At 31.7% G+C, this 63,863-nt stretch overlaps 3 protein-coding genes across 3 annotated transcripts; all 3 read left to right on the forward strand.

Annotated features, from left to right (window-relative positions):
• Nucleotides 1-472: 472 nt before the first annotated feature.
• On the forward strand, nucleotides 473-14,115 carry LOC143085178 (uncharacterized). The gene is made up of 11 exons (XM_076261399.1): nucleotides 473-547; nucleotides 4,963-5,084; nucleotides 5,921-6,025; nucleotides 6,959-7,063; nucleotides 7,319-7,423; nucleotides 8,280-8,384; nucleotides 9,470-9,586; nucleotides 9,850-9,954; nucleotides 10,890-10,943; nucleotides 11,202-11,282; nucleotides 13,145-14,115. Exons 2-11 carry the CDS (start codon nucleotides 4,970-4,972, stop codon nucleotides 13,540-13,542), a joined length of 1,290 nt encoding a protein of 429 aa, XP_076117514.1. The 5' UTR covers nucleotides 473-547; nucleotides 4,963-4,969; the 3' UTR covers nucleotides 13,543-14,115.
• A 9,343-nt stretch (nucleotides 14,116-23,458) lies between these two features.
• Nucleotides 23,459-24,885, forward strand: LOC143043140 (galactose-3-O-sulfotransferase 2-like). The gene has a single exon (XM_076215582.1). It carries the CDS (start codon nucleotides 23,476-23,478, stop codon nucleotides 24,661-24,663), a length of 1,188 nt encoding a protein of 395 aa, XP_076071697.1. The 5' UTR covers nucleotides 23,459-23,475; the 3' UTR covers nucleotides 24,664-24,885.
• Nucleotides 24,886-27,903: 3,018 nt separating this feature from the next.
• Nucleotides 27,904-58,683, forward strand: LOC143085179 (uncharacterized). Its single transcript, XM_076261400.1, has 18 exons — nucleotides 27,904-28,581; nucleotides 30,245-30,315; nucleotides 30,722-30,839; nucleotides 31,604-31,672; nucleotides 32,032-32,120; nucleotides 32,677-32,839; nucleotides 33,544-33,627; nucleotides 35,374-35,438; nucleotides 37,668-37,745; nucleotides 38,537-38,597; nucleotides 39,097-39,232; nucleotides 40,065-40,171; nucleotides 40,502-40,591; nucleotides 41,247-41,310; nucleotides 42,067-42,119; nucleotides 42,389-42,487; nucleotides 42,929-43,063; nucleotides 58,458-58,683. Exons 1-18 carry the CDS (start codon nucleotides 28,186-28,188, stop codon nucleotides 58,617-58,619), a joined length of 2,040 nt encoding a protein of 679 aa, XP_076117515.1. The 5' UTR covers nucleotides 27,904-28,185; the 3' UTR covers nucleotides 58,620-58,683.
• The last annotated feature ends 5,180 nt before the right edge of the window (nucleotides 58,684-63,863 follow it).

Consider the following 63,863-nt stretch of genomic DNA (forward strand, 5'->3'; position numbering starts at 1 on the left):
ATTTTACACCTCGCTAACGCTCAGTGTAAAATATCGACAAATATAATGCCTACCCATGTTAAAATGAGCATAGAGCATGACATGAAGGAATTATTTCTTAAATATAAAACTTTTATATTTCATGCGTCCGTAGTTTGGCAGTAAGGTCAACAACAAAAGAATTTCTGTCGTTAATAGAACATATCGTTAACTATTTCAGCACCAATGTCATAGGCAATAACAATATGTGTCAAAATTAAGGTCGATTCTTAAAGGTCGGTGTCGAAAAAGTTTTCATGTTTTTTCTTGCAAATGTCATTTTTTATTCAAAGGATTTCAAGTTTATTCATGTTTTTCATTTAAATTTTACAGTATCATAAGTACATATCACAATACACAAAACTACGTATGTATTTATATGAATATGTGAGTTATTTATATTTTGCAAAAAGTAAATACCCCAGTAAAAACTTTTGTCCTTTTTTTTTAAAGTCACGTGATGAACACTCTATAAAGCAAGTCGTATGCCTGACGAATTTATATCGTAGGTCCAGCCATTCATCAGCAGGTAAGCGTTTTAATGTGGAAATGCAAAACGATAGCCGTTAGCTTTCTTTACGGATTTTGAATGGTATTATCAAAATAATAGAATTTTATTTTACAAAAATTGGTGTCGAAAATAAATGCTATCTTTTTTCCGAAAATAAAAGCAGAATAGCAAAATTTGACACTAAAACCATTTAGTTTTGTGATTTAATTATTTAAGATCAATTCATAGAAAGAAGGAGGTACTTTAATTTAAATTTTTAAATTACATTTTAGAAAGCACAAGTGTTGCATTTCATATACACATATATTCATTATTTTGAAAAAAAAATATCCAACTACAATCACATTTTAAAGACATTTAATAGGTAAAACAATGATGTAATAGAAAATGTTGGTTTTTTTGTCATATCATATATTGATAACAAAATTTAATTTAATAAGTTGTTAATTTTTAAACTGTTTATAAATGAACTGAGTTGAACGGAAATAAGGTGATATATAAATAAACATCTTTTCTTTTCATTTTATCTTCTCCTTGATATTAATCTTCAAGTTTAATCTAGAAAAAAAAATCTTCAGATTAATTTTGTCCTTTCAACTTGAGGAGTATACCTCAATCAGATATATACAATATAAGGTGAATGTCAGAAAAATATAAACTTTGTTGTATGCTGCTGAGAAACTAGGGTAGGGCGAGGTTCTACCGAGTCCTATCCCAGTTATGTGCCGAGTACAAAAAAGTTTATATTTTTATGACATTGACCTAATATTGTTTTTAAACTAACTTAAATTAATACATTGATGGCTGTTTAATTGGAACACAAATTCCAAACTTAGTTTCCTCCCTTGATGAACCCCTGACTGTGGAAAAAGTGTTCCATGATGAAATTGACATTGCACAAAATATAGCTGTGTTACTATATTTAGGAAATAAACACAACTAGTTGCAGTATAAATAATATTAAACGCTAATCAAGCTTGATCAAACATCATCGATTTTGTTTTCTAAAAACAATTAAGAGGTGACTACATGATTTATTACGATGGAGAAGCAAGACAAAATTGTATAGTACCTCAAGAAAATCAAACGGGAAATGATATCTGCCCACATAACAAAACTCAATAAAAAGGTTGTTTTTTTCTAAACTTTGTAACTAGTACTGGGGTAAAACCACCTTAATTGGGCTCTTATGCTTTGTGAAAGTCATTTGCCAATAGGTCAATTTCGTCAACTTCTTTGTAGTAGACACATTTGTAGTCAAATAGATTTCAAATTATAAGCCGATTTTTTTCACTTTTTCATACAATAATTATATTATTTGTTTAGTTACTCTAATTGTAAAAGTTTTTCTCCTCATAATATAAGGATCGACCAATTAAGGAAATCAGCGTCACTGATGAGTTATATGTCGTCGAAACGCGCTTCTGTCATAATACATGTAGATTATAACCCTGGTACCTTTGATAACTATCGTTACAAAGCAAATTTGTTATAACCGTTTCACAAATGATATCGGATATGTTCCTTACGTCGTAACTACAATCCCCTTTCCTTTAATAAATGTGACCTATCAAATAAAACTATTTACCGGATTTGTTATCTCATAAGCAACACGACGGGTGCCACATGTGGATCAGGATCTGCTTACCCTTCCGGAGCACCTGAGATCACCCCTAGTTTTTGGTGAGGTTCATGTTGTCTATTCTTTAGTTTTCTATGTTGTGTCAAGTGTGGTATTGTTTGTCTGTTTGTCCTTTTCATTTTTAGCCATGGCGTTGTCAGTTTATTTTCGATATATGAGTTTGACTGTCCCTCTGGTATCCTTCGTCCCTCTTTTATAATTAATAAATTATATGATACGTTGCTTAAGGATGTTCGCTGCTCAGTTTCAAAATAAATAACTTTCTATAACACTAGTATATATTGATAGGGGATTAATTGAGGAATCAAAAAAGCAAAAACAATATAGGGGTCAATGTGCTTGTTTTCGAGATATAAGCCATTGAAATGTTGGTGGGAAAATGTTCTCTCTTGATTTTTCATAGCTTTATCATTGACCAGTTAAAGTTCTCAAAAACTATTAAAAAATAAATAAAATTTTATAAGATTTTTACAGATGGCATTATACCTGTAAAGGATTTATAAAAAGAAAAATGGGGGTTCATAGGCAAATTTTTAAGTCATTCGAATGGATAAAACCAGAGGATTTCGAAAGTCTGACAAAAATTCCAAAACATGACAAGCAAACATCATTAAACATTCCGTGGCAAATATTGTGCACAAAGAAATGATAACGATACGTATGCATATTCACGATCAGAAATCTTATTGTTATCTAATGCTCTGTGTTTTTTTAGAACACGAGTCATATATATCGAAATTCTGATAGTATCTGATTATTATGACCTTATATAATTTGTTCAATTTAGATACTGATATTGAATATAAATTGCAGGCAAAACTAGAAATATGAAATTTAATGTATTAAAATTATATAACAATGGATCCAATCTTCAAACTCGAAATCGTTTCATGCTTGAAAAGGAGAGAAAAAATTAATAAAACCCAGCCTCTTTTATATTTACCAGCTCTTACCCAAGACCTGTAATTTAGTTGTTCTCGTATTGAATATTCTTTGGCATATGTGTTCTTCCTTGATCATTGGTGTATAAATAAGACCGTTGAGTATCTCTTTTGCTTAGTTCACATTTAATCATATTATAGCTTTTTATAGCTTGGCATACAAATTTTGATGATTGTTGATGGTTAAACGATGACCTGTTTTTGTTCAAATCTTCATTTTTTCAATAATTGTGTAGAGGTATCTTTTTTAGCAATTAAACCACATCTCCATGTTTTATATAACCTTGCATCTATTAAGTTCAGTATAATGAATTTTTGGTTTTAATTGTAATAAAAGTTTTACATAGCATGCATAGTGAAAAATAACTCAATATATGTGAATAAACCCCCAACATATATCAGATGTATGATTAAAAGTATGCCATTACGGACTTTATTAATCTATTTTAAATAATTTCTAAAGACAGTCTCAAGTTTAACTTCTTATTGTACATGAAAAGATCGTCACTAAACTTCACCGAAATATACCTCTTCGCGAACAATGAGTGTCAAACAATATATAGGTAACATGAAGTTAAGGGACAAGATCGTCTTTCATAATGTACTTTCACATTTAATTTGTCATAATTAAAGGGATATCTAAAGTTTTCTTATTATACTCATAATCAAATTTCAATCAGTATTTAAAAGCTAATGCAAATTCTATTAATGACTTTTTTATAATGTAATCATAAACTTGTGAAGCTGGATTAACCTCAGATAAACGTATTAAATTGTTTGCTAAATTATTCGTACATTAAGTATTGTCTGATGACAGACCTGATTATTTTTATTTGTTGCTTTCTATAACACGTAGATACTACCGATATTGTATTCATGCTTTACATTACTTTGATAAGTATCAGTTTATCAAACTAGTTTTAACTTGTTAAAGTTCATTCAAAATTGGATAATCTGTAATTACTGCCATTAATATATGACATATATACCCTCTGGTGCATTATGTGCACATGTTCTTGCATCACCAGCCAAGTGGTCATTACTTTGTACTGACATCACATATCGTTGGAATTTTCTGTAATGTTTTTGTCAATAAACTTTAAAGCCGTTCGAAGCACTGCGGTTTTTCTTTCACTGGTAAAGATAGCCTAACCAAGGTCTTGTGAATACAATTTTGAGAAATTTTCAACAACTCTCAGATCCATATTTTTTAAAGAATAGCACATAAAACTATATATTTTCGAAACACATTGGTCAATACATTGATATGAAACATTACAGTTTGCTTCTGATAACTGTTTGAAAGACTTTTATATTCAATTTTTCATTAAAGATACCTAATGATCATATTTTTCAAAAACTATATTTACCAAGCTTTTATAAAATAATTATTTGTTTGGGCTATTTTGTTGGTTGTTTTATTTCCGAGAAGACTCTAAGACGTTCACATAAACAAGGGTGAAAAGTACTCACATTGTTTTGGGTAAACTAATGGCAAAACACATATTTAAAAATATTTTATCAAAGTCATGCTTTTTTTATCTTTTTAAAAATGTATTTGAATAACGACAAATTTACCTTGCAACCATATATATTTTTGAGCACTGAGATCCCCTGCAGTGTTTACTAGTGGTTGGTATCGTATTTTGCTGTTTAAGTTTTGTTTTGTAGACTGATTTTTGTCTATTATCGTCTTAAACTCAATTTCGTATTTCTTTTATTTAAAAAAAAATATGGTTAGATTGGTAGACTCTGAAAAATTGCAATTATCAAAACAGCATTTATCAAGATATCCAATTCAGGAAATTACTTGTGCATGTTATATTATATATTTTTTTCTTTGGTTCCAGCTGTACAATGGGAAAGCTTGTAATGTTGGTTGTGATTTTCGTATCAGTTATATCATTGGCTGTTTCACGAAGTTCGAACTTCAAAAAACTTTCAGAAAAGAATTTAAAACGACAATACAGTCGTAAGTATGACTTCGTTATTTCGAAAACAAGTGAAAAAATTGAATTTAAAATTACAATTTCATTTTAATTTTTTGCATTTAATGGAAAAAAACTAGATTTTATTCATGAATTGCCAGCACATTTTTGGCTTTGGAAATCACGCATTTTTAGGGCATCATGCTATAAAGAAATCTTTGTGGTAACTATGTAGGCCTATCTTAACCAATCAGTTTTTCACTATTTATTCTTTTGATATTGCTGCATCATTATCATGAATTCACATTTCAAAACATGCTGAATTTATTGTGATCTCTATTGAGTCTCAACGGGGTCACATATTCTGCTTACCCATGTGGAATACCTGGGATCCAACATAATTTTTGGAAGGGGTCTGTGATCGTCAGTCAAATGCTTTTATATTATGATCAGTGCACAGTTTTTCAATGCTTGTCGTATTTCGTGTTGTCTGTTTATCTTCGACTAATAAGTTTTAATATACCTTTGTTGTCCACCTTTCTTTTATATAAGTATCAATAATTTAAATTTGGATATAACGCGTCTTCTGATTCTGTTTACCTACACTAATTTACTAAGGGTTAAATTCACATTATTTACCACAGCAGTAGCTTTAAAACTTCACTGGTAGCAGCTTAGTTCATCGTATTATTACTTGAGTGAAATGTAAGCCGTGTAATTTGTGCGAAAAATAAATCTATGAAATAAAATTGATTAAGATATGGTATTTGCTGATCAAATGTTATCAATGATTTATATGGACAGACTTCAAATATATACAACATAAATATTGGTGATAGATATGTATATAAGTACATGTGTTTATCCTTTCCTTTTGTAGATTGTAATTACGATCAGTATGTTTGTTCTGACGATTTTATGACATGTGCATCTCATTGTAACGGCATAAAAGAATGTAACAATGGTGAAGATGAAATGTATTGTGGTAAGTTCTTACTCACTGTTTCATGTTTCAGCTTTCATCTCATATCCAAGTAAAGTATTTGTTCTTAATTCGAGGTCAGCTTAGGGTTACTTTATTTGTCGCTTTACCGTGCATTATAACTTATTTCCTCTTTCAATCTAAAACAGTTGTAGAAAATATTACATCTAACAATTGGGATCAAAAATATTTAAAACCAATCGGTATTAATATTTAAGATATTCAAATTTGGAAAAAAAAACAAGTTATGTACAAACGATTTTATATATAAAATTTTAATAGAAAACAAGTTCTAAATTCTCAGATAGAAACTGCTTCAATAAATGATTCCTACAAAGAAATTACTATCAAAATGGAAAATTTCTGAGAATAATTAAATTTAATGTAATATTGTAGAACTGAAGTAGAAGGTAACTAACATTTCTTTATTACATTTTCATTTTTGAAAGATTTTTTGAGAGAAAGTGTCTAATAATTATCTTCATGCAAAAACAAATTTTCAAAACAGGATATTAGCCAAATATATAATCTGAACATGGGTAATTTGGTTTCAACTATTTTTGACAGGTTTAAGTTTTTGTATTTACAAGTCTTACTATGTTTCCGAGCAAAAATTTAAATGCTTACATGTGTATGTATATTTTGGGAAAAAAACTACAAAGTGTTATGAATGAGAACAAAACAGTATCTACAAATGTCTTTTTCATGACTTAAGAAAAGGTTGAAATACAAGTATTAGAATCAAAAGTTATATTCTTAGTATTTTCCTGGATATATAATAAAAAAGCTTTTCACATTTTTTCGGAGCTTGGACAGTGAATTGCTTTGTGAACCGGCAATCTGAAGAAAAAAGAATATTAATATGTCGCTTTTTATATAACTTAAGATATTAAATTTCTTTTAAGTGAAAAGTGATACTAAATGCTTACTTGATAGGTTGTTCCGATCCTGACCAATGGCACTGTGATGACGGTATAGAATGTGCAACTTTTTGTGACGGTTCAGCAACTTGTCCTAACGGAGAGGATGAGAAGTGGTGCGGTATGTATTTATATTTATTATATATCATATTATGATGATAAGGCATCAATCATACTCTATCTGTGTTAAAAGGGGACAAGATAGTAAAGAGCAACAAGAAATCATAAGAATAGACAATATCATTACAAAACACAAAAAAAAAAAAAAAAACAATTACGTCTATAAAAACACTATGCTCAAAACTACAGCAGAACGAACACCTCTTTAAACACAATGTCAACACAGGTCGAGTGATAATGAATCCTTATTTAATAGGTTGTTCCAATCCTGACCAATGGCACTGCGATGACGGTATAGAATGTGCAACTTCTTGTGACGGTTCAGCCACTTGTCCAAACGGAGAAGATGAGAAGTGGTGCGGTATGTATTTATCCATCAAGTTCATATAATTACTGTTTTGTTTGTTTGTTTATTTTGTTTGTTTGTTTGTTTGTTTGTGTGTGTGTGTGTTTGTTTGTTTGTGTGTTTGTTTCGACTATATACCATGTCTTAACAGAAAAAGTGCCGTACGAGTATTCGCCAGTGCTCGATTATTATGTTGAAACTGTTCAAAAATCGAGATATGAAACTGTTTACTTTTTATTTAATCGATTGCTTTTCAATGTATCGAATCAGGAGTTATTGTCCGAATATTAGTAAGTAATCAGTCTCATCAAACTTACATGCTATTTAGGCACCTAAGAAATTCATATTAAAGAGCTAAAGTGCGAGATCAAAGTTTTCTGTCAATAGAAATAAGAAGATGTGGTTAAAGTGCCAGTGAGACAACTCTCCATCCAAGTCACATTGTGTAAAAAGTAACAAATCTTATGTCAAAGTACGGCCTTCAACACGGAGCCTTTGCTCACACCGAACAGCAAGCTATAAAGGACCCAAAAATGACTAGTGTGAAACAATTCAAACAGGAAAACCAACGGTCTAATCTACGTTAAAAACGAGAAACGAGCAATACTTACGAACCACATCAACAAACGACAACCAATGAACAACAGGCTCCTATTGTTTTCTTTTATTAATTCTTTTTTTTTTTGTCACTTAGTCATTGCGTTGTCTTTCCGTTTTGCCGACATGATTTCTTCTTATATTTTAACTATTAAAAAGTGATTAAGTCATTGGAATGCTTTTAATAATTTTTATTAATCACGTGTAGCTTATGAATAAATAAATACATGCTAATGAAACGACTGAAAACTAAGTAATGTTTTTTTCTATATAGGTTGCAGTGATCCATCTCAAGGTCATTGTGATGATGGTGCAACATGTGGTACCTATTGCGATGGTTCAGCAGACTGTCCTGGTGGTGAAGATGAGCAATGGTGCGGTAAGTGGAAAGCAATTTAGAAATTGACTTTTTCCAAATTAAGAAAACCTTATCAATACTTTTGTAGTCTAAAATATCAAATATACAATTTATAGCAATTGTTTGTCTTGTATGGGTTTTTTTTTTTTAATTTTGGTTCATTTATATGTTTCGGAGTTTAGTGTGACGTTCATTTTCGCTCTACTAGTACACATTTTAGTTGAGGAGCTAGCTAAAGCCCGTCTTGGTTGCGGGATTTTCTATGTGTGTTTAAGACCTGTTAGTGTCCTTGGGCTGTTTTCTGCTCTTTGGTATAGTTGTTGTCTCTTTGAAATATACCCCTTTCTTTCTCAATTTTGTTTAACCAATGATACATTTGTATATTTCAATTACAAATTATCAATGCATCAATTTAAAGGTTAAACTGAATGTTAAGCAACCAACAATCAATTAATTAATTTGTAGGGAGCTTGACAACTTCTATTAACAATCTATCAAACACGTTATCCTATATCCCTTTGAAGTAATTGTGCAGTTATTATCTCTAAGTACCAAACTGACTTTGGTGTACCTGTTTGTTTTTCTTGGCTCAATATCAGGGTGTACCGACGTTAATATAAAAAATGAAGATTTGGTGTGATTGCCAATGAGACAACTCTCCACAAGAGACCAACATGACACAGAAATGAACAACTATAGGTCACCTCACAAGTTTGTTTGACAAATCTGATTCTGATTTGTCTCCGGCTTAAGAAAAGTCGATACAGTTCCAAGACAAACAGACAAACATACAAACAATGGTACACACAGCACAATTTAGAGAACTAAAGACTACGTGACACGAACTCAACAAAAAACGGGGGATTATAATGAGCGTTAAATTCCGTTTTCATTATATTTGTCTTTATGTTGACCTTTATTTGATTTTAATTAAAATGTTTGATATATGAAATGTTTAGTGAACATATAAAAAGAACAAAAATGCATACTATGGTTTGATAGCAACGTGTAAAAAGGAGTGAGTAGTTCAAAAGATAGGCATATTATGCATTGCCTTACTTGATAGGTTTATTAGACATAAGTGTATATAATTATAATTTTGTTAGGTTGTTCTGATCCAATGAAAATGCAATGTATGGATGGAACATGTGCTACTTTTTGTGACGGAAATCCGGAATGCGCAGATGATGACGACGAGATGTGGTGTGACATGAATATGTCTGGTATGTTATTGGGGATTTTCTTTTTTATCAATTTATTAACTTATTATAAAAACTTTCTAAAAACAAGTTGAAATTTGGTGACGGAGTCTATAGATAACTCATTTATTTGAAACAAAAATTTATAGTTAATATGATTTTTTTTGTGTATAAAATTCAATTGAATAGGCAGGTAAAAATGTATAATAATGAATAAAAGACTTACAGCCATTGGTTGACCACTGGGTTTCAAAACACAAATAGTTTTGAATCTTAAAATTTCATAGGTTGTGCTGATCCAATGCAATCCTATTGTAACGATGGTGCTTCGTGTGCTTATTGGTGTGACGGCTCATGGGAATGCTCTGATGGTGAAGATGAGATGTGGTGTGGTATGTTATTGTATATATCAAGTGATTGATATAAGCGATGTTTAAGAGTATGTGAATATTATAAAATGTACAAAGCCTCTACCCTCAGTTTTTACTTGTGTAATGTATGGGTTTTGGGTTGGTGGTACTCATTCAGGTGTATCAGGAGACTTGGTCGATGACACTGTTTGTGTCCCACGAGTAATTGTCGGCCTAAAAGGTGAAACCTCGGTGTTGAAATCGGTTAGCATTGGTTATCTATAAATGACTATTAAAATGTTGTTTTCTGATGACTTAATTTTGGTATTTGGGGAAAAATGACAAAATATTATTTTGATCATATTACAGAGGAATTTTATCCAAAGCAACCCAGAATTAAATGTCGGTGGTATATAAAGGCAACAGTAGTATACAGCTGTTCAAAACTCATAAATCAATGGACAAAAAACAAAATCGGGGTAACAAACTAAAACTGAGGGAAACGCATTAAATATATATATAAGAGAACAACGACACAACAGTAAAATGTAACACACACACACACACACACACACATCACACAGAGCGAAAAGGACTAAGCATTAGACAAAATCCTATGTATAATATTCGTGTTTTAACGATCTTCCTTCAATATATGATTAGCAACTACTCCACCTACACTACAAACATGTCGTTATTTCCGCAGACAAAGCCCTGGTTGTATTTTGTAACTCAGGTTATGTTAACTCCTTGATAAGGAAAATAGATGTTACAAATTTAATATTTACCCCCTACATTACTTAATTATGAGAAATTCCTAACCAATCTTAGACCGGATTTATGGTTCCTCGAAATGTCAAAAACTTCAACGTTCTGGTACAGTTGCTTTATCTTAATTTCAGTAACAGTTTAAGTTTAGAGTAAAAAATCTTTGTTTAACTGAGAAATTGTTGCATGTGTTTTTCGTATACTTACAGGCGATATGAATTATGCGTCATCAACCCATAACCCCTCTGACGTCAGCATGTGTGGTTAGTATAGTTAACAAACGATAAGTTTAGACAATTGAAACAAAATTAAGCATTTCTGAAAGCTAATGCAAAGATAGGATTTTTTTCTCGTTTATCTTCAAATGAAAGTTATCTGTATTTCCGTAACATGCATCAATTTTCACTGGACACATTCAATCAGTCTCTATTTCCGATGTCGGATTCCATTATCGATGACGTTGAATGAGATAGGATAATGGTTTTCGGTTTGCTTTTCAATTGAATTTACCTTTATTTCAGGGAATGGATTTGTTAGCGTTGATGAAATATGTATGGGGTATGAAATCTATTCAAGTGTTGCAAGCCACGACTTTTGCCAAGGTAAACGTATTTCACATCTTGTTTTAAAATCAACTATAGATGACAACTCCATAGTTATGAATAATTTAAACAAACTTTGAATGATAACTTAAGAAGAACATAGTTTCAAGGTTTATATGCACTTGTCTTTAACATTATGAAACTAACAGAGCAAACTAAATAACTTTCTCTAATTCTTACCTGATCTATGCTCTTTTACTGTCCAGTAACTTATTTAATCAACATGTTTGCAGATCATACGATAAGAATGCGCATCCTATAAAATCCGAAACAGATGCAACCACCAAATATCTTGCAAGACGGTATTCATCAACTCTCGACAGTTAAATTCTAAATAATAAAAACTCTCGACAAGCCTTGCGTTTTAAATTTGAAATATTTATTGAATCGACATGATGAATATGGTATCAAACTCGATGCAGTGGTAGAATGTATATTCATCAAACCGTTGTTGTCGTCTGTCCATATATATAAGGAGATGTGGCATAAAAGCCAATGAGACAGGTCACAATTTTAAAAGTAAATCATTTTAGGTCAAAGTACAGTTTTCAACATGGAGCCTTTGCTCACACCAAACAGTAAGCTATAAAGGACTCCAAAATTACTAGTGTAAAACCATTCAAACGGGAATTCTAATTTTTTAAGCTAAATAACAACAACTACTGAACATCAGATACCTGACTTTGGACAGGTACAAACAAATGCGGCGGCTGGTTTTTAAACGTTTTAATAGGTACCAACCTTCACCTTTATCTGCAGAAACAATAATGTAACTTCTAAACATAGAAAGGCACACTTTAGAATATCAGTTGAAATGGCTTAACTCAATCAAAAGATATATTAACACTAGTGAACATACACTGAACGAATAAATTTGATCTATGATACAATGTAAATATGTCTGGTACACTCGTGTACCGTTAATTGTTTTCCTCTAAGACACAAGTACTGTTGATATAAAAAGCAATGGGAAAACATTAAAAAACATTAAAAAAAAAACAATACATTTATTTATAAAAAGGTAGGCATCTGATGTTAGAACAATTGTAATTCTAATATTTACTCATTATGTTTGAATACAATTTTTGAGAAGCTAATTGAAATGAATAGATAGAAGTTATCTCTTGTTATTATCAGCATTATTGGTTCTTTCCTCTTAATACTTTTTTGGCAGTACTATGTCTTAAGTTTATTGTCTTGGTTTGCATATTAAATTGGATCGCTACGTGTTATACACTACTGAAATGACCAATGAAATCATCTACTTATTTATCACAACGTTCTTCGTACAAAAATAACTTAAAACTGAATGAACTTAGTTATTCTGTCAAATATCAGTTAAGAATATTGTTCAGATTACTAGTATTTGATATTTCATTTCCTTATTTAGTGCAGTCTTTAGTTGAGCTGTGGATGAATAAAACGTCTTAATGTAACATAAAAAAAAAGAAGATGTGTTATGATTGCCAATGAGACAACTCTCCACAAGAGACCAAATGACACAGAAATTAAAACTTTAGGTCACCATGCGGCCTTCAACAGTGAGCAAAGCCCATAATGCATAGTCAGCTTTAAATAGCCCCGAAATGAGAAATGTAAAACCAATAAAACGAGAAAACTAACGGCATTATTCATGTACAAAATATATGAACGAAAAACAAATATGTAACATATCAACAAACGACAACCACTGAATTACAGGCTCCTTCAAAAGAATCACCAGTGATGCTCGAATCAATAGTAAAAAGACCAAAAAAAGCAAAATAGTATATTTAAGCTTGTTTTAGAAGTAGATTGCCTTCTTCAGTATTCCCTGCCCTGAATAACCATACGTTTTTTAAATCCTCATTTTTTTACTTCAGATTACTATTATGCATATGGGTACATGAAGAAAAAACTCACCACTAGATCAATGGGTAAGACTCCAAGTGATAAGGATCTGAAATCAAAGGTTTATCAGATTGTCAAAGCACGCCATGATAAAAAGCGGAATGACGACAAGATAAATCAAGCCAAACGAGGTTCCCACGTGACTGACAAACGTCACGGAGATGTAGCATTAGAAAGCAGAAAACAAACGTATCAAAAAAAGATAAACGACAGAAAAGCCATGCTGAAGAAAAACTCCATGCAGAAAAAAGAATACATGCAGAAGAAAGGAAATAAAGGAACACTTGGTAACCTTAAATATCTGTTAACTGCAAGAAGGAATGAAGCATTTAAACAACGCATTCTCAAGAAGCTCAGTGGAAGTAAATAATAAATTGAACTAAAAATATACAAGCTTTTCTCCTCTTTTTTCTCATTTAATAATTTTATACGATTACAAAATTTGTTATTGCAATAAGCGCTGTACTATTATTTTATTTACTGAGTTCTGATATTAGACGTTGGATATTCATACAAAGCTTTATTTTTCCTTTTTAAAAACCCGTATATTGCAGATTGCTCTGAATATCTCTATTATATCAGCAAACAGATAAAATCAAGCAAATAAAAATGCTTGCTATACATAGTATTAATATTCGAATTCTAGATATGACTTTTTTATCATTATTATATCTGAATTGATTTTATCATTTGATGCTAAGATTTATCCATCCTGGATTATCCGTTCTACTTTTGTTTTGTTTTTATAATCAAACTTTATCTACCTTAAAAATTAACAATGGTAACAGACTGGAACGTACATGGACTATGGCATTGCTGTTTATTTTTGTTTTTATTAGACGTTCACATTTTTGTTTGTTTGTTTAATGTATATTATATTTTTTTCTGCTACATGTCTGTAATTTTTAATGTATGTATGAAATAAAACCTCTAACAGTTGTAATATCTCTTTTTTATCTTTCGACTTTGCCAGTAATGTTGTTTAACTATCGTTGCAAAAAATCAGATGCATTAAAGTTAATCTAAAGATTATTAATGGAGAAAGAACGTGTACAGAAATCAGCCAATGAACTGTATAAACCTAATTGAATTTCTGCCTTTAACTTTAATATTGGCCAAGCATGGACCCTTTGAAATTTCTGACAATAATACCAATGATGTTTGTTTTTGGCAGAAGCCTGTGTCGCTCAACTTACATAAGTAACACGACGGGTGCCGCATGTGGAGCAGGATCTGCTTACCCTTCCGAAGCACCTGAGATCACCCCTAGTTTTTTGGTGGGGTTCGTGTTGTTTATTCTTTAGTTTTCTATGTTGTGTCGTGTGTGCTGTTGTTTGTTTGTCTTTTTTCATTTTTAGCCATGGCGTTGTCAGTTTGTTTTAGATTATGAGTTTGACTGTCCCTTTGGTATCTTTCGTCCCTCTTTTACTGTACTTGGGTTTTTGAAATCATATAAGAAAAGATAAAAATCATAACAGATACTTAAATAATGTTTGAGGCCAAATTTGGTTTAATATAAGCCAGGTCATTTAATAGTTAATCCCGGTGGCCATCTGGAACAGTAAATCATGCAAAAAAGTAGCAACACTTCATCAACATCTCATAAGGAACATTTTTGACATGTTTGGTTTCATTCAATTCAGTGGTTCTCTAAAGAAGACATTTGTAAGTATTTCCAATAGGGTTCAATGTTAAACTAAGTCCCCCGCTGGCGCCATCTTTGATGATGGATCGGCTACAAAGCAACAACACTTTGTCAGCACCTCATAAGAAAATTTCACGCTATGTTTGCTTTAATTCCATTCAGTGGTTCTCTTAAATTAATTGATTAGGCGGCTAGTTTTTCTTGTTTGAACTGTTCCTCGTATTTAATGTCCCGGCTTATCATAGCCAACTTTATGGTATGGGGTTTCCTATTTTTGGAAGCCAAGCAGTGGCCGATAATTGCTTATATCATCCCGCGGAAATTACGGAGGTCTCAATTTTTGATGACTACACATGCGTAAACGAAGACGTTATTTTCCATTATTTTCTTGTTCAGGATTGGAAGGTAAGGCATGTTCTTGTTTTTCCCTCATATTTCAAAAGGTTCCCAACGTATTGCACATGAACAGCTGGTGCCGAGACCACACTACTACCCAAAATTAATAACTAGATTTTTGAAAATTATTTTTTGAGTGATCATTTGATTGCAGATTTATTTGCTGTAACTCCTATGATCCTTTTTACGTCATGAAAAGCGAAAAATAAGCTCAATCAATAAGTGAAATAATTCATTGTACTGAAACTATCAAAGCTGCATATTTTTCGCATTCACAACAGATAAATTTTGATAACCTCAAGATATTGACAATGCCTTGAATGTTCACTTTTCTTCAATTGCTAAAAAAAATGATAGATCTTATTTGTTACAAGATTTTGTTTGTAAATGCTTCATTTCTGTGGGAATGTTATATACAGTCATAGAACAAAAGTGAGTTCTCACGCAAAAAATGTCCTATCATTTCAACTAAAATCGATATTTTTCAAAAAATTAGTACGAGTTAATCTATGAGCAAGTTTTATAAAATAGATACCATAAGACGCAGAAATGTCTGAAGTCTTATTGTTTATTGTTTAGAGCGATCCTACATTCCGTTGTCGGTGTCGTTGTCATCGTTGTCGTCGTCGGTGACGTTTACAAATATACACTGTGTGGTTAAAGTTTTTAAAATTTTAATAACTTTCTTAAACTATCCTAGATTTCTACCAAACTTGTACAGAAACTTGTTTATGATCATAAGATAGTATCCATAAGCAAATTTGTAGCACCATGTAGACAAACCTTATTCGATAATCTTACCTGGCTATCCGAAAAACTTGTTTTAGATACAAAACTATTAATTTGCGGACACTTGGAACTTTCGAACGAACAAAATATTCAAATTTTCAAACTTGTTCAAAATTTTATAAAAAGTTCAAACAGATTTCTTATGCCTTGATAGAGCGTTGTTGTTACTAGCATGGTACATCATCGTCATCATCAATACACACGTCATCGTCACAGAATTATATGACTGTTTAAACTTTTTTTTTCTCTTTTTTTATATTCTATAAACTGTTTGATTTATATGCATGTCCATTATATTATTCTATTATTGTAATTTTATATTGCATTATGGAGAAGACTTCATAAGTATGATTTACTTGTGTCTAATCCATTTTGCTTCAATTCAGCAAATAAAATATTTTTAAACTAGCAAATTTGTAAAAAAAAAGTCATTTTTTTTTTCCTTATTTTTCTTATAAATGAACTTAGTTTTTCTGTTGTAAAACATAACATTCACTCTGCAGTTAAAGTTTTCTAAATTTTAATAACTTTCTTAAACTATCCTTGATTTGTACCAAACTAGGACAGAAGCTTGTTTATAATCAAAAACTAGTATCTAGAAGGAAATTTTGTTACAATTTTGTAACTGTTTATCCGTATTTTGCTTATAAATGAACTTATGATAAAAGAGATGATTTCTCATTTCCTATCGTTAATTATCCATTTTTAGATGGTGTCGTTCCCTTGTCACCATCTTACGGAGTTTATACATCTCAACTTGTACGATTCGCTCGTGTATGTAACAATGTTTTAGATTTTAACGAGAGAAATTTATGAATTACTGAAAAATTATTACACCAGGGTTTTCGATATCACAAACTAGTCAAAACATTTACTGAATTTTATCATCGGTATAAGGACACCATTCGTAAATATAGCTCAACATGCAGACTTCTTATACGTTCAGGTATTTCACATCCATTATTTTATGAAAATATTCTTTATAAAGCACAAAAGTGTCAGTATTCACCTCAGAAGCTAACAAAACCTTTAAATAGGCTTATTAAGAAGGGATCTAGTTACGATACTGTTGTCAGGTCATTAAAGATTGCATATTTTGGTGTTAATATTGATTCACTTATAGGGTCTTTGCATCGGAACTAAACACATTTATGATTAATAAACCAGTTGTTGGCATGACACGGGTTATGTTCTTCTCATATATACATGTATGTTATGATGGTATGATACTTAAGCCCTCACGGGGAGAATTGTGTCTGATATTCATATGATGAAGACATAATTTTTCAATCAGTTTAATTGAGGTCTGGCCTTTGTTAGTCTTGTATCATTTTTATTTTAGTTTCTTGTGTACAATTTGGAGTTTAGTATGGTGTTCATTATCACTGAACCAGTATATATTTGTTTAGGGGCCAGCTGAAGGACGCCTCCGGGTGCGAGAATTTCTCGTTGCATTGAAGACCTGTTGGTGATCTTCTGCTGTTGTCTGCTCTATGGTCGGGTTGTTGTCTCTTTGGCACATTCCCCATTTCCATTCTCAATTTTATTAGTTTTTCTTTCAGTAAACATTATATACAGCTTGCAGTTGAAACATTTATAAGATTTATAAACTGTCCTGGATTTTAAGCAAACTTCGACAGAAGCTTCTTACAATCAAAAGATAGTATTGAGAGAAATATGTTTATTATTTTTTTTCCGCATTTTTGTTGAGCATGCGATTAACAGCAAAAGTAAGCAAGACACTGGGTTCCGCGGAACCCTTCCGAATTATTTAGTAAAGCATAGACATTTCTATTTAACTACCCTTGTCACATTTGTTCCGCGCAACCTAATTTCATCTAACCTAACACTCCCTCATTCACAAGCCTCGATTCAAGAATCATGTCCATCTAAGATGCGGATTAAGGAGTGGAGGGTCCGAGGGTTGGAACCCCCTTTTCTCCTGGGTTGGGAACCCCTTTAAAAATTGGCGGGATATATCCGTTCGTATTTGAAATCATAATTAGTACATGTACAATACACTAGGGATCACCCATAGGGTAGTTCCCACTTCCATCATCCTTTTTGATGAAGCATGGAATTTTTCTTTTTTACAACCCACGTCTCCTGGTTCCCGCCTTATTTTCCTTGGTTGGGAACCCCTTTACAAAATGGCTGAACCCACCCCTCGTATTTGTTATCATAATTGATGTATGTACAATACTCTAGGGAACAAATTTAAGAAAATGTGTATTATTTGAATCAAATAGGAATAACAGCTAAAAGAAACCTTCCGTATGAAAGACATTAATTGCCATCCGCAGCCAAGTCCGTATGATGACAGCCGTATGATGACCATAATTTAATAATTACCACTATTACAGCTAACAGTGACAGTTATGTGACAGCTTTACACAGTGTGACTTCTCACAATTTCGATCGGCCAGATTGTCACATAATATGCAGAAGAGTCGAATCGATGGTGAAGGGGTATTCAGAAAAATTACAAATATCATATAATAAATCAAATGATACGTTTCACGGAAGTGGAGAGAAACCCTATTTTATAAAGAATGTTTTTTAATATAAATTCCCTGATAGAGATATTCTTTTGTTTATATTGTTGTTAAATATGGCAAATGTATGCACAATGTTGCCATGGATACACCTCAAAGGATATATATTACTGTTTGAGCTTTTGAAAAGATGATTAAACATTTTGTTGTTCAATTTTAGTTTATTTCCTAATTGTGGAGTGCTGTGGAGTGCTACCTAAGATTTTTTAACCGCGTGTATGTTCAAAATTATGTGTATATAACTCAGTCAGGTTTCAATAGCGATCATTCATGTCAAACCTCTCTGACTTTAACTAGTTGATGCATGGTAATGAGATCAAAGTGTATGAAGTTAAGTTCGGTAAAAAAAAATACAAAACTATCAGAACAAATAAATGAAACCCTTTTCAAAAATATGTATCAGATCATGATTCTTTAAAGTAAAATGGCATTGATTTTTGTGAAAGTTTGAATTGGAAAGAAGTTGGCAGTATGTGTAAGATTATCTCATCAAAATATCACAAGTATAAACTTCAAGATTATCTCATCAAAATATCACAAGTATAAACTTCAAGATTATCTCATCAAAATATCACAAGTATAAACTTCAAGATTTATTGGCAAATGAAACAATTTTCAATATTGCGAATTTTTCAATACATAAACTAACTAGTTAAAGTTTAAACTATAGACGATAAAGAGAGACTGTATACAGTAAAAATTATAAGTTGGACACGAAAGAAAAGGATTTTGATTATAAACTTTATTCTAGTGTAGAATGTTAGATCGAAAGTAGCTATAGTTGATCCAGGTGAGCGACACAGACCTTTATGAGCCTCTAGTCACAATTTATTTTTTCATGTTGTCCTGTTACACTTCTGTTTCATATAAGGGGCGGTCGAAAGCTCACATGTTTCGTAACCCTCGTAACATCTTTATGTTTATGTGCCTGTCTAAAGTCAGAAGTAAATTTGTCATGATATAAATTTATTTTGGTTTATTGTTTTGTTCATAATCCGTGTGTTTTTTTTTTCGTTTGAATCATTTCTTATTATATTACGTCGGGGCATTTTATAGCTGACTATATAATGCTCATAGTTGAAGACAACACGATGACATGTACGGTTGCTTACATTCAAAATCATTTGGACTATTGTGTATACTTTTTGATATGTCTCGTTGAAAATCATACCATATCTCCTTATATCAAAAATTTAAAATTAATCGTGTTTATATTCATTCCCAAATGTTACGCCAAACAATTAATTATTTTTTCCTGAAAATAAATAAGCAATTATACAAACATATTTGAGACTTAAAGGATTTTTGAACTAATGATCTTCTAATATAAGTTTCTGAGGTAATGATGAAACAATGTTTTTGATCAATTAAATAGCCTAACTTTAAACAGATATATATTATGCATTTTTAGCAAATGGAAGGATTTATCAAATATTGTTTATCAATATGTTGCCAACAACTTATAGTGATGTTATTTTAATCTTACCGAACAACATATTGATCGGCTTGCTTAATATTTTGGGTATGTATCTAAATGACATATATGTTGAGTCTGACATAATAAGATTTTTGGTAAGTTTCTGTTTATATTTTCTCTATTTTTTCACTTTTTTTTTTTGCATTTAAAGATACTATAATTGGATATCTTTATTTGATAGTATTCTAATTTATAAATTGACAGTATACAAGTGTGGACACAGATGAGTGTGGATAGTATGTTTAGATGTTTGACAGTATGACAAAAAGAGTTCTATGTTTTTCCTATATATATGGTGATATTAACTGTGTTGCACGATGACAACCAATATGAGCATTAGGAGTGTTATTTATTTAATATTTTTTTATGTTCAAGACGGGCATGGAGGAAACAGTAATTGCATTAGTTACCAAAATGATTATGATAGAATATGTTCTACATCTTTGATTTTGGATACATTTTGTAGCTAGGAGAGCAACACATAATTGGTTCATTTTTTCACATGTTTTTTTTTCTAAATAGGAAATGGTATCTAGATTTTAGAACATGATATAAGGAGCCTGTAAATCAGTGGTTGTGGTTTGTTTATGTGTTACATATTTGTTTTTCGATTGTTTTTTTCACATAAATAAGGCCATTAGTTTTCTCGTTTGAATTGTTTCACATTGTTATTTCATGGCCTTTTATAGCTGATTATGCCGTATTGGCTTTGCTCATTGTTGATTGGTGTACGGTGACCTTTAGTTATTGATTTCTGTGTCGTTTTGGTCTCTTGTGAAGATAGTCTCCTTGGCAATCATACCACATATTTTTTATATGTATTTGCTTACTATTTGTATGGTTCTATTTATATTACTTTGTGGTGGATCGTCAGTATCATTAGTAAAAAAAAATTGTTAAAATGTCGAATTGTTCCTCAGATTAGAATACATTTATTTGTTTTTAGTAATGACAATGCCTGACATGATGCTAGGAAGTAAACTTCTGTTCTGATTTTTATCAATTCTTTGATTATATCTCCTCCAAAGCTGGTCGAAGCAAAGACAAATTTTGACCAATAAGAAAATGATTTCACCAAAAGAACCTTTGTGAGCATGCTTCAAATACACATTACTGCTCCAAAAGTAATCTGATAGAATTTCAAGCATGTCAAGTGGATATTATTAACATCTACTTAATTAGTCTTAATATGTCTAAATATCTAAAAAGTTATAGTATTCAAAAGGTATTGCAAAATTATTCTCTTTTCATTTTTTTTTGGTTATATGGATACAAATATAAGTGATACATGTACCAATACAGTATTTGTTGTGGTATGAACGTGTAGTAATTAACATTTCCTGTAACAATGTTAATTCACACAAATTAAGAAATAAGCAAATGAATGAAAAAATGTTGAACAGGTACAATGAAATATAGTTTTAGAAATGGATTAGGCTAGATAGGTCTTTTAATATTTTTTAAATTGACAGTATAAAACATATCCGGATTTAGAACAATACTCTTTGTCAATAGTCCCAAAAAAACATACACATTTTTTACAATTTCAACATGTTTAATGCTTTCACATTACATTGAAGAAAGTAACCCACAAAGCAATGAGTGTAAATTTTGGTAGAAAGTAAAAGTCTTTTTGATAATTGCCTTTGCCGTTGGTTCATGCCTGCCGTACTGGTTTTCATAAATTATATCTTTCGCAATTTATTTTGGTTATAAATCAGGCCGTTAGTTTTGTCATTTGAATAGTTTCACATTTTCCATGTGGAAGCTTATTATAGTTGACTATACAGTATGAGTTTTCTCATGGTTGAAGATCATATACGGTGATATATAAATGATTTTGTCTTCGTTGTTAGAACTCTGGCGGATTGAAGTATCATTGGCAATCAAAAATTTACCATATATCTTTACTATTATTTCAGTGGGACATAAATTTAAGGCTAAGTTATTGTACAAAATTAGAAGCTTCAGTTTTAGGAATGAGTTGAACATGTGGAGCAGGATCTGCCTAACCTTCCAGAGCACCTAAGATCTATGAGTATGACTGTCCCTCTGGTATCTTTAATCCCTCTTTTGAATTGTAAAATGTGGTACAGTTCAGAAAAAGGTAGTCAACCTTTACATAAACCAGTCTAGAAAGTTATAAAACTTGAAACATAGACTGAAATTTGACGTTATTTTTGTAAATACCTCTTTTTATATAATTTTACGAATTGTTGACAGGCATTTAAACGGTTGACCATCACAAGTATATTATGACTAATTATTATGGTTGATTATTAAAATATATAATATTAATTTTTTTTTTTTTTTTTGCTCAACTTCCAAAGCGAGATATTTCATGTGACTAGATGAAAAAAATCATTTTATTGTATTGAATGATATTAAGAACAAGATTTATTTATGTTTCAGAATGCGACTCCAAAAATATCTATGGTAAGTTTGTAATAAAATTAAATATCAGCATTTTAACATACAAATAGGAGATACCATTATCAATGCCGTGAAAAACATGAATAAACATTGTTTAATGAAACATAATCACTATAATACTATTTTACTTTATTCTTACAAGTTAGATGGTGTCAATCGAATAGGACACAAAGACTATGGGCACAGCAGAAGAAAAAAAGTACACCGTAGGGAACCAATGACGTATAACACAGAAAATTCTTATGGAGAGTTGTCTCATTGGCAATCGTGCAATATCTTCTTATTTGAAATATTAAGGGCCTCTTCTGCATTGAAAATTCAAAACTGTCACCAAAATAAAAAAAAAACATCAAAAGCACTTTATTTATCTAAAAGTTCCAAAGAATGTTTAACTCTATTATATAATATCAATTTAAAAGATAATCAGTTAAACTACTATGTGAAATATATCAAAGTGATATTTAAACTCATTTGTCGAAAATAAACTGAATGAAAAAAAGCCGGCCCAACAAACAAACAACAAAACACAAAACACAAAATAGAAAAACTAAAGACTTGGCAACTAAAACCCAACCAAAAACTAGGGTGATCTCAGGTGCTCCGGAAGGGAAAGCAGATCCTTCATCACATGGGGCATCCGCCTTGTCGCACATGCAGGTACAATATACACCCCGTGATTAGACTAACTCAGTAGGTCTAAATTGCATTTATTGAGTACCATATTGACAGACTACCTTAGCACTTGAGAGCTTTAGTGTTGCAACAATGTAGATGCTAATGCAGATAACTTGCAATCAAATTTTAAGGATGAACTTTTAGAAAATTGTAATTTTAAATCAAACATGTATTTTTCACTCCGCTTTTTAAGTGCAACCTACAAATCTAGATGTAGTTGGGTGAAATTTAAAGAATGTAAGAATGTAACAAGACTGAATTGCGTTACTGTGTCATAAAGCTTTTATTATGTTTTCTGGGTTTTTTTTCAGGTTTTTATTGCTTGTTTTTACGATGTTGACAACATCATTGTTTATTTACCATTTGAATAAACACGTCTTGTCTGATCAACAAATTAATGCGCTTTGTAGCGGGAATTGGCTTTACCTCTTTTGTAATCGGCCATTTAGAGCAATGAATGAAGAAACCAGCTCTTTGATATATAACGATACAGTTGCGTTTGGAGAATCAACTATTAATAGACAGTGCGCGAAGAAAACAACAAATGTGGCATTTTTAAAAGTTCATAAAGCGGGAAGCACGACTGTAATGAATATTTTCCTCAGATTTGCAGAATCAAACAGTCTTAATGTCATGTTACCAGTGCCAGACAACTATTTGGGATTCGATCAAACTATTAATTTAAACAACATTTTACCACCGCCAAAACACCAGACATACAATATATTGTGTCATCATGTCATCTATAACAGATCTGTCTTTCGTCAGTACATGCCACGTGACACAGTTTTTATAGCAATAGTACGAGATCCCGTAACACAAATTATCTCTGCAGCACAGTTTTTCGACCTCTTTATTGACCTTCGTAAAAAACTTGGAAAAATACCAGGACAACGACTCATGACTACGTTCCTTCAAAATCCTGATATTTGTACAAAGGCAGAGCAAAAATTTGTGAAAACTCGAATGTGTTTAGACTTCGGAATACCTCGCGAAGATCTGAGTTCCAAAGATAAAATTATGTCTCATTTGGAGATTTTAAATGATGACTTTTCACTGGTTATGGTTATGGAAATGTTTGACGAATCTTTGGTTCTTCTCAAGCGATACTTATGTTGGGATATGAAAGATATTGTCTACGTTCCCTTAAACATCTTATCAAGACAAAGGGATGAAAAAGTGGTCATAGAAGGACAAGATCTGGACAACTTGAAGAAATATAATTGGCCTGATTTTATTTTGTATGAATATTTCAAATCTAATTTTGAGAGAAGAATAATTGAAGAAGGGAACGACTTTAATGACGAAGTTAAAACTTATAAACAAATACTTTCACAAGTTGGAAGATATTGTAAAATTAAAGGGAAAACAATGGAAGGTATACAAATTGATAAAACTAGATGGAATTCTGAATTTTTTATTTCAAATCGAGAATGTGCATTTATAACTAAACATGAACTTATTCTCTTGGATCAGCTAAGATGGAAGTACAAACAAAAACTGAGGCAAATGAACTCTTAACACACATGTCGTACATTTTTATATGAAAGTGAAAGGGAGTAAATATTGGAAGAAAAACCATTTTTATATCAACCTATAAGTAAACCAATATTCACTGCAAGGCTTAGCTGTTAAATCACTTACATGCAAAAATATCAATTATTATCAAATATATATGTCATAAATTGAGGTATGACTGAAAGAATTTCTTAACTGCATAGTTTTGTTAAAACTAAATTTTGATATACAGCAACAATTTAGAAAAAGATATATAATTTTATATTTATATTTATTTTAAAAGCATTGTCTATGGAGAATAAATCCTGTAGCAAAATATTTCGATGTGTATATCCTAAACCAAACCTTAAAAGGAAAGTACAAAACATATTATGTCACAGTTACAAGCTTGGTTACTTTTTTTACGTTTAACATTTTTTTACGAAACAAAAGTGGGCTTCTTTCAATCTACACGTATTAACGTTAAAAATTAGCAAGGTTTTTAGAAAGGAAAAAAAAACGTTACATACTTCTGCACGAAGGAACTTAAATTGAAGTCAAACAGGTCTTTGGATTTGTTTTTCATCACACTTCACAAATGATTTACGTCGTCCTTTGAGTAGGGAACAATGAGACTGGTTTGAATTTCTGATAGCTTAGATTCTCAGGAGCCTTTAATTTAGTGGTTGTTGTTTGTTTATGTGTAACATATTTGTTTTTCCTTAATTTTTTTTACATAAATTACGCAGTTAGTTTTCTCGTTTGAATTGCTAAAGCAAGTACATTGTCATTTCGGGACCTTTATAGCTGACTATGCGGTATGGGCTTTGCTCATTCTTGAAAGCCGTATGGTGACCTATAGTTTTAATTTCTGTGTCATTTTGGTCTCTTGTGGAGAGTTGTCTCACTGGCAATCATACCACGCCTTCTTTTTTTATATGCTAGTAGTTTTAAAAGGCCAATTTTTTAATTGTTATCATCTTAACAAAGCACAAAAATGTCGGCATTCACCTCAAAAGCTAACAAAACCTTTAAACAGACTTATTAAGAAAGGATAAAGTTATGATACTGTTGTCAGGTCATTAAAGATTGATTTGGCTTTACTGATGATTCAATAAATGGTCTTTACTTTGGAAATAAACACATTTATTCAAAAACCTGTTGCTAGCATGAACGGGTTATGTTCTTCTCATATATTTTATGATGGTTATAATACTTAACCACTAACAGGAAGGATTGTACTACTACTTGATATTCATATGATGAATCAGTTTAATTTGGGTCTGGGGCTGTTTTGTCAGTAACTGCTAGTAGTCCTTTGTTAATTTATGTATCATTGTCATTTTGTTTAGTTTCTTTTATTATCTATTCTGACATCGGACTCGGACTTTTTTAGACGGAGTTTTACTGTGCGTATTGTTGTGTGTTTGTTTTTCTAGATTGGCTAGATGTATAGAGGATGGTTGATATCTCAAAAACACATTAAACCCGCTACATTTTTGAGTCTGTCCCAAGTAAGGAGCCTCTGGCATTTGTTAGTCTTGTATGATTTTTAATTTTGGTTTCTTGTGTATATTTCGGAGTTAAGTTTGACGTCCACTATCACTGAACTAGTAATTATTTTTGTTTAGGGCCAGCTGAAGCACGACTCCGGATGCGCGAGTTTCTCGCTGCATTGAAGACCCATTGGTGGCCTTCGGCTGTTGTCTGCACTTTGGTCTGATTGTTGTCTCTTTGACACATTCCCAATTTCCATTCTCAATTCTAATTTTTTTTTAATTTTTAGTCATGGCGTTAATTGTCAGTTTATTTTCGATCTTTGAGTTTGACTGTCCCTCTGGTATTTTTCGCCCCTCTTTTGGGTATCCAGTGGAGTGAATACATATAAAGTTCTTTATATTTTGCTACTGTTCCAAATGAACACAACACATAACTATATGATTGTTCATAATGTCCTATGTAGGAAGACTATGTATTTCTCGTTTTGTTTATATAGATTAGACCGTTGGTTTTCCCGTTTGAATGGTTTTATACTAGTAATTTTGGGGCCCTTTATAGCTTGTTGTTCGGTGTGAGCCAAGGCTCCGTGTTGAAGGCCGTACTTTAACCTATAATGGTTTACTTTTTTAAATTGTTATTTGGATGGAGAGTTGTCTCATTGGCACTCACACCACATCTGCCTTTATCTATAGAACATACGTTGGTTTTCCCATGCCATTTGAATTGTTTTACACTAGTAATTATAGTCATTAGGTGGTCCTTTACAGTTTGATGTTCGGAGTGAGCCAAGGCTCATTGTTGAAGGCCGCATACCATAACCTATAATTGTTAACCTTTTATACATTGTGACTTAGATGGAAAGTTGTCTCATTGTCACTCATACCACATCTTCTTATGTCTATCAAAATATATCGACCGTTTTGCTAATATTTCGAAAAGAGGGGATAAACATGATATGATTCAATACTACATGTATTTAACAAAAGTCATATATAATTATATAGTTGGTTAAACTGAGATCCTGTTCAAGATACAAACAAACTCCTTACTAACATCGTTTTTTATAATAACAACATAATTGTATTTGTAACTTGCCAATATGCATGGTTACTACACAATAGAGTGGTTAGAATGTTGACGCTTACTTGGAAAGAAAGGGCATTCACCAAAAGACAAGTAAAAATAATAATTGTGGTGTAATGAGTACATATACGCACCATATTTTTCATTATATAGACGTCTTCTTATATTATTTTGTGTCATATTAAAGTTAAGCCAATTTTGCATTGTCATTTTTCTACCTCCCCCTATAACTAATTAAAACGTACAATTGTTAACCAATCCAAGTATCTATAGGCAATTATCATTTCAAAATTGACAACTACAAGAAAGGGAGCAGACCTATATATAAAATGATAGAAATGGTTTGTATTGTTCTTTTTGCTACGATCTATCAAATGTGATATTTATACAAACAAATCTTCATTGTAACCTAAAAGCCAATTTTCATAGGTGTTGACCCTTTTTAAAAAATAATTGCTTTCAATCATTAAAACCCGTTAATGGGATAGATCCATACCTACCGAAAATCTTTGATTCGGATACGGTTTTATATAAACAAATTTCTATTGAAATATTGTTTTCTTTATTGTGAAGTTAATTGATTTTAGGTTTTGATTGTGTATTTACTTACATTGATAACGGAAACAATTCTATCAAATTTCTCTGAGCAACGACTGAATTATCCTTTTAAAGTTGAAAGTTCTTCCTAAATAGTGTACGTTTATCCTTCAGAAGTTTTATTTATTAATTGTTTTAGACATTTAACCGCTTTTGTATCCACGTAACTTGTGTAATTTGTCTAGTTTATTGGATACATGTATTTGAAAAGACAAATTGAACATTTTTTTAGTTAAACAAATTATCATCATTTTACTTACAACGGATGTGTATTACAAATTATTTCAGTGAATATTTAGTTTTATTCAGCGGGGCTATATTTGAAATAAGAAGCCACGAAACAGTCAATTATGATAAAATAACAAAATGGGTGATTTACAAATTCCACATTTGAACGATCCTGGAGATCATAATAAAATAAAGCAGTATGACAGTCTAGATTTCAAAGTCCGAGTTGGAACTTCATTGGTCAGATCTGGGACTGAGAGTCAAGCTATTTTGCTTCAAAAAGAATTTCAAGAGGAACAAAAAATAAATGACCTCATATTGCAGATAACAAGCAGAAGTATATCAAGAAGAACAACTCCTTCAAGTTCTAGACGGAGTTCAATTGATATCAGTAATGGGTTTGGTATACAAGGAGTTGTTGATGGCAAGAGGGCCGCCAGATTTCTCCGGAGACGGAAGGATCACACTGCATTATTGAGGCAATGGAATTCTAAACCGGAAGTAGTTTACGAAGGACATAGAAATCCAGAAGAAGTAAGTGTTGTTCTAATATCGCCATAGATGTATAGACTTTATATGTCGTTTACGAAGGACTTAGGAATCCAGCAGAAGTAAGTGTTGTTCTAATATCGCCATAGATGTATAGACTTTATATGTCGTCTACGAAGGACTTAGGAATCCAGCAGAAGTAAGTGTTGTTCTAGTATCGCCATAGATGTATAGACTTTATATGTCGTTTACGAAGGACTTAGGAATCCAGCAGAAGTAAGTGTTGTTCTAATATCGCCATAGATGTATAGACTTTATATGTCGTCTACGAAGGACTTAGGAATCCAGCAGAAGTAAGTGTTGTTCTAGTATCGCCATAGATGTATAGACTTTATATTTCGTTTACGAAGGACTTAGGAATCCGGCAGAAGTAAGTGTTGTTCTAGTATCGCCATAGATGTATAGACTTTATATTTCGTTTACGAAGGACTTAGGAATCAAGCAGAAGTAATTGTTGTTCTAGTATCGCCATAGATGTATAGACTATATATGTCGTTTACGAAGGACTTAGGAATCCAGCAGAAGTAAGTGTTGTTCTAGTATCGCCATAGATTATAGACTTTATATTTCGTTTACGAAGGACTTAGGAATCCAGCAGAAGTAAGTGTTGTTCTAGTATTGCCATAAATGTATAGACTTTATATGTCGTTTACGAAGGACTTAGGAATCCAGCAGAAGTAAGTGTTGTTCTAGTATCGCCATAGATGTATAGACTTTATATGTCGTTTACGAAGGACATAAGAATCCTGCAGAAGTAAGTGTTGTTCTAATATGGCCATATATATAGACTTTATAGGTTTTCTATTATTTCAATTACTTGTACATATAGAAAATATGAGATTATTACTTATTCAACCAAAGAAATAAGGACAAAATATTTTACTTGTTATCGGATACTTGCTTTATTTGATCATTATATCTGCTACATATCAGAAGATGTTGTATGACTGCCAGTGAGAAAAGGCTGCATCCAAGTCATAATATTGTAAAAGTAAACCTTTTTAGGACAAAGTATGGTCTTCAACACGGACCCTTTGGTCACACCTAACAGCAAGCTATAAAAAGCCCTAACAAGTGGCTAGTATAAAACTATTCAAACGGGAAAACCAACGGTCTAATCTATATAAAATAAATGAGAAACAAGAAACACATATGTACCACATCAACAAACGACAACTATTGAACATCAGGTTACTAACTAAGGACAGGTGCAAACAAATGCAGTGGCTTTAAACTAGTTGCCATAACTCGTTTATGTTGGCTGTAGTCTAGGGGACGCCTTGTTTTATTGTAATGTTTTGCATACGTCTTGTAGTCGATTGCAAGAGCCTTCTTTAGCTCGTATTTATTGTAGGTTGTACATGGGTGTCGACTTAAATTACAGTTTTGACTTACTTGCCGACTAACTTACTGACATACTGATATAAATTATGACTTGACTGACTGATATATATAATTCGATGATATTTTTTTTTAATTATACTGTCACACTTTTACATTCTAGCATAATTTGTATTAAAGCATTTGTTTAACCGATTATGAATATATTCATAGATGTACTACAGTCGAATCATCGTCTTCCCGTACACTAATTCGCCGATATTGAACGAATAACAACTGCCAATTTATCTTTCCATTTTTTATGTAGGCATTGCAGAAATTTAGAAAATTGGCTAGAACTGTTAAACTTCTATGTGGAATCCTTATCACTCTCAAAAGGTAAAGCATATTTTGTTACTAGACAAATAATTATCTTAAACCATCATTTTCGAATGACGATGTCAGAAATGTAACACTACGATAGAAAATAATCTTGAACTTTAAAAATAACATTGAAATACATAAGTGAAGTGCTTATATTTTCATCATGCTATTTTATTTGAATTTTGAACAATAAAACATTTGGTATGGTGTAGGTAATATTGCGATGAAAAACAGTGGGTTACCTGTTAGGTTTTGGGATTGTTTTTAAAGGGGGGACTTTGTGAGCAAGGAACGATATATAGGAAAACAATGATTAGCGATGACTTAACATTAAATATTGGACGTCAGTGATTTTTAAAATGTAGAAAAAGGGAAACAAATGTTTTATTAAACAAACTTGTATCTACGCCCACCTTTGTAGTTATGTGAAGAAACCTGACACCAGTAATTGGTCGTTTATGGAAATGTACCTACATGTTCAGGACACGTTCAATCACCTGCTTACCTTCAACAAGAACAGTTATGGGAAGGTGGAACCGGTACGTAGGCTTAATGGGTTTATAACTTTAATTTTTTGAATAAGCTTCGGGTTTTAAAATATTATAACATCACTGAAATGACATTTATTTTTAAAATGCGCATTTAATGCAGAAAAGTTGGTAAAGTTAATTTCATTAAAAACGAAGAAGTAGATAAGACTCCAAGTTTTTATCAAAGCATAGTCGTATGAAATCGAATAAATGCACATTTATACGAACATGTGAACATTATAGAATGTCTAGGAAACAGATCATATATGTAAAGAACAACTTCGGTTGCTTTTTTCTCGTATTTTCCAGAAGAAGAAAAGTCTTATGTAATTTTCTAAAGAATTAAAAGAGATACATAATCGAAATGGTATTATTTGATATTTGTCAATCTATCTATATATGTCTTTGAAAAAAAAGTGGAAGTTGTCAGTGAAATCAGAATTTAGGATACTAAAACGATATTGGATAAAACAGACAATCACTCGAGAATCTGAAGGAAATCATGTCAAAGAAAACGATATTTGAAATGAGCGATAAAAATAAAATTGACCCAAAACTATTTAAAACCACAACTAATTTTGTAACTTGTAAATTGTTTCTCCAGAAAACATAACAATGAATGTACACATTAAAAACGAGAACAGCCACGTTCAGTCTTAACGAAAGTTTTGTCTATCAGCATACCTATAACAATATAATAGTTAGTTTCTAAGATTAGTGAATACAAAAGTTTGTAAAAATAGTTATTATGATACGTTCTATTTGTTTTGAAGCTTAAAGAAAAATTGAAGACATTACTGTCAGTGAGCAAACAGCATAGAACAAGACAAGATGTCCAAACGGTTAGTTTTTAATTCTTGTATTATTTAGTTGTAAAGGTAGTATCACTTTTATTATTGTTGTTTATATACATTTTTGTATTTATTGATTTCATGACGATGAAAATTTTGATCCTTTTAGTCTCGAGAGTAACTACATGTACTATGAGCACAACGTAACATTTACAATGAATCCCGTATCACCCTTTGTGTTATATGACATGACCAGTAGACAGTGCTTCGTAACTTACAAAATTTTATTGGTTCATTTATATAAAAAAAATCCGTGTTACCGTTGTTTAGTTTTAGGCTTTTCTAAAATATTTGGGTTCTTAAATGTAGTTTTGAATGTATATTTAAAGTGGTTTTATTTTTTCTACTAGATTATGGGTTTGATGAGAGATAACCTATCGTTCCAAGACTACCCTGTTCATATTCAAATAAAGTTAGCTAGATGTATGCAGTACCAAAGGTATTAAAATTTAACATACTGCAACCTATAGATTACTACATTCAGATAAATGTTTTATTTTGTTTACAGATACGTTTGAATTATTATTGTTATACTGGTTACCGGCGTTGGTTTTGTACTTGAATACACTTATTCAAACATTTTCTTTTGCCTGCACTGGGGTTTGGTTTGACGATTATATAATATCTGTACAATAAAAATACAGAAACATTACAAAAAGGTAAAAAACAAAACTAATGCATGCACATAGGGCCGATACAAGATAAGGACACAAAAAAAAAGAAAGCACAAAATGGGCGTACAAATGATGGAAAAACAAAACTTCAGTGGCAATACAAGTCGGCAACACAAAAAAAGTAACACAAAAAAGGCAATACAAGATGAGTATCCGCTTAAAAAGGAGATGAAAAGGCTGAAGCAGTCAGAAAGACAAGCCTGGACCGATCTATTGAAAAGTATATAGTGTTACAGAAGAATGTACATCCGTGTGACATGAATACGGTTATACACATGAGATTTCTATCATTAAAAACATTCCTTGTTTCTTGTTTATAAGTTATGAAGCCAGAAGAGTAATTTTGAAACAAGGACACCCACCATTGGCATTCTACATCATGCTATCTGGCGTTGCTATTGTTAACGCACGTGATGTTAATCCCAAAACAGGACATACATTCGTAAAAACAGTCGGACAGCTAGTTGCAGGCGATACATTCGGGGTTTGTATGGTATACACATGTCAAACAATTTGCTTAGAATATACTAGTATGCAATTTCATCACCATTATATAATGTAATGTAAATAAAGGAAACAATACTCAACCGATGTTAACATCCTTTGAGTAGATAGAAAGAGACAGATCGAGATAAAAAAAAAAAACATGTCATCACCATCTTTTACACAACAAATCTTCCCCTTTGTTGCCCAAATAGTTATTTTAAGGGAATACATGAAAGGAGATGTGAACCATTCGTCAATTAACACCATAACGACAATCGAAAGGTCGGTATACGTTTTCGATTGTAAAGAAGTGGTATTTTTTCAAATATTAAGAATTGCGAATAATTTCGAGTATGGTAAAGAAGTGAATAAAACCAGAAGCTATCAAATACCTACAACATTTAAATATAACTAAGATACTTCGGGTAATTTTCTGATGTTTGACAGGCATATGTTCATTGCACATCTCCTTATTTTTATATGATCAAGTTTTAACATTAAATGATTAGATATAAGATCATAAGAAATGGTACGTAGATGAGATACAAGACATCCCAGAAAATTAGTATTTCAAAAGATAATGTTTTGATCATGTGATAGTTGTCAGGATATTTATAGAAAAATAAGAATTTAGGGTAAGAAAATGAATTAAGGAATGTTAATATTTACATTAACTTCTTTACCTCGATGATATTGTTTTAGGAGATAGCTCTAATTGAAAGTTGTCCAAGAACTGCATCTGTTGTGTGCAAGACAACATGTGAGTTTCTGGTGGTACAAAAACACGTATGTATATAAGTACTAATTACATGGATAGTCATTTTGTAACCCTGCTTGTTTCCTTTAGTGGTGGTATGTGAAATGTATCATTCAACTTGATAAAAAATAAATAAATTTCAATTTATATCTTTTAGAGGTCTGGTCAGTGACATCTTAATAAAAATTGTAAGCCTATATTCAGTATTATATATTAACAAGAAAGATTTTTGAAACTAGAAATATTACACCATCGATAAATGAAATCAGAAATATCTAGTCAGCAATAAATTCGAACCAGAAATATCACAGCATCGATTCAGTGGAATCAGAAATATTACAGCATTGATTCAATGAAACCAGAAATATCTAATCAGCGATAAATTCGAACCAGAAATATCACAGCATCGATTCAGTGGAATCAGCAATATTACAGCATTGATTCAATGAAACCAGATATATCAAAGCATCGATTCAATCAAACCAGATATATCAAAGCATCGATGAAATGGAACCAGATATATCACAGCATCGATAAAAGCAACTAAAGGTATCACAGCATCGATAGAATGGAACAAGATATATCACAGTATCGATGAAAGAAACCAGATGTATCACAACATCGATACAATTGAACAAGATATATCACAGCAGCGATAAATGAAACCAGATGTATCACAGCATCGATAAATGAAACCAGATGTATCAAAGCATTGATCAACTACATAGTTGTTAATGATAGAGGAATGCTACACTAGTGCAACTATCATACATGGAAAATGGAAATTAACTGGACTATACTGACAAATAAGACATATGAAAAATTTACCGAAAATACAGAATTCAAACCGCAAACGATAGAAAAAACACAATATCCAACCGAACCCAAAAAAGAATCATCATAACTAAATACACAAATGTTGGATTTATGAATACCGAGACAACTTCGTATAGCAAAGCAATTCATACTCGTCAAAACAGTCATTTGCGGGAATAGGTCAAGTTCGGTGCTTAGCAGACATGTACAGAAGACATAGATTTTAAAGCATAATATATGTCGTAATTAGGTACCAGGATTATAATTTAATACGCCAGACGCGTGTTTCGTCTACATAAGACTCATCAGTGAAGCTCAGATCAAAATTGTTATAAAGCCAAACAAGTACAAAGTTGAAGAGCATTGAGGATCGAAAATTCCTAGAAGTTGTGCCAAATACGGCTAAGGTAATCTATTTCTGGGATAAGAAAATGCTTTGTTTTTTCGAAAAATTCAAAGTTTTGTAACAGAAAATTTATACAATTGACCATATACGATGTAATTGAAGGTAGTTTAGACACAGACACATACACATCGTATAGATCAACAAATTCGTGATGGTGTAAATAAATTCGTATTGTCATTTCTTATCTTTCCTCCTTAAAACTCTATTGGAGCAGTTTCTAAGTAAGGAGCACACTCCAGTATATGCAGTTCGTATAGTGTGAGCATGTTCGAGAATAACGTATTCGTTAAGATATTTTTGAAAACACTATACGACAGAGCAGATAGTATGTTACTGAGAAAGGGAAATTGCAGTGCAATTGGTACCGTTTAATGTGTTTGACAAATAAACCTAGGTTATAATATCCTTTTTTAAGACTATTTTTTTTTTATATAAATCAATTTCATTGTGTCAAGTTTTCTTTTGAGAACAATAAGACGAACTCATACAAGTCACAATTAGTAAAAGGTAACCCATTATATGTCAAAGTACGGCCATTTTTTGTATTTTTCAGGATTTTGACGAGGTTATCAAGGCACCATTACTTAAGGAAAGAGAGGATCATATTGATTTTTGCAAGTAAATATAACGTCTGTACTTTTTCATGCTTTCATATTATTTACACTTGTTCTCAAAGTGCAGTTTCGACGTTAATGAAACAATCAATAAACAAACCAATCAAAATGTACAAACTTCTTTAAGACATCTTTATAAATTTGTTTCAAAACACTATAATAGAATACTGCATAAAAGTCAGCATGAAAAGTCCTGCCAAAAAAAGTAAAATCACAAAATTACTGAATTCCGAGGAAAATTCAAAAAGGAAAGTCCATAATGAAATGGCAAAATCAAAAGCTCAAACACTTCAAACGAATGGATAACTGTCATATTCCTGTCTTAGTACATCCATTTTCTTAAGTAGAAAATTGCTGGATGAAACCTTGTTTAAAAGCTAGCTTATCCTCTCACTTGTATGACAGTCGTATGAAATTCAATTATATTGACAACAATGTATGAATATAACAACTAGACATAATAGGTAAAAAGTCCAAAATAGGGGTACAGTAGTCAACATTGTGTTATAATCTTAAGCACTATAAAAACAAACAAAGATGTAACAAAGAAGCACAAAATAAAATATAGAGCATCCATATAAGAGAAAATTAAAGACAAGAATAAACAAATTTACAACAGTACAATACCACAATGCAGGGATGTATGTGTACAGAGCCACGTCAAATATTCATCAAAGAAACATAAAAAGGCATATAGACAAAACACATTATCAAAAATGAAAGACTAAGAATACAAAAATCATTTAAAATAGCACAATAACGTGATGTATAAGTACACAGCCGCGTCATTAGTATCAAAGAAACACCAAAATGCATATAGACAAAGCACATCAGAAAACATGAAAGACAAGAATACGGGAAGAATTATCATTGAACAATAACACGGGATAACAATAATGACGGGATGTACAAAGTATCGAGCCACGTCAAATGGATATCAATAAAACAGACGACTAGAAAGTAAAAGCAAACAACAAAAAAAGAATAGTACAACACGTTATTAAGATGATTAACAACGTCAATTTTTCTTTCGTCATTCTTACCTCAACGTACTCTTTTTAATCCCAATAGCTCTAAATTTGATAAAAATACATTATGTCAATTACATCTTAAATGTCAATTTCGGAAACAAATAGAAATTGAAAAAAATGTGTAGGAGTTATTCTCGTTGAACATTTTTAACAAGGGAAATATTGCTGCGGAAAATGCAAATCTTGTTAAAAGACATGTCCTTTGTCCACAATTTTCCAATTTTACACAGGTTATGATAAAATTTAGGTTAAAACGTTCATAATATTGCAAGCATTTTCAAGTTTGAAAGTTTGAAAGTTAAATGTAATTGATTTGTCATTATTTGATGTTTTCTTAACGTGCAAAGACTCATATGTCATGCATATTCAAGACGATAAAAATTGACATAAGAAATTTAATTGATAATGCCATTAAAGAAAATAAAACAAATAGAGATAATAAGCTCACAATTTACTACAATTCTCAATAACCAAAAAACAATAACCAACTCTTCCTAATCTCTGGCATAGATACAACGAATAACAAATTATAAATTGACTCTTGAAAGAATGATTATTTCTTCTCAATACGCCCATTAAAAGTTGAATGTTAGTAATACCAATTTTCCTGCACCAGATGCGCATTTCGACAATACATGTCTCTTCAGTGATGCTCGTGGCCAAAATATTTGAAATCCAAAGCTTATATAAAAGATGAAGAGCTATAATCCAAAAGGTCCAAAGGAATCAGAGCTTTGCATGAGGGAGATACATTCCTTAATTTATAACCGATGTAGAAAACGGATACTTAAAGTGTTTCACTTTTATAGATCATTACCATTTTTAAACAAAGTGTTTCTCTTTTATAGATCATTACCATTTTTAAACAAAGTTTTTCTCTTTTATAGATCATTACCATTTTTAAACAAAGTGTTTCTCTTTTATAGATCATTACCATTTTTAAACAAAGTGTTTCTCTTTTATAGATCATTACCATTTTTAAACAAAGTGTTTCTCTTTTATAGATCATTACCAATTTTTAAACAAAGTGTTTCTCTTTTATAGATCATTACCATTTTTAAACAAAGTGTTTCTCTTTTATAGATCATTACCAATTTTTAAACAAAGTGTTTCTCTTTTATAGATCATTACCATTTTTAAACAAAGTGTTTCTCTTTTATAGATCATTACCAATTTTTAAACAAAGTGTTTCTCTTTTATAGATCATTACCATTTTTAAAAGACTTTCCATGTGATATGTTACGTCATTATCCAAAAGAGTTCTTCTTCCAGTACTTCAAGTAAGTAATTGCACAGTTATCGGTCACAGGAATAATTCAAAATCGATGACAAAACCCTGGTAAAATAAAGAAACGAACAATCAACAAAACACGAGACAGAAAACTTAATCTTATATCAGCTAAAACCTCATCATCGCGACACATTTCACCAGAATCCGATCAAATGGATTGTCAACTAAAACAACACGAACAACAACAAATGGAAGTTTTTAACGACCTTGACTGGCTATACAGCCCTTGCACGTCGGTAACACGAACAAACTATTTAATACAAACTTTATATTCCTTTTTAGTTTTGACGATTGAATGAGACAGATTTTAGTAAACTAATGTAATTGTAATTTATGGATAAAAACGTATTTGACGATGATATTATTTACAGATTATCATAAAATAATATTTCAAAAGAGGAATGAATTGTTCATACTCATACCGAGGACATTAATAATCGATGCAACAGAAAGACACAAAAAAACTTTTATCATCACTGTACATTGTCTTTGTCTTCCTCGAGTCAGTTTTTTGCTTTCAATTTATTTTTGGTTCCTTACTCTCATGTGCATATAATAGGTATACTGATGAAAGTCAAGGTTACAAAATCAAAACATAATTGACCAAAAGAATCAACATGATTTTACAATAACCACACCAGCCTTATAAAACATTGTAAGTAAAATGCCTAGTTTCTTCTAAAAATTACCTAGGTGTATATCTAAATATTATAGGTCATTGCCATTACTACCAGAACCAATCGCCAAAAGTCAATAATTATTATAATTTATTTATTGCAGAGAAGACGATATCATTATTAGACACAGTGTATTAAGCAAATACATTGTCATCGTTAAATCGGTAAGAAATATCATATTTACTCTCTCAATGATTGAATTAAAATGGCAAAAGAATGATAGAAATATATCTATTATACAACCAGCCTTATTTTATACATAAATTTATCTCATTTTTTAAGCCAGTTGTAATAGAACTTCATCGACATGCCTTTTAAAAACACATAAAAAGGATTATCATTAAGGTTTAAAATGGGTTTTTGGCGTTGGATATATTGTGTCAGTGGGGCGTAGTGTTCTATGTATATATGTTTGCTATTAAATTAAGCATTCGAGATGGATTTATGAGGTTTAAAACATAGATACTAATACACGTCTTTTCCCTCTTGGTCTAAATTAAGAAAGACTACTAGTAATGAATGTCTTATCCTATTATGTAAAGTAATGGAATAATACAGGTTTTTCTAAAAACTTTAAAATACTCGAATTGGTAGATGCCTTGTATTTGATTTTTAATATGAATGTCATTCAGAAGTATAAATATCTCGTTTTGACTATTTTAGGGTAAATGTAAGCTTGTAAGTGATTTCACTGAAGTGCCATCAGATAAAAGACGTATTGTATTTGATCCTGATTTAGAAGAAGCGTTTCCATTATATACTACTATGTTGAGGGTAAAATCGAGAGCACCTGTTCCTAGTACGTATTTTTTCTTTCTTTTCTGAATTTTCAATTGATAGCATTCCTACATTTATTACAAAGTGGTACATTCCCAATGTACAAGAATTAGCATAGTCTTTAACGCACTGAACATTCCAAATAATCTGACTTGTATAATGTGGGAATCAAAATGATAAGCGAATTCGCATACGAAATTAAAATGACAGGTATCTCGATCAGAGTGCAGAAAATAGATTTATGTTAACAAAACAAATTTAAAACTAGGTTTTATTACGCGTTTTGAATTCAGTTTTGGGCACTATTTTTTTTAATATGGAAAATTGAATGTTACATTATTTGTGTAACTTTATGAGACGTTGCGATATTAAAAAACAATTATGCTGTAAGTTAGCCGATATCTACATAAAACACAATGAACTTTTTTTCGCTAACAATACATTCTTTGGTATAGACATCAAACAAGGTCGTACCTTGGCCTATAATGGTTTACTTTTATAAATTAATGGATGGAGAGTTGTCTCATTTGCACTCACACCACATCTTCCTATATCTATTAAACGTGTTTACAGACTTTAAGCTTTTGTTTAGTTATGCCGTGGTATTGACATAGTAAATGCTTTAACTGGTGTGGTAATATTGAGTGGCTTGCCCTTTTTTATTTGAGAAATAGGAGAACAATGGGGAAACTGCAGAAAGAGATTATAGCATATTCAGACTCAAGAGTTCCGTCGGTGTTTTCATAACTTCTCCATCTGTTTGAATACGATATAAAGTTTCGTTTGCCTTTTAAAATTCATTATTTGACGTTAAAAAAACTTTAAATGATTAGGTTTTTTTTTTATTTGAACAGAATCAGGTTCAACAGACTCAATTTCACGCATACAGATTGGACTGTTGACGGGTACAGTTGACAATACGGTCCTTGCAGCAAAAGCAGAGAAATCAAATATGAAACTGGTAAATATTTATCGACTTTCTCACTTTTTATCTGGTGGAGTTTCAACCGAAAGAAAGATCAGACATAAAAGTAGCCAGTACTAACCAGATTCCAATACTTAAACCTGATGAATTCTTTGGATGTATCTCATTGTAAAAATAGCGAGTGAGACGGAAATGACCGAATGAAATATGAAATTTTCTGTTTCTTTGCCTTGTTTTTGTTTTGGTTTTTTTACGGAAAGGATAGCTCTGTGCTAGGTTTAACTTTCTTAGAGTTTCCTAACAAAATGATGCTTTATTTAACTGCATTTGCATCATAATGTCAAAATGTTCTGGATTTTTTTTTAGGCAAGAAGACCAAGTACCGCATCTTTAGCCAAACGAGGATCTATAAGCAATTTATTCAATAAACCAAATATGGAACGAAAGAACAGCATGGTAAAAAAATCAGAAACTTATTATGTTTTTCCATTTAATTTTTGTTCTAGTTCTTGAATATAATCCAAAAAAACTTGCTGTTTTAGAGCTTTGTTTATTGCACACAAAAAAAACTGTATACTCTAAAACCTCTAATTTTTCCATATTTGTCGACTTGTTTTTAACTCCTCATAAGAACGGCTATTTATAAAAAAAACTTTCTCAAAGACATTGTAAAAATGATTCTTGCAAAGTTCTTTAACGTCTATTTAAAGTATACTGACAAACATTTGAATTGGTTCTCACATTGCATATCTCAGTGAGTCAGGGAGGATTAAAGATATTTTCAAAACTAAAAGGTTTGCTTCGTACTTTTATTCTTACCTCCTATATTGACACAGATAGACAGATCGAATATATGTCAAACGTGATGATTTCAACGTACATTTTAAAAGTTTTTTTCTGCTTCCTTTATTTGTCTTTTCTTGGTTAGCCATATTTTAACTTCGATAAACTACTGTTACGTTAACTTTAACATCAGAGAAATGAATGTAAACAATGCCAGCCATTTCTACATTGGCTCATTATACTATGTGAATAGTGTTGGGCAAGATTTGATTCTGATACTCATTGGATATATATTTTCATTCCTAGTATATAATTTCTTTTCTGGCAGATAACTAGTCAATTACTCAGAGAAAATCTTCTACTTCAAGACTCACAATTAACCAAGATTGAAGGTACATCTCAAAGTTTGAAAAAAACGTATTTCTAAATCCGTTTTAGATAATATAAAGTAGAGATAAAATGTGTATTAAACTAAAACTAAATGACTACCGTATATGGTAAAAAAATATCTTGCTCTTGACAGCGTATACTACTTCTAATGCATTATTTCGCTATATCTATATCTAATATTACTTTCAGTCTTACCTCATTCATTTGTTATATTTGAAATCTTCCTGATTCATTTTTATGGATCAGATTAATTTTAGAGAAAACTTGAAAAAGATATTCCATTTAAAAACAAGAGAAATAATATTTGTATTGTGATAACACATCATGCTTACAATTGAATGCAGGAACAAGCTGATAGATTACTTATAAAGTTATTTCACTTGTCCGATTTTTGACACAAAAGAGGGACGAAAAATACCAGAGGAACAGTCAAACTCATAAATCGAATATAAACTGACAACGCCTGGCTAAAAATGAAAGAAGACAAACAAACAAACAATAGAACACATGACACAACATAGAAAACTAAATAATAAGCAACAGGAACCCCACTAAAAACTAGGGGTGATGTCAGGTGCTCCGGAAGGGTAAGCTGATCCTGCTGTACATGTGGCACCCGTCTGACACAACCTAGATCAACACAACTAGGTTACGATGTATTGTTTTGAAAGTCTAGATAGTACATTTTCAATACTTACGGACTGTACGTATAGACGCTATGACAACTTATTAATTATATCTTTTCTTTCTTCCAACAGAGAAGCCGCGACCTAAAACAACTCAGGGTAGACACCAATTCACTGCCACCAAGGTTGTATGATAAATTTATATGTTTCTTTGTTAGGTAAAATATGTTCTATGTTCATCACAAATGTAAATATGCACATAATCAAATAATGCAATTGTTCTTCGTTTCTTCTCTAATTGACTAATGCTTAGTCACTAAGCACTTATGTTAATGAAATATTTTTTCTTTGGTCCTTGTGAATATGACAAAGGACTTATTAACGCAATGTTACATGTTATGTCATGTTTCTTGTAAATCTAAATATCAACAAAAAAGTTCATTTTGTTTGACAGGAACAAAAATTAAATTCTAAAGAAATTAAAAAGAAATCCAGTGATGACAACTGTACAACTCTTGCCCAGATATCACAGTTGAAAACCGGGGATGTTTTTGTAAGTTTATTTCACTAAACTAAATGTAAAATACCAATTGACATTGTTTTAATACATATATTTTATTATTGTAAAAAATGACAACGAACTTACAAAACAGAAATTGAAACCCAAATGAATTATCATTATCAGATAAATAAACCATTCAAGACTGAAAGCTATAAACAACAATATCTATATATGCTTTATTTAAAACACTTCGTCACATTCACATGTGAAACAAGAGGTTTATACATACAAAATACAATCACATACAATCATAATAATGTAGAGTTTAAACACAATGATTTTGGTATCAGTTTACCATACATGGAATTAAAATTTCAACTTTGCAATAATTATTTTTTAGAGTTATGTTTCTTATATCAGGAAGAATAATTTTACAAGTGTTAAGTATTATTTTATCAGACTCAAAACCATAGCTGTTATACATTGTTGCAGGGCTTGGAATCATTAGTTTCTAAACCATCAACAACATTAAGTTTAGTTAGCGAAGGAGCAGAGTGTATTTTGATATCCAAAAGACTTTTCTTAAGTGAAGCCAGCATAAAAGTGCTCAGAATAGTTAATGATTTAGTAAGTATATATATATATATGATTGTGTCTCTCTTTCTTTAATACTACTAATATGTTAAGATAATGAAACAAATCTTTCTAAAATAACGCACCCAAGCATAAATAAATACATTACCGGTCAGGTTAACGGATGAAATTACAAAAAAAAGTTTTATTGGAACTTTGCATCGTTTTAGTTATAATAGTTATCAAAGGTACTAGGATTATAATTTAATACGCCAGACGTTTCATCTACATAAGACTCATGAGTGACGATCAGATCAAAATAGTTATAAAGCCAAACAAGTACAAAGTTGAAGAGCATTGAGGACCGAAAATTCCAAAAAGTTGTCTCAAATACGGCTAAGGTAATCTATTCCTGGGATAAGAAAATCCTTAGTTTTGTAACAGGAAATTTATAAAAATGACCATATAATTGATATTCATGTCAACACCGAAGTGATAACTACTGGGCTGGTGATACCCTCGGGAACGAAACGTCCACCAGCAGAGGAATACTCATAAGGTGATCTTTTTTTCATTTTTGGAGTTTATGAAAATAAGGTATTTAGTTTAAGATCTGAATATAATTTTGTTTATGAATGATTTTTTAATTGATTGTTTTTAGTTTTTGAGAGTGTCTTCAACCTGATTAATATTGTATATCAGATCAAATGATAACTTTAGATTCTTTATTTCATCATGTTTTCTGGAAATAAGTTTCAAAATGAATAGATTCAATATAACAAATCATTCATATATTTAGGAAGAAAATAAACATATAGATAAAGTACTTACCGATTTCCGTAATTAGCATAACCTATTTTTCTAAAGAACCATTTTGTCTGCATAAGGGTGCTATAAACAGTTTCGTACTAAAAACTAGGGGTATTTCCCCAGTGAGATTTACATACTGATGGAATTCCCTGCTATTTATATACCACTAAATGAAAAAGTTGATTGTTTTTTATGTTCAATGTGAAAAACATATATTGAAGTTCAATTAAAATGCCACTTTTGTCAAGATTAAAAAAAAAAAATGTTTTTGTGACTTCCTACTATATGGGAGGCAACTCCATAAACAGCTGATTTTCACCTGTTGCAAAAAGCACTTTGATTTGTCAGGTAAGATAGCTCCTTTCGGAGCAGGCGAACGTAGGCTGAAACTACATTTTCTTAAATCAGCCGGATAAGCTCTTCGAAATGCATATTATAAGAAATCTCAAATATATGCACAGGTTACTGATCCGTGTGTCCAAAGGTGGTCTGTTTTTAAGGTTTTTTTAGGGGGAAAATGCCTAATTTCCAGCTGATAACTTGTACCAATTTGCATGTTTAAACAAGAGATGTTGGATTTTTTTTTATTTATTCAGAAAGTTCATAGAATTATCTTTCCATTGATGTATAGATATCTATATAACTATGAATATCTGACTTCTGCATGATGGGTCCACTATTACATGCCCTGTTACAGAATGACGTCACGTAAAAAACTGTTGATTGCACCCTTAAGGGACAAATACAAAATATTAGTGATGTTTTAGCATAGAAATGTGTTTGCGAATGGAGTAAAATAATTCTGAAAAATATTGTACGGCATGTATACATTAATTTAAAAGCATCAGTTTGGTATATTTAATGCAAATATTACAGATTTGTACATAGCAACCAGATATAAGAAAACCAGACTCTGTGAGAATATTGAAGTTTTTTAATTTTTTGCGACGTCATGATATTTTTATTCAATCTCTCATATATTTGGAACCAAAAGTTGCATATGAAAAGTGTAGATTTTTTCTACTTTGACCTTTACTCCTGATCAGTGTTACATAAAGTTTTATTCATTATAATATATATTTGGTACTTTTTATAGTAAAAAAGGTACACATGCCATTCCTAAGAAAAACACTATTTCAATATTTTCTCAACTCAGCTATAACTTAGTTCATATAGTACTAGGAACAAAATCTATTTAAAGTAACTTTATTCATGCCTATTTCATAGTTTTTATTCTATTTATTTAAAAGAAACCCTATTTTATGATTTATTTTCTTTGTAAAACTGATGAAAATGTGATACAGGAAATGTTTGGGATTTGCCAGTTAAACTGTTTGCCACTGGCCAATATGCCACTACCGCGAGACATAAAAAAAGAGCTGTAGTTTCACTATTTGTGGTCACAATCCTTAAAGTAAGACATCATTTTAATCGGTATAGTGTACAGATTCAGAAAAGCTGAGAATTTTTTATATATCGCATACAAGGTTTTGCTTAAGGGTGCTATAAACAGTTTCGTACTAAAAACTAGGGGTATTTCCCCAGTGAGATTTACATACTGATGGAATTCCCTGCTATTTATATACCACTAAATGAAAAAGTTGATTGTTTTTTATGTTCAATGTGAAAAACATATATTGAAGTTCAATTAAAATGCCACTTTTGTCAAGATTTAAAAAAAAAAAAATGTTTTTGTGACTTCCTACTATATGGGAGGCAACTCCATAAACAGCTGATTTTCACCTGTTGCAAAAAGCACTTTGATTTGTCAGGTAAGATAGCTCCTTTCGGAGCAGGCGAACGTAGGCTGAAACTACATTTTCTTAAATCAGCCGGATAAGCTCTTCGAAATGCATATTATAAGAAATCTCAAATATATGCACAGGTTACTGATCCGTGTGTCCAAAGGTGGTCTGTTTTTAAGGTTTTTTTAGGGGGAAAATGCCTAATTTCCAGCTGATAACTTGTACCAATTTGCATGTTTAAACAAGAGATGTTGGATTTTTTTTTATTTATTCAGAAAGTTCATAGAATTATCTTTCCATTGATGTATAGATATCTATATAACTATGAATATCTGACTTCTGCATGATGGGTCCACTATTACATGCCCTGTTACAGAATGACGTCACGTAAAAAACTGTTGATTGCACCCTTAAGGGACAAATACAAAATATTAGTGATGTTTTAGCATAGAAATGTGTTTGCGAATGGAGTAAAATAATTCTGAAAAATATTGTACGGCATGTATACATTAATTTAAAAGCATCAGTTTGGTATATTTAATGCAAATATTACAGATTTGTACATAGCAACCAGATATAAGAAAACCAGACTCTGTGAGAATATTGAAGTTTTTTAATTTTTTGCGACGTCATGATATTTTTATTCAATCTCTCATATATTTGGAACCAAAAGTTGCATATGAAAAGTGTAGATTTTTTCTACTTTGACCTTTACTCCTGATCAGTGTTACATAAAGTTTTATTCATTATAATATATATTTGGTACTTTTTATAGTAAAAAAGGTACACATGCCATTCCTAAGAAAAACACTATTTCAATATTTTCTCAACTCAGCTATAACTTAGTTCATATAGTACTAGGAACAAAATCTATTTAAAGTAACTTTATTCATGCCTATTTCATAGTTTTTATTCTATTTATTTAAAAGAAACCCTATTTTATGATTTATTTTCTTTGTAAAACTGATGAAAATGTGATACAGGAAATGTTTGGGATTTGCCAGTTAAACTGTTTGCCACTGGCCAATATGCCACTACCGCGAGACATAAAAAAAGAGCTGTAGTTTCACTATTTGTGGTCACAATCCTTAAAGTAAGACATCATTTTAATCGGTATAGTGTACAGATTCAGAAAAGCTGAGAATTTTTTATATATCGCATACAAGGTTTTGCTTAAGGGTGCTATAAACAGTTTCGTACTAAAAACTAGGGGTATTTCCCCAGTGAGATTTACATACTGATGGAATTCCCTGCTATTTATATACCACTAAATGAAAAAGTTGATTGTTTTTTATGTTCAATGTGAAAAACATATATTGAAGTTCAATTAAAATGCCACTTTTGTCAAGATTTAAAAAAAAAAATGTTTTTGTGACTTCCTACTATATGGGAGGCAACTCCATAAACAGCTGATTTTCACCTGTTGCAAAAAGCACTTTGATTTGTCAGGTAAGATAGCTCCTTTCGGAGCAGGCGAACGTAGGCTGAAACTACATTTTCTTAAATCAGCCGGATAAGCTCTTCGAAATGCATATTATAAGAAATCTCAAATATATGCACAGGTTACTGATCCGTGTGTCCAAAGGTGGTCTGTTTTTAAGGTTTTTTTAGGGGGAAAATGCCTAATTTCCAGCTGATAACTTGTACCAATTTGCATGTTTAAACAAGAGATGTTGGATTTTTTTTTATTTATTCAGAAAGTTCATAGAATTATCTTTCCATTGATGTATAGATATCTATATAACTATGAATATCTGACTTCTGCATGATGGGTCCACTATTACATGCCCTGTTACAGAATGACGTCACGTAAAAAACTGTTGATTGCACTCTTAAGGGACAAATACAAAATATTAGTGATGTTTTAGCATAGAAATGTGTTTGCGAATGGAGTAAAATAATTCTGAAAAATATTGTACGGCATGTATACATTAATTTAAAAGCATCAGTTTGGTATATTTAATGCAAATATTACAGATTTGTACATAGCAACCAGATATAAGAAAACCAGACTCTGTGCGAATATTGAAGTTTTTTAATTTTTTGCGACGTCATGATATTTTTATTCAATCTCTCATATATTTGGAACCAAAAGTTGCATATGAAAAGTGTAGATTTTTTCTACTTTGACCTTTACTCCTGATCAGTGTTACATAAAGTTTTATTCATTATAATATATATTTGGTACTTTTTATAGTAAAAAAGGTACACATGCCATTCCTAAGAAAAACACTATTTCAATATTTTCTCAACTCAGCTATAACTTAGTTCATATAGTACTAGGAACAAAATCTATTTAAAGTAACTTTATTCATGCCTATTTCATAGTTTTTATTCTATTTATTTAAAAGAAACCCTATTTTATGATTTATTTTCTTTGTAAAACTGATGAAAATGTGATACAGGAAATGTTTGGGATTTGCCAGTTAAACTGTTTGCCACTGGCCAATATGCCACTACCGCGAGACATAAAAAAAGAGCTGTAGTTTCACTATTTGTGGTCACAATCCTTAAAGTAAGACATCATTTTAATCGGTATAGTGTACAGATTCAGAAAAGCTGAGAATTTTTTATATATCGCATACAAGGTTTTGCTTAAGGGTGCTATAAACAGTTTCGTACTAAAAACTAGGGGTATTTCCCCAGTGAGATTTACATACTGATGGAATTCCCTGCTATTTATATACCACTAAATGAAAAAGTTGATTGTTTTTTATGTTCAATGTGAAAAACATATATTGAAGTTCAATTAAAATGCCACTTTTGTCAAGATTTAAAAAAAAAAAATGTTTTTGTGACTTCCTACTATATGGGAGGCAACTCCATAAACAGCTGATTTTCACCTGTTGCAAAAAGCACTTTGATTTGTCAGGTAAGATAGCTCCTTTCGGAGCAGGCGAACGTAGGCTGAAACTACATTTTCTTAAATCAGCCGGATAAGCTCTTCGAAATGCATATTATAAGAAATCTCAAATATATGCACAGGTTACTGATCCGTGTGTCCAAAGGTGGTCTGTTTTTAAGGTTTTTTTAGGGGGAAAATGCCTAATTTCCAGCTGATAACTTGTACCAATTTGCATGTTTAAACAAGAGATGTTGGATTTTTTTTTATTTATTCAGAAAGTTCATAGAATTATCTTTCCATTGATGTATAGATATCTATATAACTATGAATATCTGACTTCTGCATGATGGGTCCACTATTACATGCCCTGTTACAGAATGACGTCACGTAAAAAACTGTTGATTGCACCCTTAAGGGACAAATACAAAATATTAGTGATGTTTTAGCATAGAAATGTGTTTGCGAATGGAGTAAAATAATTCTGAAAAATATTGTACGGCATGTATACATTAATTTAAAAGCATCAGTTTGGTATATTTAATGCAAATATTACAGATTTGTACATAGCAACCAGATATAAGAAAACCAGACTCTGTGCGAATATTGAAGTTTTTTAATTTTTTGCGACGTCATGATATTTTTATTCAATCTCTCATATATTTGGAACCAAAAGTTGCATATGAAAAGTGTAGATTTTTTCTACTTTGACCTTTACTCCTGATCAGTGTTACATAAAGTTTTATTCATTATAATATATATTTGGTACTTTTTATAGTAAAAAAGGTACACATGCCATTCCTAAGAAAAACACTATTTCAATATTTTCTCAACTCAGCTATAACTTAGTTCATATAGTACTAGGAACAAAATCTATTTAAAGTAACTTTATTCATGCCTATTTCATAGTTTTTATTCTATTTATTTAAAAGAAACCCTATTTTATGATTTATTTTCTTTGTAAAACTGATGAAAATGTGATACAGGAAATGTTTGGGATTTGCCAGTTAAACTGTTTGCCACTGGCCAATATGCCACTACCGCGAGACATAAAAAAAGAGCTGTAGTTTCACTATTTGTGGTCACAATCCTTAAAGTAAGACATCATTTTAATCGGTATAGTGTACAGATTCAGAAAAGCTGAGAATTTTTTATATATCGCATACAAGGTTTTGCTTAAGGGTGCTATAAACAGTTTCGTACTAAAAACTAGGGGTATTTCCCCAGTGAGATTTACATACTGATGGAATTCCCTGCTATTTATATACCACTAAATGAAAAAGTTGATTGTTTTTTATGTTCAATGTGAAAAACATATATTGAAGTTCAATTAAAATGCCACTTTTGTCAAGATTTAAAAAAAAAAAATGTTTTTGTGACTTCCTACTATATGGGAGGCAACTCCATAAACAGCTGATTTTCACCTGTTGCAAAAAGCACTTTGATTTGTCAGGTAAGATAGCTCCTTTCGGAGCAGGCGAACGTAGGCTGAAACTACATTTTCTTAAATCAGCCGGATAAGCTCTTCGAAATGCATATTATAAGAAATCTCAAATATATGCACAGGTTACTGATCCGTGTGTCCAAAGGTGGTCTGTTTTTAAGGTTTTTTTAGGGGGAAAATGCCTAATTTCCAGCTGATAACTTGTACCAATTTGCATGTTTAAACAAGAGATGTTGGATTTTTTTTTATTTATTCAGAAAGTTCATAGAATTATCTTTCCATTGATGTATAGATATCTATATAACTATGAATATCTGACTTCTGCATGATGGGTCCACTATTACATGCCCTGTTACAGAATGACGTCACGTAAAAAACTGTTGATTGCACCCTTAAGGGACAAATACAAAATATTAGTGATGTTTTAGCATAGAAATGTGTTTGCGAATGGAGTAAAATAATTCTGAAAAATATTGTACGGCATGTATACATTAATTTAAAAGCATCAGTTTGGTATATTTAATGCAAATATTACAGATTTGTACATAGCAACCAGATATAAGAAAACCAGACTCTGTGCGAATATTGAAGTTTTTTAATTTTTTGCGACGTCATGATATTTTTATTCAATCTCTCATATATTTGGAACCAAAAGTTGCATATGAAAAGTGTAGATTTTTTCTACTTTGACCTTTACTCCTGATCAGTGTTACATAAAGTTTTATTCATTATAATATATATTTGGTACTTTTTATAGTAAAAAAGGTACACATGCCATTCCTAAGAAAAACACTATTTCAATATTTTCTCAACTCAGCTATAACTTAGTTCATATAGTACTAGGAACAAAATCTATTTAAAGTAACTTTATTCATGCCTATTTCATAGTTTTTATTCTATTTATTTAAAAGAAACCCTATTTTATGATTTATTTTCTTTGTAAAACTGATGAAAATGTGATACAGGAAATGTTTGGGATTTGCCAGTTAAACTGTTTGCCACTGGCCAATATGCCACTACCGCGAGACATAAAAAAAGAGCTGTAGTTTCACTATTTGTGGTCACAATCCTTAAAGTAAGACATCATTTTAATCGGTATAGTGTACAGATTCAGAAAAGCTGAGAATTTTTTATATATCGCATACAAGGTTTTGCTTAAGGGTGCTATAAACAGTTTCGTACTAAAAACTAGGGGTATTTCCCCAGTGAGATTTACATACTGATGGAATTCCCTGCTATTTATATACCACTAAATGAAAAAGTTGATTGTTTTTTATGTTCAATGTGAAAAACATATATTGAAGTTCAATTAAAATGCCACTTTTGTCAAGATTTAAAAAAAAAAAATGTTTTTGTGACTTCCTACTATATGGGAGGCAACTCCATAAACAGCTGATTTTCACCTGTTGCAAAAAGCACTTTGATTTGTCAGGTAAGATAGCTCCTTTCGGAGCAGGCGAACGTAGGCTGAAACTACATTTTCTTAAATCAGCCGGATAAGCTCTTCGAAATGCATATTATAAGAAATCTCAAATATATGCACAGGTTACTGATCCGTGTGTCCAAAGGTGGTCTGTTTTTAAGGTTTTTTTAGGGGGAAAATGCCTAATTTCCAGCTGATAACTTGTACCAATTTGCATGTTTAAACAAGAGATGTTGGATTTTTTTTTTATTTATTCAGAAAGTTCATAGAATTATCTTTCCATTGATGTATAGATATCTATATAACTATGAATATCTGACTTCTGCATGATGGGTCCACTATTACATGCCCTGTTACAGAATGACGTCACGTAAAAAACTGTTGATTGCACCCTTAAGGGACAAATACAAAATATTAGTGATGTTTTAGCATAGAAATGTGTTTGCGAATGGAGTAAAATAATTCTGAAAAATATTGTACGGCATGTATACATTAATTTAAAAGCATCAGTTTGGTATATTTAATGCAAATATTACAGATTTGTACATAGCAACCAGATATAAGAAAACCAGACTCTGTGCGAATATTGAAGTTTTTTAATTTTTTGCGACGTCATGATATTTTTATTCAATCTCTCATATATTTGGAACCAAAAGTTGCATATGAAAAGTGTAGATTTTTTCTACTTTGACCTTTACTCCTGATCAGTGTTACATAAAGTTTTATTCATTATAATATATATTTGGTACTTTTTATAGTAAAAAAGGTACACATGCCATTCCTAAGAAAAACACTATTTCAATATTTTCTCAACTCAGCTATAACTTAGTTCATATAGTACTAGGAACAAACTCTATTTAAAGTAACTTTATTCATGCCTATTTCATAGTTTTTATTCTATTTATTTAAAAGAAACCCTATTTTATGATTTATTTTCTTTGTAAAACTGATGAAAATGTGATACAGGAAATGTTTGGGATTTGCCAGTTAAACTGTTTGCCACTGGCCAATATGCCACTACCGCGAGACATAAAAAAAGAGCTGTAGTTTCACTATTTGTGGTCACAATCCTTAAAGTAAGACATCATTTTAATCGGTATAGTGTACAGATTCAGAAAAGCTGAGAATTTTTTATATATCGCATACAAGGTTTTGCTTAAGGGTGCTATAAACAGTTTCGTACTAAAAACTAGGGGTATTTCCCCAGTGAGATTTACATACTGATGGAATTCCCTGCTATTTATATACCACTAAATGAAAAAGTTGATTGTTTTTTATGTTCAATGTGAAAAACATATATTGAAGTTCAATTAAAATGCCACTTTTGTCAAGATTTAAAAAAAAAAAATGTTTTTGTGACTTCCTACTATATGGGAGGCAACTCCATAAACAGCTGATTTTCACCTGTTGCAAAAAGCACTTTGATTTGTCAGGTAAGATAGCTCCTTTCGGAGCAGGCGAACGTAGGCTGAAACTACATTTTCTTAAATCAGCCGGATAAGCTCTTCGAAATGCATATTATAAGAAATCTCAAATATATGCACAGGTTACTGATCCGTGTGTCCAAAGGTGGTCTGTTTTTAAGGTTTTTTTAGGGGGAAAATGCCTAATTTCCAGCTGATAACTTGTACCAATTTGCATGTTTAAACAAGAGATGTTGGATTTTTTTTTATTTATTCAGAAAGTTCATAGAATTATCTTTCCATTGATGTATAGATATCTATATAACTATGAATATCTGACTTCTGCATGATGGGTCCACTATTACATGCCCTGTTACAGAATGACGTCACGTAAAAAACTGTTGATTGCACCCTAAGGTTCATAGTGGCTTTCGAATCAAAACAGTTGAAGAGCCAAACTAATAACGATTTCCAAGAACTTTGGAAGCCAACGTTCCGAAATAATCGTGTCCAATATGGCTTAGGTTGTCAGTACCTGAGGTAGAAAAACAGTAGTCTTTTTCTCAAATATTTACCTTGTCAATAATATTGCATGTCAACACAAAAAATGTGCTGACCACTGGACTTAAACGTCGAAAAAAAAGTTTTCCAGGAGGAGTTGCTTTAATAGCATAATCTATTAACTGAAAAATACAAATTAGAATGTGGAGTTTAACTAGCTATAAAACAAGGTTTAATTCTTTATTTTTTACATAAGAAAATGTCTGTACTTAGTCTGGAATGTGTCAGTTGCTATCAATTCGTTTGGTGTGTTTGAGCATTTGATTTTGTCATTTACTTAGAGACTTTCCGTTTAGAATTTTCTCGGAATTTTGGTATTTTACTTTATATTAAAGTTATATAATGATACCATTTAATAGACAGACAAGACCTTCAGGAACCGACATGGGTGTTAACCTAGTTGTTGGATTATAATGTATGATACATTTTCATTTAAGGAGGAAATTGGGGAAATCAATATTTAAGGGATCAAAAGTACCAAAAAGTTCATTAATAAAAGAGCCAAAATCTTTTTAACCCTTAACATTCATTTTTTTTTTATTTTAGTTTCCCTATTTCCTGAAAAAAAACGGGGAAATGTGTTCCTTTGTAATTATTGAGATTATGCTATCCTATCTCGTTGACCTATAAGATGTGTCTGTGTCTCAACGCACTAGCATAATTATATCGCTGTCATATAACTGTAGCTGTATAGTAGTCTGATATGTAAATTTATCGTTTGTTATGGTGATGCATAAATGACAGGAGACTCTAATCCTTTTGAGGCAACTGGTCTCGGTTATTTTCAGCGTTTATTGAATTTCCTTGGGTTTTGCTTACTAAGATATTCCTAGCTTTGTATCGCCTCAGTTAGACATGGGAGATTTTGCACTTTGGTTAACTATTGTTCATCAAATTTAAGTTTTTACAACACGCATTTATGAAGAGACGCCCGACCACCTATCTTCAGAAGTTAAAACGTGCTTTGGGAATAACTTCAATAATATATGCTGGATGACAAACATTACATGTAAAAAAAAAAGAATGTAAAAGAGGGGCGAAAGATACAAGAGGGCAGTCAAACTCATAAATCGAAAATAAGCTGACAACGCCATGGCTAAAAATGAAAAAGACAAACAGACAAACAATAGTACACGTGACATAACATAGAAAACTAAAGAATAAGCAACACGATCACAACCAAAAACTGGGGTGATCTCAGGTGCTCCGGAAGGGTAAGCAGATCCTGCTCCACATGTGGCACCCGTTGTGTTGGTCATAATATAACAAATCCAGTAAATAGTTTGTGAACATCAAAATCAAATTTGTTTTTAAAAACCCGGGTAACTTTTGTACTTTACAAAAGTACAAACAAATCAATATGAAATAGTTATTCTCAAACAACCTGTTGCAACTATAACTAATGTTGTGGTGTCTCCTGAAAGTGCAATCTATAAGTCATTAGTTAGTTGAATACAGACAATTTGTCCACAATGCTTTTTTAATAACCAATAAATTAAGGTATTGTTGTTTTTAGTTTTGCTTAATCTAAAAATAGTTGTTCCAACACCTTCCCTTGAAGATAAAATCAAATGTCAAATGAGGCTTATAGAAAATAGAATGGTGTTTTCAAGCAATTAGCAACAATACAAATGGCAATTTGACTGATACATTTCCTGTTGCTTTGAAACAACCAATGATTAAAAAAACATTGAATTTTCATTAAGAATAGGTCGTTACCCTATTTAACATTTCATTCCATCAACGCTTGGATTTGTGATTTTCTAATCAGGCTTTCTTTTTTTAATATTACTAAAATGATAAATGGATGAATGGAAATAATTAGTATTATATTAAGGTAACACGATACCGAATGGCATATCTTCTGATTTCCAAACTTTTTGGCACACGTGTTCTTCGAATCGAGTTACATCTGAATATGTAATAAAAAATGGAGGTCACCATTTTTGTTTTCTTGATATTTTAATAGGAAAACGTCAATTTTGGCGAGAAATTTACATAGGTATATAGGGGAAATGCCTATTTTTCGGCATACCTTTATAGATTTTCCAATGTATGGCTATGTTCTATATGTCACCATCTTGTTTTTTAGATAAATGGCTTCACAATTGATTGATACCCTTAGAATTTGACCGAAAACGTGTGACGTTATTGAATACAGAATGAAACGTTATTCCTACTCAGAGATATGGAAAACAAAATATAAGTCGGGATCTGAATGGTGTTTATTTTATTTTCATTTCCCATGTGGGGTTCCGTAAATTTCCTAGTAATGCAATGTAAAATTCTACTGATATAATTTATTTCGTCCTGCACATGGAAATTTCACTCACATAAATTAACATAAATCTCGTCTGATTTTCACACCAAACTAGCATATACTTGAAACTTGCTTGAACTGGTTGGTTCCACGTGAATCTTATGATAATAATTCATGAATAAATCACCGAAATTTGGTACACGTTAAATTCACGTAAATTTTTAAAATAAGATTATTCAAATAATATCTTTATTCTAAAATTTAATTAAAATCATAAAAAATACCTTCATATTTTTGTAAAGTTCACGTGAAAATAACATGAAAATTTTTACGTGTGATTCATTTGAATAACTGAGTTTTTAACTCTATTTTTTAAGACAATGGTGGTATCATTGCTTCAGCCATGCAGAAATAGAGTATACTTTAAAAATTTGATTCAGTTAACAGTTGCTCGGTTTTTGATGGTCGTTTAACGTTCAGTGGCAAATAGCTCATGCATGTTCGGGACGATACATTTCAATTTTGAAAACAGTTGTTTATAAAAGACACATTTGATGCATCAGTCAAAAAAGGTTTAACATTCTAGATCTGTTAGTTGTGAAACTTAAGAGGAAAAATAATGATCCTGAAAAAAATACACATTCTAAAAAGTGAAATAACAAACTCAAAGAAAAATTCAAAACTTATATTCTTGACTTGCTACGTACATTAGTATAGTGTATTCTGCGTGGTGTAAATGTGTGAGTTGTTGTAATTGTTTAGCAAGAAGGACAAACATTGCAAACTGTATGCAAAATTTCACAATGTTCAACAGTCTGCCATTTGTGGAAAATTATTTACAAAACAAATCTTGAGATCATATATGCATTCTTTAAAGTAAAAAAAAACTGCGAAATATATAAAAGTTCCAGCTTTAAATTCCACATGTTGGAGATGTAAGGCGGAGTGCGTGCCTTTTATACTTTATCAAAATGCCTAATCCAGGAACCTGTCATGAACCAAAAATATAGAAAATCCAGACGATATACGCAACTTTGATATGAGTAGTAACACCAGGTACATAATTTAAACCAAAAGCAATAAGAGTACGAGGGACAATAAACAACTGTGTATAAGTTGGATGTGAAGCTAGCTATTAAATCAGGTGTAAACTATCCTAATGCGGGAAATGCGTTTATATAACATCTTAGTTACGTAAGCACGTCACTGTGTTTGCCATCCTGTGGTATGTGTCGTTGAAGGAATATGTTTGCTATTGTTCTACGTTTTGCATGTTGTGTCGACTATTATATTGTTTATGAGTGCGTTTCTCTGATATGAATGTTCTTGCGTGTGTGTGTGTGCTGTATTTCTGTATCGTAGTGTTAGCTATATTTCCTAACATTGCCATAAATATTGATGTTTGGCTAGCCATTAAACCAGGTTCAACCTACCATTTTTTCATAAAATGTCCTGTACTGAATTTGTAATAGAGCAGTTGTTATCAAATAGTTCGTTTCTATGTGTGTTGGCGTTTGTTTTTGTTGCATTTCGATGTTCTTTTTGTTCCTTTGTTTTCCTCTTACAGTTGAGTTGTTTCCCTTGGTTTTGGTTTATAACCCGGATTTGTTTTCCTTGAATCGATTTGTGACTTTTGAACACCGGTATACTACTATTGCCTTTATTTACCATGTCAGGTATATATCATTGTTTTACATACATTCCCTTGGTTTATAACGTCTGTTTTGTCAGTGATTATGGACTACATCTTAATATGACCTTTGGATTCGGTATTTTAGTTGTGAGTTTTTATGGACTACATCTTATGACCTTTGGATTCGGTATTTTAGTTGTGAGTTTTTATGGACTACATCTTATGGCCTTTGGATTCGGTATTTTAGTTGTGAGTTTTTATGGACTACATCTCATGACCTTTGGATTCGGTATTTTAGTTGTGAGTTTTTATGGACTACATCTTATGACCTTTGGATTCGGTATTTTGGTTGTGAGTTTTTATGGACTACATCTTATGACCTTTGGATTCGGTATTTTAGTTGTGAGTTTTTATGGACTACATCTTATGACCTTTGGATTCGGTATTTTAGTTGTGAGTTTTTATGGACTACATCTTATTACCTTTGGATTCAGTATTTAAGTTGTGAGTTTTTATGGACTACATCTTATTACCTTTGGATTCGGTATTTTAGTTGTGAGTTTTTATGGACTACATCTTATGACCTTTGGATTCGGTAAAAACTTGAAATTGTATTGAAAGAGGAGCGAAAGATACCAGAGAAACAGTCAAACTCATAAATCGAAAATAAACTGACAGCGCCATGGCTAAAAATGAAAAACATAAACATACAAATAATAGTACACAAGAAACAACATCGAAACTAGAAGGCCGTACGGTGACCTATAGTTGTTAATGTCTGTGTTATTTTGGTCTTTTGTGGATAGTTGTCTCATTGGCAATCATACCACATCTTCTTTTTTATATTAGCAACACGAACACCACCAAAATCTGGGGTGATCTCTTGTGCTCCGGAAGGATAAGCTAATTCGGTAGATCATCACCTGACTGTTTATATTTTTTCCAAGGCAAACGCATCGCAACTTAAGAGAGTTCATAATTGCACACCAGTAAAAGTACTAAAGACTACACTATACATTACTTGTAATTTGTGAATTGGACAGTGAATATTTTTTCGGCCAACAGAAACAGCTAATATAAATACTACTCTCTAAGGGATTTATGGATAAACGTAGATACCATGAGTCAATTATAATAAGTTTTTTAATGTAATATAAACATAATTGACAGTTTATATAGGGCAGGAAACGTTTGTAGGATTTTGCCTACTTAGCCTTGTTTTTTTAGCTGTGAGTGTGGATTGGGTGGGGATTTGAGTATTGATTTACAATTCTCGATTGTGTTTTGAATTTCTAAACCCTTGTATTTGAATTTTATTATATTTCAGGTACAAAATTATCCATGTCATTCCTATATTAGAGATCAGGTAGATTGCTACCGGAAATGGGTACAATATAAGCATGACATTGAGGAGGAGGTTCTGACTTCCCATCGACAGAAAGACAGGGTGTGGGTTGGAGGTGTTCCAGCATTAAAATGTGCTTCTTAAACAATGTTGTGAATAATTATACTATTTCTTATTATTCCTATTAATTAAAATATATTCAGGTAAATGAGTTATATCATAATAATTAGTGTACCTTACCCAAAAATTTAGGTAACCATTTTTCTGTATCTGCTTATTTATATCGGGTTTATCATGACTTACAGACCAATGAAACCTGTCATAATTTAATCAAGGCAATATGATGAAGACGAAAAGTAGGGAGATGTGTCTCTTTTATGCTTACTTAACTTGATTTGGCATTTCAATCATTTTTGATTGAAGCTTCACTATGATAGGTTTATGTAAAGCACGCTATCTATTAATATAATGTATTCTCAAAAGGGTATTGAGTTGAACATTTTTGGATAATATGGTACGGTAGGAAGATAACTTTAAAAGATTCGAAAAACACAGATTAATGCAAAAACGTTAGTCTCACTAATGTAAACCTATCATTTTTAAAAAGGTAAAGTAAAAGTAAGGGCATACAACGACGGATAACAAATGGTCCAGAAACCATGACTTTGGGCAAGGCAGAAAATGTGGTACAGATAAACTAGTTTTAAGTGAGCACAACCCCCCTTTTTAGTGAAACACATAAAAGATAAACAGCAATGTCCGTCTATCAACAGGACGACCCCACAACAAGAAATTAAAAGACGGCATCTAGTTTAGAAACAGGAGTATTGAGTGTACAACGAGTATTGATATATTTGAGAGATAACTGTATTGTATTTGAAGCTTTTTGGAAGTAGGTGTACTGTTGCAAACTGAGTTTAGATATTTGCAATAATAAAACAACCAGTGGACGTCCGCAAACATGATTCAATATTTCGGTGTACAATTTTTGTCAAACGAAAACTCTTCGAAATTATGTTATTTTTTTTCGGCACCTAACCTTTGTGACGTCATATGTATACTTCAGGTGACAAACGTTACTACCATGCGTTTTCTGGCTTCATATCTGCTCAGAATATAAAAAAAATATGTATAAGGAAAATTTTTAGGTGCAAAATGTTACGTATTTTCTGCTTATAATTGGAGAAATTATGTTGCTGTCAATACATCCCGGATATCAAAATGTCGGCTTTCCTTAGTAACAGACAGTAGATAGAGAAGTGTACGCGATTTTCATCCAATCTTAACCATTGATACAAAATATAATTGCATTAGAATTATGTATAACTACATTACATGTATGATAGATTGATGATTCATTACAGAATTTTAAAAATGGAAAACAACAATAATTTTACCAATACCGAACATTCTGATGATTAAATGATACTAGTATATAATTTTACCATAATGAACAAAAATATGTGATGATATGATCTGTAATGCTTTATTCTTGCCTGTACATTTTTTTTTCAAATATTCTATGAACCCAACAAGTGCTTATGCTAATCTAACTCATTGTTAAATTAGATACAATATACACAAATAAATCAAAAATACATGCTATGTTGAATAATGAAAATATTGATAATGTCAGTTGAGTTAAAAAATGAACAGAAAAAAAAAATGCAACTATTAAGGTGAAATGTTCTTGAAATACAGAGAGAGATTTATAGTTTCTTTATCTACGTAGTACAATTTTCTTGTTTAAGAGACTGCCAGGGGAGGTCACTGATGATATTGATACGTTACATTGTAGATTTGGGGCTTTGATAATATTTAAGTCTAGATCTGGTATAGTATTTCTCGAAACGGTCAGATTACTGAGATGATAAGCATAAACATCTATTTGATTGTTTCCAATGTTCTTGACAACATTTACAAAATAGTAATACAAGTTTTGCAAACCTTCTCTTGTTTAATAATTTCAAAGAGCCTTAGAGGACAGTTTCCTTTCGAAGTACATAACCTGTATATGGAGGACGAGGTTTCACTATTGACCAGAAATCTTTGATTTTGAACTGTCCGACAAACTTGACCAAAACTTAACGCTTCCGTTGGGCGCAAGAACTAGCTATAGGGAAATAGAAGATTAAACCAAAAATATGTAAGTAAGCACAAAGTTTAAAAGGAAAATAAATATAAAAAAGTCAAATAATAAAGGAGGGGTATTCATTTGGATTTCGTTCATCTGGCCTGAACCAATCCTGCTTCTGTGGTTGTACCGGGCCATAATCCCCTCCTGAACAGCGTTGGTCCATCAGTTGACTTACTTGCCAAATGGGAGACTGAACAGACTAGAAAGAAAGCGTTGAAAGCTCCCTCTTGAAGGATACCAAGGAGGGAGTCTCAGCTGTCGTTGCTGGTAAAGAGTTCCAAACGATGACGGTTCTTGGGAAAAACTGCATTTGTAGCCATTAGTCTGCACCAAGTATGGACTGACTTCAAATAACACCTACTCGCCAGACTAGACAAAAACACACCATGAGAAATAATTCAAGTCTAACACCAGACTTTCATGGATAACTTGCAAGATCGAGAAAATACTGAAGAAAAAAAAAAGCCTGTATAACCAAGCCAAAAATAGAAATCATGGACAACTTACCGCCATTACCAAAAAAACATGCAAAAGAGAAATCAGGAAAGTAGAACATAACTATACCGGGTATTAACAATTGCCATAATCGAAGGAATGAATAAGAACAACCCACTTTTCTGGAAATGTCAAATCAAGGGAGCAGGATCCAATGGAGTAGTACCACTAAAGGGACAAGGATATCTAATAAACGATAGCAAAGATAATGTCCAAATTCTAAGCAGCAATTGGCGTCTGTCCTCACAAAGGAAACAACACAAACATGACCAAAAACAGACATTAGAGTAAATGATTAAATACATCAAATCAACATCAGAAGAGAAGAATTGGAAAAGAGGTGACAAAATATCAACTCATGCAATGCATTTGCTCAGACAACATACCAAATAGAGCACTAAAACCATGCGCCGAACATCTGGCACCAATACTGACCTCCATATTCCAGCTATCCCTGGACAGTGGTGCACTACCAGAAGTCTAGAGAAATGCCAACATCTCTAGTATTTTGAAGAAAGGAGACCGACATGCGGCTTAAAATTATAGGCCAGTTGCACTGACATTAGTACCATGTCAGCTACTGGAGCAAATCATATGCCGACACATGCTTAAACATGGCTTCAGATCCGGATATTCCTGTGAAACTCAACTTACTATCACAATCCACGACATGATCTAGTCATACGACAAATAAAACCAGGTAGACATTTCAACTCTGGACTTTTCTAATGCATTCGATACTGTACCTCATGATCGTCTCCTGCACAAAATCCAATATGGAATTAGAGGAAACATCCACAAATGGCTTACTTCATTCCTGACTGAAAGAAAAATGCGAGTCCAACTTGACGGAGAACACTCAAGTAATGCATCAGTCAATCCGATGTTCCTCAAGGAACGGTTCTAGGACCCATTCTCTTCCTGTGTCACAAAAATTATCTACCAGATGCATTAAACTCGTCAGTCCGACTATTTGCAGACAACGGTTTGCTGTACAGGGAAATCAAAAACCAAAATGACCACAACAAACAATAAGAGGGACTCAAATCACGGGAAAAATGTGCAGACGACTTAATTGTGCATGCGTTTCAACGCCAAAAAATGTTGCAGGCTATATGCTAAGCCTAAAAGTAAAAGTAAAAGCCAACGGTTTCTACCTTAACAACCATCTGCACACACTCGGACAAATGTAATCCAACCCATATCTTAGGCTAAAATACAAGAAGGTCTTAAATGGAAAGAACAATTAACAAAGACATGCAACAAAGCCAGTTCCACGCTAGGCTTCCATAGGAGAAATCTACAACACTGCCCTACCGTCAAACAGCATATATCGCACTCGCAAGATCTATTATTGAGTATGGATCAGTACTGTTATTTGGGACTTGTATATCCAAAAAAACACCAACAAATTGGCATCTAAATCTTTGGAGTACACTGTAAGGCCTCGAATGATTCATGTCGTTCCAAACTTGCAAGGTTGTCATTATATAAATAACGCATAGCTGATAGGGTGATAGAGCAGATTGTTACTCCGAGGAAACATTGTCAAACGCGGCAAAGCTAAGGTTGACAATGCTTATTTTTTCGAGGAGTACCAATCTGCTCTATCACCCTCTCAGCTATGCGTTATTTAATTCATTATACTGAATGTCCGTTCGTTACTGTCATTCACAGTTGAATTTTAAATTCAAAGCATTTTACTTTGACATCACGTGCATAACAATGTGACGAATATTCGAAATATAAACAAAAGTGAAGCATGATGTTTTTTTTTACTTTAAATTGTCGATTTTGGATTGGTCTTCCCCAGAGGGTGACACTAAAAAACATCACCCGCTCAGCCATGTGATAGAGTAAATTGTCACCTTCGTATTAGCCAATCAAAATCTGGCGTTTTAACGTGAAGTATAATAATAAAAAATAGGATAATGTTATCCAGTATTAAATTCTGGAACCATTTAATCACTTCAGAGGGAAGTTTAGTTCACAAAATATATAATGCTACAAAAATCAGTTACCCATTGGGTTAAAAGGTTGCAAATTTTATTATTCAAAATTTAGTTTTAACATTTTTGTCAAACGTTAAACCCACTAATAAACCCATTTTTGGTTTTATAAAACAAAGAATAATTGACCAGGGTTATCAAGAACATGCCAATATTTCAGCATCTCCAATAATAACATTTTGTCCACATTGTTTACAAAATGAGTTAACGTGTAGCTTATGTTGATGCTTTTAAGAAATAGAGCCGATCAATCTCAATGTGTAACTGAAGAGTTAGTGCCACAGGCACTTGTCTCAAAAAAATATTCCTTTATACCTTGATATCACACTGTTATAGTAAGGTATATAGGATTTTTTTCTGAGACAAGTGCCTGTGGTTAGTGCTTATAACCTTGCCATTGAAAAAAGTCAAATCACAAAAATACGGAACTCCGAAGAAAATTCAAAACTGAAAGTCCCTAATCAAATGGCAAAATCAAGTGATAAAACAATGATGATGAAAGATATTTAAAAGTGCTCAGGGATCAAAGAATTTGTGAAATCTGTAACAGTGGCGAAATTGAACATGAACAGCACATACTACTACACAGCATAGGTTAGTCCAGTATCAGAGAGACTTTTAAAATGTCCAAATATTACAGAAAAAAAGTATAACCCCATTGTGCGATAAATATGAAATAAAGCTTATACGTAATAATAAATCTTACACAGAAATAAAACTATCTTCCTCTTTCGTAACAAATTGTTT

Source organism: Mytilus galloprovincialis, chromosome 8, assembly GCF_965363235.1.
Source record: "Mytilus galloprovincialis chromosome 8, xbMytGall1.hap1.1, whole genome shotgun sequence".
NCBI classification, from domain to species: Eukaryota; Metazoa; Mollusca; class Bivalvia; order Mytilida; family Mytilidae; genus Mytilus; species Mytilus galloprovincialis.

Bases quoted from the DNA above. Each gene is read 5' to 3' on its own strand.
- LOC143085178 (XM_076261399.1), top strand. From the start codon at position 4,970: ATGGGAAAGCTTGTAATGTTGGTTGTGATTTTCGTATCAGTTATATCA. The intron at 6,026-6,958 runs GTAAGTTCTTAC...CTTACTTGATAG, and splicing joins TGAAGATGAAATGTATTGTG to GTTGTTCCGATCCTGACCAA. The intron at 7,064-7,318 runs GTATGTATTTAT...CTTATTTAATAG, and splicing joins AGAGGATGAGAAGTGGTGCG to GTTGTTCCAATCCTGACCAA.
- LOC143043140 (XM_076215582.1), top strand. From the start codon at position 23,476: ATGTTGACAACATCATTGTTTATTTACCATTTGAATAAACACGTCTTG.
- LOC143085179 (XM_076261400.1), top strand. From the start codon at position 28,186: ATGGGTGATTTACAAATTCCACATTTGAACGATCCTGGAGATCATAAT. The intron at 32,121-32,676 runs GTATTAAAATTT...CTTGTTTATAAG, and splicing joins AGATGTATGCAGTACCAAAG to TTATGAAGCCAGAAGAGTAA. The intron at 40,172-40,501 runs GTAAATATTTAT...ATTTTTTTTTAG, and splicing joins AGAAATCAAATATGAAACTG to GCAAGAAGACCAAGTACCGC.